Below are 71,688 nucleotides of genomic sequence, written 5' to 3'. Positions count from 1 at the left end.
GGCGGCCAGGAAGCCCCCGTGAAGGACTGGGCATTGTCTGGGTGGGCTGGGATGAAAGGCCATCATGGAGAAGCTCAGGGGCTTATGGGGATCCCAGGGGGCCCTGTCATATCCACTTTAGTCTCTGGTTGAATATTCTTTTTTCTTTGCTGTGTTACAAAATGTCCATTCCGTTTTACAGATGAGGAAACTGAAGCTCAGAGAAATTAAGAATGGCTCCTAGCATGGCACATTCTTGGAGTTGAGGTCTTCTGACCATGACCTAGGGCTCTCTCAACATATGGCAGGCCAGGGAATGGACAATGATGGAGCAGAGAGAAAATGAAGAAAAACTACTCAATTGGAGTAAGCTAGCTTCCTAGCTGAGTGACCCTGAGCAAGTCACTTCATCCTGTTGGCCTCAGTTCTCTCATCTGTCAAATGAGTTGGAGAAGGAAGTGGCCAACCACTCCAGTATCTGTGCCAAGAAAAAATTCTAGATGGGGTTACAGAGTCCTACACAACTGAAGAGCAACAACAAAATCTTTATATGTTGGATGTGGGAGGCGGGATAAAGACCAGTGAAAGAGGAAATAGGAAAACACCTCTGTCCAGGAGCTTGTGATCTAGATAAACAGATTTCTTGATTTTACTAATAAAACCCATGAGAATGACAAAGAGATCATTCTTAAAATTCAAACTCAAGTCATCTGACTCCTAAGCTCAGCTCCCTTTCCAGTGGGTCTCAGTTTATTCGCTTAGAAAATAAGCCTATTGGATTTCTATAATCTCTGGAGGCAAGCTTTAGATCTAATGGGCCTGAGCTAGTGCTTGGAGAAAGAGGTAGGGGCAGAAACAGGTGGAGATTTAAATGACAGGGCTGAGTATGAAAGTTGGTAACATTTCCTTTATCATTGAAAAACGCTACTATATCTGGATATTTGCAAATTTTTTTAAGTTTCCAATGCTGGGATCAAACTTGAGAATTAAAAGGAAAATAAAGAACAGGTGGAAAAGACATCAGGGCTGTGTATCCATGGGCAAGTCTTTCCAGGGCTCAGTTTCTTTACTCTGAAATGAAGGGATTAGATGTGATGACTTCTGGACAGTTTTCCAGCTGTTGTACTCTATGACAAGCAGAGAATGAAGCAATAGCAGAGCAAAGAAGAGAGATACAAGTTTGGAAAGGAACAGTTATGAAAAGAGAAGAAATAAAAGCACCTCTGTGCCTATAGTAAATTAACCATTTAGGAAAAACTATACTTGGAAACCTACAGGCTTATTGTTGGATTGTAAAAATCTTTAAATGTCTAGAGGGTGCTCATTCAGAACTAGCTACCAAAAATCCACACTGACTTCTCCAAAGCCCAGTGACGCCTAACGTGCTGAATGAAATGTTGACTAGTAGGCTCTGCATGATCAGAGTCTCTGTGCGCTTCCATTTGGGGATATTTCACAGGAATACAGTATTTTCTGGGCATGTAGAAAGGAGAGCTAGCAACTTATTCTAGTGACACAAGGTACTGGGATACTAGCACTGAGACCTGGGTTTCAATGCATATTTAGTACTTTTTTTGTAATATGGATTCCAATAACAGACTCCCCCTCCTGCCTTCTCTGTGTCTCTGTTTTACTGCTCTTCTAGGCACCTGTAACAACAGCACTGCTTGCCGCTACTGTGGCTATGTAAGACCAAGAACACCAGCACACAGAGGGGCTGCCAGTAGAGGTTCTTTGATCTGCCTTTCTTTTTTTTTTTTATTTATTTAATATATTTAGTTTTCAGCATTGATTTTCACAAGAGTTTAAATTACAAGTTTTCTCCCCATTTCTACCCTCCCCCCCCCACTCCAAGATGGCATATATTCTGCTTGCCCTGTTCCCCAGTCAGACTTCCCTTCTGTCACCCCCCTCCCCTCTCATCCCCTTTTCCCTTCCTTTCTTGTAGGGCAAGATAAATTTCTACGCCCCATTGCCTGTGTATCTTATTTTCTAGTTGCAAGCAAAAACTTTTTTTTTGGTTTTTGAACATCTGTTTTTAAAACTTTGAGTTCCAAATTCTCTCCCCTCTTCCCTTCCCACCCACCCTCCCTAAGAAGTCAAGCAATTCAACATAGGCCACATGTGTATCATTATGTATAACCCTTCCACAATACTCATGTTGTGAAAGACTAACTATATTTTGCTCCTTCCCAACCCATCTCCCTTTATTGAATTTTCTCCCTTGACCCTGTCCCCTTTAGAAAGTGTTGGCTTTTTATTACCTCCACCCCCATCTGCCCTCCCCTCCATCATCCCCCCTTTTTTTTAATCTTCTTCCCTCTTATTTCCTGTGGGATGAGATACCCAAGTGAGTGTGTATGGTATTCCCTCCTCAGGCCAAATCTGATGAGAGCAAGATTCACTCATTCTCCCCCTCACCTGCCCTCTCACCTCCTCCCACAGAACTGCTTCCTCTTACCACCTTTATGCGAGATAATCCACCCCATTCTATCTCTCCCTATCTCCCTCTCTCAATATATTCCTCTCTCATCCCTTAATTTGATTTTATTTCTTTTAGATATCTTCCCTTCATCTTCAACTCACCCTGTGCCCGCGCTCTCTCTCAAAATATATATATATATATACACACACACACACACACACATATATATACATATACACATATATACACACACACACATATACATATACACATGCATATATATACATACATATACATTCACCTATATATATATACATAAACATATATACACATATATATGCATATTCCCTTCAGCTACTCTAATACTGAGGTCTCATGAATCATACACATCATCTTTCCATGTAGGAATGTAAACAAAACAGTTCAACTTTAGTAAGTCCCTTGCAATTTCTTTTTCTTGTTCTTTTTCTTGATTACCTTTTCATGCTTCTCTTGATTCTTGTGTTTGAAAGTCAAATTTTCTATTCAGTTCTGCTCTTTTCACTGAGAAAGCTTGAAAGTCCTCTATTTTGTTGAAAATCCATATTTTGCCTTGGAGCATGATACTCAGTTTTGCTGGGTAGGTGATTCTTGGTTTTAATCCTAGCTCCATTGACCTCCGGAATATCGTATTCCAAGCCCTTCGATCTCTTAATGTAGAAGCTGCCAGATCTTGGATTATTCTGATTGTATTTCCACAATACTCAAATTGTTTCTTTCTGGCTGCTTGCAGTATTTTCTCCTTGACCTGGGAGCTCTGGAATTTGGCGACAATATTCCTAGGAGATTTCTTTTGGGGATCTATTTGAGGAGGTGATCGATGGATTCTTTCAATTTCTATTTTGCCCTGTGGCTCTAGAATATCAGGGCAGTTCTCCTTGATAATTTCTTGAAAGATGATATCTAGGCTCTTTTTTTGATCATGGCTTTCAGGTAGTCCAATAATTTTTAAATTGTCTCTCCTGGATCTATTTTCCAGGTTAGTGGTTTTTCCAATGAGATAGTGCACATTGTCTTCCATTTTTTCATTCCTTTGGTTCTGTTTTATAATGTCTTGATTTCTCATAAAGTCACTAGCTTCCACTTGCTCCAATCTAATTTTTAAAGTAGTATTTTCTTCAGTGGTCTTTTGGACCTCCTTTTCCATTTGGCTAATTCTGCCTTTCAAGGCATTCTTCTCCTCATTGGCTTTTTGTAGCTCTTTTGCCATTTGAGTTAGTCTGTTTTTTAAGGTGTTTTCTTCAGTGTATTTTTCAGTATTTTTTTGGGTCTCCTTTAGCAAGTCATTGACTTGTTTTTCATGATTTTCTCGCATCCTTCTCATTTCTCTTCCTAATTTTTCCTCTACTTCTCTAACTTGCTTTTCAAACTCCTTTTTGAGCTCTTCCATGGCCTGGGACCAGTTCATGTTTTTCTTGGAGGCTTTTGGTGTAGGCTCTTTGGCTTTGTTGACTTCTTCTGGCTATATGTTTTGGTCTTCTTTGTCACCAAAGAAAGAATGCAAAGTCTGAGACTGAATCTGGGTGCGTTTTCTCTGACTGGCCATATTCCCAAACAACTAACTTGACCCTTGAGTTTTTCAGTGGGGTATGACTGCTTGTAGACTAAAGAGTTCTATGTTCCACGTTTGGGGGGGAGGTGCCAGCTCTGCCACACCAGCACAGCTCCTTCCCCAAGAACCCCCAACCCAGACTGGACTTAGATCTTCAGCAGGCTGTGCACTCCTGCTCTGATCCGCCACTTAATTCCTCCCACCAGGTGGGCCTGGGGCCGGAAGCAACAACAGCTGTAGCTGCCCCACCTCCGCTGCCCCTGGGGCTGGAAGCCGAACCGGGAACTCCTTCCACTCTGCAGCTTTTCCCACTAACCTTCTCCGATGTCTTTGGTGTTTGTGAGTTGAGAAGTCTGGTAACTGCTGCAGCTTACTGATTCAGGGCGCTAGGGCCCGCTCCACCTGGCTCCTGGTCTGGTTGGTCTGCGCCGCTCAGGCTGGGCTCTGATCCACTCCGTTCCCAGCTCCCAGCTCCGTGTGGGATAGACCTCAACCAGAGACCATCCAGGCTGCCCTGGGCTGGAGCCCTGCTTCCCTCTGCTGTTTTGTGAGTTCTGCAGTTCTAGAATTGGTTCTGAGCCATTTTTTATAGGTTTTTGGAGGGACTCAGCAGGGAGGTCACGCTAGTCCTTGTTTTCCAGCCGCCATCTTGGCTCCACCCCCCCTGATCTGCCTTTCTAAGGAAAACAACTTTGAGGGGTTAAGAGTCTTATTTTAATTAAACATACATATATTATTCACTTAGTTTAGGGGGAAAAGCCAGCCTCCTGAACTTCAGAGAAAATATAAACAGATCAAATAACACAAATCAAGAGGCAGACCTCTAGCTCTGTCCAACATCTGGGTTGTCAAAGCCGAGGAGACTGCTTCAACTGCCACCCTGAGTCTTGTCTCCAACACTCAATCAGCATGCCCCCAAAGGCAAAATGCTAACCTTTGAGTTTATATACACTTCTTCAGGGTCAAAGGGTGTCACCACCATTCACCTTGAACCCACATGACTTAGATTTTTCTTATGTCAGGGTCAGAGGTCATAACCATGTGTCTCAAACCCATGTGAACTAGGCCTTCCCTTGATGTAAGCAGGTCATCAAAGACTCCAGATTCAAAGATTCCTTAGTGCTAAGAAGCACTCCAAAACAAAAAGCCAAAGGATCCCACTTTACCTGCCCCATTCAAACAAAGGCAAGACTCATTAAAGGCACTTGATGGCCTTATCATTCCAACAAAAAAGTTCCATCTTAATTACCATAACAGCACCCACACTTGAGCTCAGGTATTGGAGCATCTACCTTGTTCAGCATTTTCTAAATATCACAGACTGGCCTCCAGCCCCCAGTGGTGGACTAGGATAGCAAGGGTTCTAAATCCCAGTCTTAATCAGAAGATACTCAATAGTGGTAGATAAGGGAATCCTAGGTGAGAAAAACCAGGGAAAGACCAGTCCAAGAATGGCTGTCAAAGCTAAGCTATCCATAACAGGATAGGGACCGAATATACATAGTTGAGAAATGAAAGGGTTAGGGTTAGCATTGAAACAAATGTTGACCAGGTAGCTAAGTGAGGGTCTCAGAAAAACTAATTTAGGCTGGATTTTGTAGATCTAGCAGTATTGAAGAAATGCCTTCAACATTCACTGAGTACTGTGAGGACCAGACCTTTCAAATTTGTTCTGCTTATAAAGAACTAATCTAGCACTGACATGAGATGCTGTAAAACCTCTAAAACTCATTTTTGTTTTCTGCTCCATACCCAATCCCTTACAAAACCCTACCAGGTCTTTGGGATTTCCTCTTTACTTTTACATGTTCTGCAGTCACAACTTAATTTGGTACCTGTTCTATTTCAGTAGCCGTATGAAGTGGCAGAGTTGGAATTCATTTCCAAGGCCCACCTCCTGCTATCTAGTTCAGTAGGGGTTTCCTTCTCTAGTCACTGTCCACCTAGGCTGCAAATTGAGGCTTATCTAAAAGGCAAGGAACAAGACGTGGAGGACTTGAAGCCAACCACAATCCATTACTAATGGGGAAGGACAAAAGAAAAGTTACATAGAGGAGGTGAATATGCCTTAGAGAGGGAATGGGGATACACTAATATCTAGAGGGGGCTTATGTGGCCAGCCCATGTGTCAGGTCAATGACAGGAAGAACTCAGCATGGTGAATGGTGGACAGATGTCACAGGGTGGGCAGGCCAAGTAGCATGCCCATTTTTATGGCAGTTCTCCACTAATGAGGTCACAAATCCATCCCAATATGAAGCAAATACCACTTCTCATGTATTAGAGAAATAGGAAAAGGATTGCATAAGGAGTACATCCAACATTAGAGGTCCCTTTGAACTCTGAGAAAAGCATTCCTGGAAGTCTCCTTAGAACATCACTCTAGTTCCCTCCCATCCCCCTCCCCTTTTTAGGGGTATGGGGAAGGAAAGTAGACAGATAACTCAGTGTTGAGAACAACTGGGACATCTCTAAACCTGTACGTATCAGCAATAGGAGTGTCACAGCCTGTTGTGGTAGGTCTTCACATTCAAAATTTTGAGGTGGCTGTGGAGGGAGACAATCCTCATTAGTCACAATTGGATCCTAAGAGCTTCTGATTTAAGCTTCCATAAAGGATCCAAGGGGGTGACCATTCTTCATGGCCTCCATGAGGTGCATCATCAGTATTGGAACCAGTCAGTACCAGATGCCAGCCTGGGGTGTCCATAACCATGGAATGGGAGCAAGGGTGGCCTCAGCAAGGGTTCCTTCAACCTTGGATCATAGCAGAATTGCATTGCAGAGAACAAGTGTTGGGCATCACCCCCATCTCTTGGCAGATCTTTCTCCACAAGTAGAATTCTGTCAATTGGCATTATCAGTTCCTGGATACTCTCTAATGCAGATCTCAGCTGATGTTCTTCCAAAAGTGGGTTGAACTATATTTGCTCTGCAGCAAAGACTTCCTTTTAGAAAGATGTCAGTTACCTGTTAACTGGACACCCCTCAAGTGTGAGAATAATTAAGTCTACTGTTGCACCAAAGACTTCGTGCCTAGTGCTTGGCCAGAGAGGAATTTAATTCTAATCTTGGTAACCCAGTGTGTTGGTAAGCAAAATGGGCTCTTAGCACATAGTTGGCCTTTGTTTCCTTTGAGTAATTCAGTGTATTTCATTGAGCCTTACTAGGTGCTAAGCCCCAGGCCCAAACACCTATTAGGTGTGGAACTTACCTGGGTGTGGACTGGTGACTGGGGTGGGGCCCAAGGTGGGGCTAGTTAAGGGGAGGTGCTAACTCCAGAGCCATGCCCGTCTTGAGCCTTACTAAGTGCTAAGCCCCAGGCTCTAACCCCTATCAGGTATTAACCTAACCTATGTGGATGTGAACCTCCCAGGGTCCTTAGGGGAGGGGCTAACTCAAGAGCCAATCATAGCAGCCTAAGTTCTGGTCATTCAGATGACATTCGATGACGTCTGAAGCCCTATAAGAAGAGAGGACAGAGCCATTTGAGCAGGGCTCTCAATCGTGGTGGTGCTGAGGTGGAGACTCTGGGCAGCTGTAGCTAGGAGCCCTCCAGCTTGTAACCCAGATACTGAGACTTTGTTAAACTCTGGTAACTACGTATTGGGATTTGAATCAGACAAGGTCTGTCTGTTGATGTTTGTACTTTGTTTGTATTTTGTTCTGAGGTTCAGGGTGCTGGCTTTTTCCCCTGAACTGAGTGATATTTGTATGCTGAATTAAAGTAAGCTTGTCAACCCCTTAACCTTGCTTTCCTTAGTTAAGCAGATCAAAAGAACCTGTGCTTTGGCAGCTTTCTGGGTGCTGGCTGTTGGTGGATCTTACACCCCCACAACAGCTGATAGCTGGATTGTTGAAACACCCAGCCAAGGTACCATAGTAGGTACCTTGAATTTACCTCAGAATTCACCCTTTTGAGCTCAGGAGCACTATTAGCTTTGTAACCATAGAGTCTCTTGAGAACCTTCCTGCCCCATGTCTCAAGCTGTGACAAGGGGCTTCTATACAAGTACTTGGCTTCCCACACAGTACTCTCTGGGTAAGGGTTCAGCCTCACTGTCAGATTTTGGAAAGTATGAAAAAAATAGTCATACCTTTAGAAGGCTGAGGCCCCATGTAATTCATCTCCAAATGCTTTTATGTCTGTCCTTTAGATGAGGAATAAGGCTTGCTTTCTTGGCCCCAGACAACACAATAAGGAGCAGATTAGGTTCTGTGTAAGGAAGGGCCGCTTAGCACTTGGAGCCATCCACAAGGGACAGCTATGAGAAAGGCTACCCCAGGGAAGGGATGGGTTTCCTTTTCAAGCAGGGCCTGGTGACCTCTTAAGGAAGTGATAGAAGAGATTCTCACTAAGGTTCTGCTTGATTGGTGGATATCTTGTGAACTGTCTTCCCCCCTATGAAGAATGTGGGTTGCTTCACAGATTTTACTCCATGCCAGCACAAATCAGTCATATCTGGCCCCTTACATCAGTAACTTGGCAGCTAAAGTACAGCTTCCTGACCATCTCTGCCAATATCTTTTTTTGGACTCACCTTAAATACAATAAAAATTTCTCCATGTCTCACACACCAAAACAACAACAACAAGAACAACAACAACAACAGAAAACTCTTTAACAATGACACTTTGATGAATTCATTAGGAACATGAATCATGGATCTCCATTAATGCTCAAGGTATTCTAACATCAAAGAATCACAGGACCTGAGCAATTCATCCAGCCCCTACCCTCCAAAGAATCCCTCTTCTCACCCAAGAAATGTTCATCTTACTTTAACCAGAAACACTCTCCCAAATGGGGGATACCCTCCCTCTCAATGTAGCCCAAGGCTGGGTCAAGTTAATGCTGTTATGGCAGCCAAAGAAAAAACCTTCGATTCACCTTCTGTTGTTACTTGGGTTTCAAAGTGACCAGATGGGTAGCTTAAGAATCTTGCATGCAAGAAGAGGGTGGGCTGGTCATCTGGTATAGGTGAGGAGGGCCACATGGGGATCCCCAAGAGGTTAGGGTGACATGTTCTGTGAGGTTGGGGGAGTGAATGGGGCTCGTGTTGGCAGGAGAATAAGGTTAAACATGGAGACTTGTTTTGAGAGTGCCTTTTCCTGGCAATTCAAAGTATTCCAGAACCTGAAGGTCACCCATGGATTGGGTTCCCACAAAAAAAACCTCAAATGTCAGGGCTGTGGATGAATTTACCAGTCATAAGGGCAAGCAAAGTGGGATTTCTTGCTGTGTTTGTGTTCAGTTTCCCAGCCTCAGTCTCACATGCCTCTGCACCGAGCCATTCAGACATGTACATGTGGGCTCTAGGCAATCAGAAACTTACATGTGGGCTCTAGCCAATCATATGCCAACCAGAACTGTATATAAAGAGAGCCAGTGGTGTGAGAGAGCAGACATTGAGAGAGCCAGTGTTGAGAGGGTGAGCCAGAATTGAGAGGACAATGAGAACTGAGCTGTTATTACAGAGCCTCTGGACTTTGAAAGTGAACTGATTTGTTGAGAGCTGAGAGGAAACTTCTGAGAGCTAGGAGGAGACCTGGGAGTGAAGAGAAGACCTTCGATGGCAGAGACTTGCTGAAGGAGCTTCAAGCTGTAAAAGCCAATAGCGCTGTAGGGCAGAAACCTGCCCACGAGAAGGAGTTTTAGCTTAAGCCCCTTTTGAGAGCTGCTAAAGTGAACTGAGCTCTTAACACAGAGCCTCTGAACTTTGGAGGTGAATTGAGATGGTGGTGTTGGTGGTGTGTGTTGTTGCCCTGTTAAGCTTTGTTTTCCCAGAAACAGAAGCTGTAGGCAGCCTGCTGTCAGGCAGGAGCAGGAAAAGCTTGGAGTGGAGCAGTCCCCATGAGCTGAGACCTGGAGCAGGAGTGGAGAGCTGCCTATGTGTGAATCCAGGTGAGAGTTGGGAGCAGTCAGCCTACAGAGGAAGAGTCATGGGACTTAGAAGTCAACCTGGAAGCAAGATGAAAGACGACTTTTCTTGGACGCTTGGTAATGATTAAGGAGATTGTTCTTACTGTGACCTAGGGGTGGATGGTGTGGTATTCTGCTACCCCTTAAGGATGAGTTGTGCTAGGGAAGACCCTGGCCTGGGACCCCCTGATTTTGGAGTTGCAATGATATATGCTGTGTATTGTGGTGTTCTTACTGTGACCTAGGGGTGGATGGTGTGGTATTTTCTGCTACCCCTTAAGGATGTGTTGTGCTAGGGAAGACCCTGGCCTGGGACCCCCTAATTTTGGGGATACAATGATGTATGCTGTGTGAAGTGTTGTGCTAGGGAAGACCCTAGCCCGAGACCCACTGCTGTGCAAACAAGTATTTTGAGGAATGCTACTGAATGCAATGATAAATGTTATGTGCCATATGATATACTGAGTGTTATGAGATATATATATATATATATATATATCATATTGTGTATTAGATGATATGTTTTGCTTAGGGTGTTGCTATGAGTGTTATGCTCTGGTTTATTATGTTTAATATCTGAATAAATAGAGAGTTCATTATACTATGTGATTAGACCCTTGAAATTATTCACAGCAGCAGTCCTCAGGTGCGCTCTGTGATTGGCGTTATACCAGTTCAGCTAGCATTAGAGTTAACATGCACCTTCAGGAGTTTGCTGAAACTTATCTGTTACCCATATCCCCCCTGCTGACTATTTCTGTGCCATGCAGGCAACAGTGGTCATGCCTTCTGAACCCCTCCATGCCCAGGGTAGAGATTTGGAAGAGTTCTCCAAACTGGCTTTATAGTTACATCGATCTCTAAGAGGACAGAGGAAAGAAATGACAAGGACTTGCCACTTTGGAGAAATGTTCAGGCAGGCCCACCACAATGGCACAGGTTTAGGAAGGCTTTCCCAAGAGCATCCTGGAAGAAGCTGAGCTGAAACACCAATAAAATAGGGCCTTGTCCTAAATGAGCCCAAGGTTTTGTTGTTTTTTTTTCATTTTTTAAAATATTCTTATTCAAAGTTTTGAGTTTCAAATTCTATTTCTTCCCTTCCCCCTCCCTGAAACAGCAAACAATCAGATGTAGGTTATACATGTGCACTTATGTAAAACATTTCCATATTAGTCGTTTTGCACAAGAAGACTGAAAAGAAAAAAAATGAAAGTGAAAAATAGTATGCTTCAGTCTGTATTCAAACAATATCAGTTATTTCTCTGGAGGTAGAGAGCGTGCTTCATCATTAGTCCTGAGTTTTTTAGATGGTATTTCAACCACTTGTGGGCATTGAGTCCCTTGTACTCCTAAAAGGATTGCCAAGGGAATGACTCATTTTCCCTTTTGCAGAGGGAACAGAGACACAGTTCATAAGAAATCCAAGAGTGGATCCTAAAACTAGAAGAGATTTGGGAATATGGAAGAATAATCAGGTCTCTCTCAGGGGGAGTGATTTATTGGCTAACCCAAGATACATGCTAGGTCCTGGGAATCCCAGATCTCCTTCTTTTGGTCTAAAGCTATGAGATGCCTGGCTTGTGGAAAGGCCCAGCTGCTTAGTTTATACTCTTGGCAGGAGTGACTGCTCTTCAGAGACAGCCTGGGGCCATCAGTTGGAGATCCTTCCCTATGTATTCCTGGCTCTGCAGGAAGGAGGAGGAGCCAGGTGGCTTTATGACCCTTCTCTTGGGACTGATGACCTAGAGTGGGGAGGTGGCCAGTATAGATGTTACCCACCTCCTTCTCTCAAAGCCAGAAGGGTGGGACATCAAATGTAGAAAGCCACTTTTCACCTCATTTTTGTAGTGAAGTCTGTGCAGAGAGTAGCTTTGTACAACTTGTAGTACCCTTCCTTACCTGGTTCCAAGACTGTTTCTTGCTCTCAGCAAGGTACAATATCAAGGGGGCCTCTATCAGAGATGCCTACCTTCAAGACTTTGTTTTCCCCCATGATGTCTAAGCAAGTTGCTATCATGAAGTTCTCATCTGTTCCCTGGTCTTTCTAGGTCTATTAACTGAAGTGTCTTTGGATTCTTCCTCCAATAGCTGATATTTGGTGGGAACCAGGGCAGAAGACAGCTCTGACCCTCATTCATCTCTCACCCTTGCTACAATCTGCAGCCTTTTCTGCTTGCCCTTTCCCTGCCAAAGATCCACCATGTCCCTTCTGCCACAGGGCCAGAGAGAGATGACTTTGGTAGAAGTAGAAAGGGTGCTAAACAAGAGATAGGAAAAGCAGCCAAACTGGGTGAAGTCTAAGGAAAGGAGAGCCATGGGGAAGGAGATACAATTGTGAAGGCAGTGAAGTCTGAGATGCAAAGGATCTGAAGGGGGCAAGATTGCAAAGGCATGGAGAACATAGGGAGCCTTCTTAATACCAAGACCAAAAAAGAGTGACTGAGCTATCCTTCAGTACTATCCCATAGGCCTCCTTTCTTGTTTATATCTGATGAAGTGATCCCTGCATGAATGGGAGCATCCTCCATGAAAACATCCTTTAGCAGGAACAGGCTGCTTTTCAGGAGGGTTATTCAATAAAGAACTACATCTTTGTCATGTCACAGCTGCTGTACATATTAATTAGAATATTCCATCATGTTTGATGTTTGTTGAATACAAAAAAGCATTGTATTTAGAAGAGAAAACCACCATCCTAGTGTCTTTTCCAGTCCATTATCTCCCACCCCTCCATCAAGATCATTTAGAATTACATGAAAAGCTAACATTTGAAATGACCCTGTCTATTGCATTGATTTCACCTGCATTTGGATGGACATTGTAGAGTGCTTGTCTCTCTGGGATATATGTAATGGACTGTTATCTCAGCCCAAAGTTGAAAAAATGACCTGGATGGATGGTTTTCAGGAAACTGCAAAGCTCTTGCTGACCCTATGCCTTCCATAATAACAAAGGCCCATCTTTCCCATTTTAAAGTTTTATCAGCATTGCTACAGGACAACAAGATATGGAAGTAAGAAATAGTAGGATGAGAAAAGGCAAAAAACTGGTCACCCAGAGAGAAGGAAGTGGACAACCAGAGGTCTCCACTGGTGTCCTCACAATATTGAGAGAAATCAAGGAAGGCCTCGAAGTGTCCTCCCTGTGGTGAAGACCCAGGAGAACACAGACAAGAGTCCCATGGGATAGGCAAGCCTAGATGGGATGGTACCAGCAAGGTTGGAGGGGTTTTTTCAATCCATGTGATCAGATTCATTGGATCATCTGCATTCGGGCATGACCTTCTTTGAGGGCAAATTAGATGTGTCTGATATAAACATGGTACAATAATGGCCTTTGGGCCCAAGAGCCCAAGTTGTTGTATGAATTTATTTTTCTATCTGGGGTGGAGGAAGGGATTTGGGACAGGAATTCAGGCCCAGGTTCATTCTAAATGAATCCTGGGGGCTGGGTGGAAGGCAGTGCAACTACAACCTAGAGTTTGGATCCAAGTTCATACAAGTTCCTTGGGGCACCCACATGGTGGCCAGGCAGAAACATCCCTTGCCTGTGGTCTTCACAGCTAACCCAGAGAATGACCCTGGACATAATGAGGAGGATACAAAGTAACTGGTTGGGAGGCTGGCAGCTGCTAGGATTTGATGCTCCTCAGAGCCTGCCCCTGGAACCTATGGTCCAGTGTCTGTGATCCATCATTATGCTCTTAGCTGTTTAAGAGCCAGACCTCTGAATCATTGCTGTGCCAGTGAAACTAACTGAATTCTGAAGGGAAGGCTCATGTTTTTCAAATGGTTTTTCTTCAGAACCTGGCCCAGCTCTAACTCTAAAGAGACTCAATATACCCCTATTTCATCAGCATAGAATAAAAACTTGTAATAGAATTAAGTGAAATGTGGAAGATTTTTAGCTTATCAATTAATGAAGAAGCAGCCACCCTCCCCTTCCACTGTATTCTCTAAATAACAAATTTGCTTTCATCCAAAATCTTCATTTCCTACTCCTTTCATCCTCTGACTAGGACCTGGTTGTCTCCTGATGACACAGCCTCCCTGTTCTCCCTTTTTAGCACTAACTGCACCTTCACTCCGGTCCCTGAATCAGTGGTCAAGGTGGAAGAGTTGGAACACTCCAAGCTCCCTCTTGGCACTTCCAGGCTCTCTCTATCTCCATCACATAGTAACCTTTCTTCCTTTGAGGTTCACTCAGTCCATATCTACCACCCAATCAAAATTCTTGTGGCTGCCCTCTACCAATCTTCAGGATACTCCACTTCTTCCTTCAATAAGTCCAGTGCCTGGTTCAGAGTCTTTCCTCCCCACTACCTGCCTTCCTTCATACAAGGCAATTTCAACATACATATTGATACTCCCTCAAATGCCCTAATATCACAGGTCCTCAACCCTTTCGTTTCCCATGACCTACTCTTCCTGTCTACCTCAGATGCATGTAGAGATGGCCATGTTCTTGATCTTGCCATCACTCACAAATGTCCCACATTCATGTTCATGAACTCTGAAATTCCCTCATTCCATTCTATTGTCATTCCACCTATTCTTCTGTCTTACAACCACAAACTCTATTCTTCATCCTCACCCTGACCTCCAATCCCCTGAATCCACTTCTCCCCAGGCCAGTACCCCTGTCCTGGTTATACATGCCTTCTTTCCCTATTCTGGCCCCTTAGTTAACCAGTTTGACTCTGCACTGGCCTTTTCTCTTGTGTACCCTCTCCCTTTAACCTACTGCAAAACTTACCTTGCCAAGTCACAGCCCTGGATTATTCTCACCACCTGCTATTTTCATTCCTACTCACTCATTACGCAATAAAATTGAAGAAAATCACAAAACTGTGCTGACTGTATCCACTACAAATTAATTGCCTGATATTGTAGAAATTTTTCTTGGGTCTAGGGATATTTAAGAGGTTGAACAGTAATATGCATAGGTCTGTCCCAAATGCTTGTATTCCAATCAATATTGTTAATTTTGCAGTTGGCAAAGACAAAAGGTGGGAATGGCCCCAATATATGATGACTATTCTCTTTATTAACTGTGGCACCGGAACTATTATCGATGGGTCAGGATTGTGTTGGTGGACATGGTGGCAAACCTAGCACTTATGGGGCCCAATAGTCCTAGTATGGTACAGCCTATGCCCCACCTGACTGAATGGTAACAATGGCATTATGCGTTATGCATTCTTCATGAGAAGAGTGAACTAGGGAGGGGAAGACTAAGGGCAACATTGCTGAAATCACAACTAGGTAATAGGGGAAGGTTTGATTAGAAGAGGGGAAATGTAATAACCTAAAGAACTACTAAAGAGAAAGGCAACCAACTTTTTCATTTAACCAGGAGCCTCTGGGGGAAAAAAAGGAGGCTCTCTGCCCCAGATTTTCCAGAGACAGGAGCAGTTGAAGAATTCTTGTGGTGCTGGGAGAATATGTGGCTGTTCTGGGAAAATATTACTTCATTAGACTTACTGTTTTTACTCTGCCACCTGCCAATTCTCCCATGAACATTAGTGGTTGGTAATAAGGCTGTAGCTGTGGTTCTAGAGGATGAGAGAGGAGATCTTGTCTCAGAGGGAACTCTGGAACACTTGTGGAATTTGTAGCCATTCTTTTCATAACAACTTGGGCTTCCTCTACTTGTTGGGCTGCATCCAAACTGAGAGGAGAACAGGAAGTAACTCCAAATTCAAAGGATGCTTGGAAGAGTGGGCCAGGAATATCAGCGTAAGAGATGTCTGCTGTGCGAGGGCTGGGTATTCGACTATTCGTGATTCCTTTCCTCCAATCTTGGTGGCTGTCAAGGTGTGCAGCTGCCCCTGGATCAGCCCCTCCCAAGCAGGCTGCGTCTCATTATCCCATGGAAAGTTCTTGATGCAGAACTTGTCTCCTGCATGTAGATATGCAGTGAAAAGTTCCAAGGTCCCACTTTCACTGTTGCTCCTGTATCCTAGAGTTGCTGCCATCTGGTCTGTAATCCCTGCATATAGGGAGCAGTGGAAGTATCTCCTCCCAGTAAGGATGTACATACTGGGAGAAAGGGTTTTGTTTGGATGGGGTGGGGGTGGGGGTGTCCAAAAAGTATTTCTAAAGGAAATAAATGTAGGTCCAGCCTTGGTCTGTTGCACAGACAGAACAAAGCTAGAGAAATGACATCAGGTCATTTCAGATGGGTCTCAGTACACATTTAGCCAGTCATTATTTTAAGCTCCTTATTCATAGGCTCAACTTGACCTGAGCTTTGGGGGTGGTGAGGTGTATGGAATTTGGGGGTCACTCCTAGACAAGAGTAGATTTGGGAGAGGGTAGAATCGGTCAAGTGGGTGTCCTTCAGGAGTATTTTAGCAACAAGTCCAGCTGTGGCAAGAGAGTAAGGAAAGGCCTCCACCCATTGGGTAAACTGATCAACAAGAACAAGACAACCCTTATAATGGCCAGCCATAGGCAGACAGAAAAAATCAATCAGCAAGTGCTCAGAGGGTGTATAGGCTAGAGGATGCCCACCATAGGCTTTGGCACAGAAGGTGTGTTGGTTATAAGCCTGGCAAGTAGGACAGGAGGCATGTACATGGGTTGCTCTGTTGATGATGCCTAGGGCAACCCAAACTCTCCTAGGGGAATCCACAAATCTTTGAGTCCCAAAGTAACAGGCCTGGTGATAGAAGCTCTGGGGGAGGAGTTTGCCCTCCACAATTACCCAGAACCCAGCAACCTGTTTTGTCTTATACCATTGTTTCCACTTTTCCGTTTCAGAGTCATCATAGAACAGAGTAATGTTAACCCCAGAAGCTAAGAGATTAAAAATGTGTGCAGAGCAGCAAACTTGGCAGCGACATGGGTACAACCTTTCCCTCTTGCCACAAGATCAGTCCCTCCCACGTGGGCAGGGCAGTTAACAATGGCCAGGGTGGCAGGAAGTTTCAGAGCAGACAATATCTTTGTTTAATTCCATATTCACAATGACTTTACCAATGGATTTTAAGATCTTCTCTATAGCCAGAGCATCCCACAGTGTGACAGACACCAAATGTATAGTATAGACTGTGGCCTTTTTCCCCTGGGCCAGACAGTATGATGCTGAGAAACTCCAGCAGTGCCTGTGTGTCAGGTCCCCTCTCTTAAAAGAGGACCCATCAGTGTAGAAAACTCCAAAGGGGTATCAGAAAGACCATTACAGGGCTTTTCAGCCATATCTACCACAAAGGCACAGTCATGGAATGGCTCCCCAGAGACTGGTTAATCGGGGAGCCACGTGACAGGCTCAAGAACTCCATAGTCCTTGAGGGTGACTTTTCATTGCCTACCAAAGTCACCTCATGTTTGGCAAGTCTCTGACCTGAGAAGGCCTGAGACTGGTGATGGAGTAAGAAGGCCTCAACTTCTTGGAGACTCCTCACTATCAAAGAGGACCCCGAAACCAAATCAGAAAAGGGCAGTGGAAGCTCTGGGCAGAAGGCTTGGTGGTATCCCAGCAACCACAGCATCGCTGAGCAGAAAAACAAGCTCCTGGGTGCTGGGTGTCCCTAAAACTTGAATCAAGACACGAGAGTCCACCCCCTCTGCTCATATACAAGAGAATGAAAGACTTAGGGCAATCTGGGAGTCCCAGTGCAAATGCAGGTGGCAGGACTTTTTTGAGGTCCCCCATAGCTGAGAGATGTTGACTGCAAAGGTCTCAGAGGAACAAGTGGCTTGGCTAGGGGTGGGGAACCTACAAGGCCTCATGTTGCCTTCTAGGTCCTTGGTGTAACCTTTTGACAATCCAAGTTTTACCAAACAAATCCTTCTATGAAAGGGATTTGTTCTGTGAAGTTTGGATTCAATCAAAGGGCCACACTTGAGGCCTTAGAGGGCCACGTGAAGCCTGGAAGCCAAAGTTTCTCCACCCCTGGGCTTGGTAATCTCACTGGAAGGAGATATATCCATGGTCTGCAGCATCTGTCCAGCTGCCACCAAGTGGTGCATGCCAAGAGTTGCAGGAGAGCCAGAAACTGTTTAGGAGAAACATATTAGGTTACATCAAGAAGAGTAGGCTAGCAGTCACAGAGGCCTAACTCCTTAGAGCTTTCTCATTATTAGGGCACTTAGAAGGACAACACAAAGACAGATGGCACAGGTGCAAATTGAATTTGATAGGATGATTATCTTAAAAAATAAAATTAAGGGGTGAGAAAGAGGAATGCCCTGGGAGAAGAGGAAAGGAGGAGGAGAATGGGATAAATTACATGACATAAAAAAGGCAAGAAGAAGCTTTTCGACTGGGGAGGGGGGAGCAGGTGAACCTTACTTTCGTAAGAATTGACTCAAAGAGGGAATAACATATACACTCAGTGGGGTGTAGAAATCTCTTACCATACAGGAAAGTAGGAGGGGAAGGGGATAAAAGGTGGGGGGTGGGAGGGCTGATAGAAAGGAGGGTGGATTGGGATGGGTAAAAATCAGAATCAAAACACTTTTGAGGATGGACAGGGTGAAAGGAAAGAGTAGGATAAACTGGGGTGGAGGCAGGGAAAAATAGGATGGAAGGAAATATACTAATAACTGAAAAGAAATTCTGCAGCAAGTTTTTTTCTGATAAAGACTTCATTTCTCAAATATATAGAGAAATGAGCTACATTTATAAAAAAAAATAAGACCCTTTCCTCAATTGATCAATGGTCAAAGGACATGAACAGGCAGTTTTCAGATAAAATAATCAAAGTTATCTATAGTCATATGAAAAATGCTCTAAATCACTATTGATTAGAGCAATGCAAATTAAAGCAACTCTGAGGTACCACCCTACACCTATCAGATTGGGGAAAATGCTGGAAAGGATGTGGGAAAACGGAGACACTGATACACTGTTGGTGAAGTTGTACACTGATTCAACCATTCTGTGGAGCAATTTGGAACTATGCCCAAAGAGCTATAAGACCCTTTGACAAAGCAATACACTACTAGGTCTGTCCCAAAGAGATAAAGAGAAAAAACCTTATATGTACCAAAATATTTATAGTAGCTCTTTTAGTGATGGAAAAGAATCGGAAATTGAAGAGATATTCATCAATTGGGGAATAGCTGAAAATATTGTGGTATATAATTATGATGGAACATTATTGTGCTATAAGAAATGATGAACAAAGCCAATGCAACCAAGATTAGGAGGGAAGCAGAAAATCAGAAAAGAATTTTTACAACCAGTGTCTCTGATAAAGGCCTCATTTCTAAAATCTATAGAGAACTGAGTCAAATTTATAAGAATACAAGTCATTCCCCAATTGATAAATGGCCAAAGGACATGAACAGACAGTTTTCAGAGGAAGAAATTAAAGCTATCTATAGTCATATGAAAAAATGTCCTAAAAAAAAGAAACAATGAGCAGGATGATTTCAGAAAAACCTGGCAAGATTTGCATGAATTGATGCAAAGTGAAAGAAGCAGAACTAGAACATTGTAGACAGTAACAGCAATATTATACAATGAGAAACTGTGAGTGGCGCAGCTGTTCTCAGCAATACAATGGTCCAAGAGGACCAGAATGACATCACTGCAATGGAGTCAAGGTGCAGTGTGTCCATTGTGGCTGATCAGACCCATATAAGCTCACAAGGCTCTAACACAGGTCACGCATAAATAGCCAATATGAACACTTGGAGTGGAGATGTTTCTAAATTTGCACATCCCACATTTCTTTGGAGCTACTGCAATTCTGCTTTGCTCATGGAGCACAGCACCTTCTTTGAGGCGAGCACGCCATGCTGGGTAGTCCTTTGCCAGTGTCTCCCATGTCATGCAATCGATTCCAAAGTTCTTAAGAGAGACCTTGAGAATATCTTTATATCATTTCTGATCACCACATTAGTGCATGCCTTATGTGAGTTCTTCATAAACTAACAGTCTTTTAGGCAAATGTACTTTTGGCATTCGAACAACATGGCCAACCCATTGGAGTAGCGCTCTCTGCAGTAGAGTTTAAATACTTGGCAGTTCATCTAGAGAAAAAACCTCAGTGTGTGGTACTTTATTTTGCCAGGTGATCTTCAGAATCTTCCTAAGACAATTCAGATGGAAGCGATTCTGTTTTCTTGCATGGCACTGGTAGATTGTCCAGGTTTCACAGGCATACAACAATGAAGTCACCTGAATGACCCTGTAGGTAGTTTGGTAGGTAGTCTAATACCTCTTCTCTCCCACTTTCCTTCAGAGCCTTATGAACACTGAGCTAGATCTGGCAATGCATGTGTCAACCTCAACATCTATGTGAACATCCCTGAAAAGTACACTGCTAAGGTAAGTGTACTTATCCATGGTATTCAAAACTTCTTCATTTGCTGTGATTGATGGTTCCCTATAGGGATGGTGTGCTGCTGGCTGAGAACCTCCTTTTTCTTGGTGTTAATTGTTAGACCAAAATTAGCACAAGAAGCAGAAATTCAATCCATACTCTGTTACATCTTGGCTTCAGAGGCTGCATTGAGTGTACCATCATCTGTGAACAAAAAACTGTGTGCTAACTCTCCCTGGAGAGTTCCACTTAAAAGTACAACCAGCTGACAGAGGAGAGGGGGCCTCTAGTTCCTTAGAGGTTTGCAAAGTAAGGATTATTTTTGGATACACATAGCACCTCCTATGACCACTTTGGGTTCCTTTAGATATCCTAGCAGTCAAGAGACTTGGCTCCCGCCCTTTAGACATGGCATTCCTGGCCATTCTCTCTAGGACAAGATGCATTTCTTTTCATGGCCCCTGAAACACTCAAGCAGGAGAATACTATAGTGCCATCCTTCAGTAACCTCTCTTCTTTTCAGATTCAGTGCAACCAAGTCAATAAGTCCATCAGAATTCTGGGGGCATCCTCTATGGACCCCCAGATTACCCTATCTCTCCTTTTTCTAGAAGTCCATTACCTGTTTCACAGACTTCTCCCCAGCCTGAGCCATATCATGGTATACAGGGATTTCAGTTATTTATTGAGGTTCCCACAAATATCCCACACTCCTAATTCCTCCATTTTCAGTTCCTATGACCTTCCTCAGACATACACAGGGATAGTCACACCCTCTATCTCACTATCATATACCAGTGTCCCACTTTGGAATCAAGAATTCCAAAATCCCTTTGTAACACCAACTTCTAGAGCAGAGAGAGAGAGAGAGAGAGAGAGAGAGAGAGAGAGAGAGAGAGAGAGAACACCATTCATTTTATAGTGTCTTTAAGAGGAGATGGAATGTTGGGCAGCCTTGAGGAGATTGAGCACTTAACAGTTGTCCTAGACTGACTTTACCTGCAGTGAAGAGGAGAGAGAAGAAAACGACCATGACCCCTGAGAAAATGGGGTTTCATGCTTGTCTGGTGAGGAAATAGGAAGAGAATTTGGGAAACATACTTTGGTTGGACAGAGCCGATTGATCCCCCGGGCTCTAACCCTAATCCTAAATGTGTCTCCTATGAGCCTCCTTGCTTCAAGCCTCTCCCATCCAACCCTTCTTCTGACCCTAACTCAGCTGAGTGTTTGCCATAAAACAGGACTGTTCCAATCTGGTCTGGTTGTCCTCAGCATGGTAAATGTGAATGGCTGCTTATTACCTGCAAGGTGGTAACCATACCTTTGAACAGTTCAAGCTCTTCCCAACCTTTCCCATATTCTAAATTGTCCTGCCTCCCATGGACACAGGGACCCATCTCTACTGGTTCAGCTGCTCCTCACCCACACCCTCCATCTTCCATGCCTGTGCTTTGCACTGCGAGCTCCACATTCTCACCATGTCGTTTCTCCCAAATTCTGCCTTGTAGAATCCCTGGCTTCCTTGAATTCTCAGCTCATGTTACCTCCTCCAGAATCTCTCTCCAGGTCCCTACCTGAAAACCTCAAGTAGGTGAAACTGGACATCCAAAAAAGCAGTGCTGCCTCCCTTGAGATCTAAACCACCCAGAAATTTTAGCCAGGGATGCAAACAGGCATCTTTGGTCTGCTACTGGTGAGGGGGCCCAATATCTAGTGCCTGTAGCTACAGAGCAGGGGCCAAGACTGAGGATAAATTCTTTATTGACTTCTCCTACATGGTCTGAAAATTCAAACTTTTCTCCATAGCATGAAAGGCTCTAATTTTCCGCCCTATCCCTTTGTTTTTTAGCATTATCTCCTATTAGTCACACCCATGTTCTTTAGGGTCTAGCCAAAATTGTCTGCTTTCTGAATGCACTCTTGTGTTTTCCAACTTTACTTTTTCTCAGGCTGTACCTTCTTCCTGGAATGCCCTTCCTTCTGCTTTTTCTCTGCTGAATTCCCATCCCTTCTTTAAGGACTTCTCCTACCAGTAATGACTCCTCATGGAATGTGGCACATTTCAGTTATACGTGTTTATATTTTATCCCATTAGACAAGGAGCTCCAAGATAACGTGAATGGGCCAGATCTGACACTGCCTGCCCTCCTCATGTTGTCTGGCTGCTCCCTCATAGGTCTGATTTTTAGCCTAGAACTGTGCTAGCCTGTGCTGCGGAGACTCCCCCTACAAATGTGGACATTGATTCTCTGCATTTTATAACCTTGTAGCGGCACTTCTCAAAACTTCTTGGTTTCAGGTCACCTTCGCTCCCTTAAAAACTGAAGAACCATTCCCCAAGAGCATTTGTTTCTGTGGAGCATATCTAAAGTTAAAACATCTATTCTCTCTTGATATCACTAATACTACTCTGCAGGTATTCCTATCTACTATAATTGTGGAAATAGTTTTGACCTCACAGACCCCCTGAAAAGAGTATCCCCCAAATCTATCACCTTCTAATTTCCTGGGCCAAATTAGGATTAGGGTATGAGCTGGAGGTTGCAAGGCAGAATGTGTCACTGGCAAGACTGAACCCAAGCCTTCCTAACTCCGAAGCCACCCCCCACCTCCACCATCATACCACCTTTCCTGTTGGTATGCGAGTTCCAGGAAGACTTTGATTTTCAACCAGCACTGACCCTCACAGGGTGACTTTCCATGTCTTTTTAGGGAATAAAAAGCCTCAGGAATTCTGAGAAGTAACTATACTGGCCCAAGGTGGCAGAAGGGAAAGAGGCAAGAGTTTGCCTAACCCAGTCAATAGAAATCTGGCTTTGGGTCCAGAAACTCCTGCTTCTGACACATACTGGTTGTATGATTCTATGGCCCCAGAAGCCTCTGATTAGCCCTCAACTTACAGAATGTGGTGAGTCTGCATTGGTGAAGGGCTCTTCCTTGTGGGATGTTCTATATACCCATTAAATCACAAGTGTGGAACAGGAAAGGGAGGCAGAAACCCAGAAAATAGTTCTGTGCTCCAGACTGGAGATGACTGCATAAGGCGCGTGATTCCTTGGTTCTTCCATTAAGTCTGTGGAGGACAGTGGCGGAGGGTTTGGTCCACGCTGCCCCTGGCCTAAGTAGACACATGTGACCCAAGATCCCCTCCCATCCCCTTGCCCACCCCATCCACTCTTCCACTTCAGAAAAATAGCATTTCTGAAGGGAACCTTAATGACTGTCCTGCCCAGAGCTTCCTGTGCCCCCAACTCCAGCATGGCCAACCAGGGGTCATCTGGCCTCTGCCAGCCCAGAACAGCTCTCATTGAGAGGAAGGGTTCCTTGACCTCACACTCAAATTTGTCTCTTTTAAGCCTCTACCATGGACATAGCCTGAAAGACTCAAGCCCAGTTACTGTGTCACCAGAGTTAGCTCTTCTCCAGGCTAGACTTAACTGATTATGGACTCCCCAAATCCCAGACCAGACATGTTTGTGTTCCTTTCAGAGTCTCTGAGTGGGATGCCTTAAGCCCATCCCCGAAACAGTGTGACTCCCCTCAGAGAGAGTTCATACTAGGCCATCTCCAGTCATCCTAGTGAATATCAGGCAACTGGACCCACATGGCTCTGGAGGAGAAAGTGAGGCTGGTGACCTCCCTCACTAAAATCAAAGTCACCTGCAAGTCATGCCATCATTTCCCTGATGTCATGATCCTCTTTGAGAACGAAGGACAAAACACAACCTGTCTGAGTTTCTTCAATTGTGAAGTAGGGTTAATAACAGCATGTAGCTTGCAGAGTTGTTGTGAGGACAAAGGACATATTTGTAAAGTGCTTAGAACAGAGACTGGCACACAGTAGGTGCTGTATACATATTTATTCCTCCCCACCATGGGATCTTGGGCTGAATTGAGAGGCCTACCCTTGTGTCAGGAATAAGGCAAAGATACATCTGAAAGAAGGAATTACAATGCTTTTATTATCCGCATTTGACAGCTGAGAAGATGGAGGGGAACAGAGGTTGTGACTTGCTGAGGGTCACAGAACTAGTAAGTGTCTCAGACTGGATTTGAACTTGCCTCTTCCTGACACTGTGTTGTCACCTAGCTGCCTGAAGTCCCTCTGTCCTCGTCAGAGTTCAGATCTGGAATCTTGTCTCCATTTCTTGGCATTATGGTTAAGAAAGGAAATTGATAGGGTTTGATAATCTGGAGCATGAAGGAAAGCCAGGTTGGTAAGGGGATGACCTCTCTTTGAGTGAGGGAGGGCAGTACACGATCACCAGCCTCACTTTCTCCTCCAGAGCCATCTAGGTCCAGTGACTAGATATTCATCAGGATGACTGGAAATGACCCAGGATGCAATGGGATTCCCTGGCCCTTTTAGATTAAGGTCCCTTCAGGTGCTCACTGTGAGTGAGGTAACACCTACAGTGAATAGGCCTCTTTAAGAAGTTAATCAAGTAATGTCCCCTTTAATCAAAACTCAAAAAAAAAAAGTCAAATTGGGAGGGGAAGACTCTCAGGGTTCCTGGCCGGAAAAGAAACAATTACTATTTAGTATTTAGTATTTACTAAATAAGAAGAAACTGAGAGGGTTAAATTACTTGTCCAGGGTTATGCAGCTAGTCAGTACCTGAGGCTGAATTTGAACTCATTTCTTCCTTCAGGCTTGGTGCCCTGTGCACTCTGGAGCCACCTAGCTACCATTGGCCTATTTGGCCAACTCATCCAACCTGCCCCATCCCCCCCCCCCCACACACACACACCCCTCCACAAGGTTTTTTCACATCAATTACACTCTTGTCATCTGTTCCCCCACCCCCACTCAGTCACAGCTCTCCCAACTCTACCTGGATCCCCTTACCTTTCCTAGCCTCACCCCAACATGTGACATGGAGGTCTCCCCTGGGGCTTCTCCCCATATCACTGCCCAGGAAGACCCTAGCCCTGAGGAAGGAAGCCTGCTCAAAGCCCCCTCCAGTCCTGGAATGAGGGTTCTTCACATGAATGAGTCTGCTTCCTCTGTGTTCTCCTGAGGTTTGTCTTCTCTCGAGATATGTGTGTATCTGTCTGTCTGTCTGTCTATCTGTCTGTTTTCCCTTAGCTCCCAGGTTATGGGACCTGAGGACAAGCTGCTGGATCTCCCTCTGAGCTGGGCAAGAAGGACCTCGGGGAAGATAACAAAGAACACAGCCCCCACCCAGATCTCTTTTCATCCTGCCATTGATTCCACTCCAGGGGAACATTTAGGGTTTATTGAGCCATGGACACATACTGACCAGGGCTCTTCCAAACTTGCTGATTAAATGGTGGGCAAGGCAGAGAGGTGGGGAGGGGAGCTTGCAAGCAACTCTATGTGATGAGGAGTGGGTTTGAAGGAGACCCAGCTGAGTGAGGTGCTGAGAACCCTATTGGAAGGCAGTGGGGAACCCTTCTCGAAATGGCGGAAGACCCTTGGAAGTGGACCTTTCAGGAAGGAGCAGTATGTTCCTTCCGTGGTACAGCATGGATTCTTTAGATTGGGCTAAATTAATTCAAATGGGGGCAGTGAATCCCTTCAGGAACCAAGGAACCCCACAAGATTTTCAAGATCCCTCTAAAAGGATAGAAGCAGAGCCCTTTGGAGATGGATTCTTCCAGGTCTGGTGGCAGATTCCCCCATGGCCTGAAAATAGATTCCAGCAGGAATAGTGAGGAGTACATTCCAGGAATGGAGGGGAATACCTCTGGGGGTTGGAAATGGATTCCTCTGGGGTGGGGAAGATGCTTCGTGGAGAAGGAGGTCACTTCAGGATTCGGATGCTCATACTTTGTTCAATGTTCAGCTTCTCTATGGACTGAAGGGGAGAAGCAGAGAGGACCCTCAGCCCCTAGGATGCTGTCCTTCCAGATCTCATCACCCTTACTGCCACCTAAACCTTTTCTCCCTGCCCCCAACCTCACCACTACCCCAGGGTCCTGTCTCTGCCCCAGTCTTTCCCCCATCCTACTGCCACCTGTGAGCATCCAAACCTTCAGTCTCCCTTGATGCTGGTCACCACTAACCTTGGCAAACTCTGCAAAGGACAGAGCTCCATCCCCATCCTCATCAGCTTCTTGCACTGTCCGGGCGGCTATGACCTCTAGCTGCTCATCTGTCACCTTGACCCCAACCATCAACCTCAAGATCTGACAGTACCAACAGAGAGAAAAGTATAGAAATAAATCAGGCCAAGTTATTTCCAGATTTTCCAAAAAATAGGTACTTGCCCCATCCCCGTATATAACCATACAGCCCAAACTACTCATGCCCAATGATCCATTGCCATCATCAGCTACCCCTACCACAGTCCCTGCACCCTCCCCATCCTCTACAAATGGTTATACCAGATGCCACAGGACCAGGGAGGAACATGGGGGGTGAGGGTGGGAAGGAGGCATCCATTTGCACCTCTGGGTCCCCATCAGACATACAAACCACACACGCAGAGACAACATACATATGCATACACACACACACACGCACACACATACACACACACACATATACGCACAATCCTCACAACCCTTTCTCCAACCTGTAACATCTCTTTCTTTGAGATCTTTCCATCACAGTCCAGATCATACAGCTGAAAAGCAACTGGGTAGGAAAAAGAAAGAGGGGTCAGGACAGGGACAGAGTCCCCTTCAGTCCTGTCCTGTCCTCTGCTAGAGGCCCTGCTTCCACTAGGTCCAGACCATGCTACAGTCACACACACCATGCTACAGCTGGATCCAAAGATCTGGCATTTGCTCTAGATTCTGACATCCTGGACTGAGACTCTCCCTCCCCTTTGGTAGTGTGGTTCCCTCTTAGTGATGCCTAGCTTGCCAATGGCCTCCAGCCCAGATTGCCACCCACCAGGGTCCCTTCCCCAGGACCTACCTTCCTACAGGGTTACAGATGCTTGGGAATGTGAGGGATCATTGGGGCTCAGCTGCAGAGATCAGAGTGGTACCAGCCACCACCCCTGCCCTAAGGAGGCTTAGTCCCCTCCCACCCCAGTCACTTCCCCTCTGTCCTCCTTTCTTGCATCACTGTCCCAGAGTCCAGGAAACCACCATTCTTCCCAGCTCGAGAGTCACCCTGACCCGTCCCTCCCCATCCCCACAAATATCAAACCAGTCACCAGCTGAGGTGGATTCCACCTGCACAATACCCCTTCCATCCATCTCCTTTTCTCTAAGCACTCCCAGGCACCACCCTACCAAAGCCCTCCCTTATGTCCTCTCTCCTGGACTCCTGCCTTCACCTCCTAATTGATCCCCATCTCTCCCCTTTCCAGTTCAACCTACTCAAAGCTTCCAAGCCACTTGGCTTAAGCCATGGATCTCAGCGGGCATGTAGAGGGCTTCAGAGTCTGCCTGCGGTCAGACTTTCCAGGTGTACTAGTCCTATGCATGGATCTCTGCACACTTTCTGGTCCAACCAAACTGGTGCTGATGAAACCTCTGCTTAAAGCGCCTTCCCGTCTCACCTCTGTCCCACCTTGCCCTGGATTCTTTCAAAGCTCACCACAAGAGCCGTATCCTTCCTTTCCACCCCTGCATTACCTGCTCTATCTTCTATTAACTTTCCCCCAAGAGAATGTCAGCTCCTTGAGGACAAGGATGTGTTAATGTTGGCCTTCATATCCCACTGCCTGGCATATGCTTTGAGTGAATGAATGCCACACAAATATTGGATTGTGTGATCTTGGGCAGGCAGTCGATCTACGCCCATTTCTAAGGCACCTACTATGTTCCAGGTACTGTGGCTTCTCCTGTAGCCATGGAGCTGGCTACCAAGCCCCATCCTTGGCCTCAGCAAGATTCCATTGACACCACATTGACATAAACAGGTGCGTACAAAATAGGAGTAAGGTGATTTGTCTGCCTGGGCCTTAGCACTCTCATCTGGAGAACGGGGGCACTGGATTATCCAATTTCTGAGGTCCCTGCCAGCTCAGGCTCTAGGATCAGGCAATCCCAGATCTATCCTTCTCATGTTCCAAGGCCCATGCCATCTCACGGGCTGATGGCAGCCCCTTGTCTCCACTGACAGAGAGGGCATGGGCACTAGTCACTCTCCTACTTCTCTTCTGCTTCCCCATACACACCCACTCAGTCACTTGGCCACTACCCTTCCTCTTCCTTTAAAAAGTTCTCTCCAACCTGACTAGGTCCTTGTGGCTGACACCTGTGGCCTCCCAGGTCACTTTCCCTCCTCCCAGGAAGTTCAGGAACTGGCCCAGTCTTCTCCAGGTCCCAGACCCTGGCCTTGTCCAATACCCTGGGCACTAGCTTCCTCATCCTCCTCCATTCCCAAGACCCTTTGTCTCTAGTTGGCTTCAGACTTGCATAGGAATAAATGTGACCTGGACTTCAAGCCCCTCCTCATCCTTGCCCAACTGCAATTGCCTCTGTTCAAAATGTCCTAGCCATGGCATGGGGAGGAAGCAACCTTAGTGTCCAAGGCCATCGTTCAAACAGGGAAATTGAGTCTCAGAGAGGTGAAGGGACTTGCCAGCACATAAAATGAATCAGGGTCACGCAGAGGTGTGGGAGCAAGGGAGGTTAAAGGTCAACATGGGGATGGAGTCTCAAGGGACATGATTTTCAGCGATTCCCCCAATTCCACTCACACCGCAGTTTGTTGTTCCGGCTGTTTAGAGGCTCGGGCTTGTGGGGATCCCCAACAGTCAAGTCCTCTTCTTCCGATGGTCGAAAATGAGCCAGGACCCAGACAAAGCCTCGGAAATCCACACACTGAGCCCTGAATAATAGAGTTATGTTATCCCTCCCAAGCCTCCCCAAAAGAGAAAGAGGCTTCAAGTCCTGGGACTCGGATCTTAGATCTGAGCAAAAAAGGATGAATTCTAATATAACCCTTCATCTTGATCCCTGCAGGGTCTGACCCTTGGATGGGTTCTCTTACCCTCTGTCAGTTCTGTTTCCTGGGGCCTCCCCCTCTTCCCCAAGGCTCTATCCACTCTCACTGTCACCCAAAGCTCTGTCCTCACCCATCCGGGAAAAAGCTGTTGATGATCCGATCTGCCAGTGGGTTCAGTTCAAGTTCTTTTATATTGTGTAGATCCATCCGACTGTTGGGGAAGGGGTGAGAAGTTTCAAGGTCAAAAGTATAGCCTCTGACTGGACTGGTCACCCGGAGAGTTTGGGAGGGGAGAGACAGACTAGAAAAGAAACCTTTTCATATGATGGAGAAGCCCTGCAGAAAGCTTTCACATTGAGCTGAGGGGTCACAGGGCACACTGGATTTGTAGTCAGGGGCCAAGGCAAGTCAGTCAATGAGGGGCTGGGGAAGAGGCTTGAAGGCTGGGAGTCCCAGTCCGACGTGTTCAAGGGCCATAGCAGTGGGGTGGACTGCTCACCTCAGAAAGCCCTTATTATTTCTGTCCAAGTACCGGAAGCGATGATGGAGGCGATTGAGGTTGGCCCGGGAGACTGTAAAGTGGAAAGAGGGTAGAGAGTCAGAGTTGGGTGCTGGGGGCGGGGGGGGGGGTCGGGGGAGCATCGGAGTGGCCCGAAGAGACTCAAGGCTCAGAATTCCGGACTCAGGAGACTAGAGCCTCAGGTATCAGAGTCGGAGGGTTAGAATCCAAAGTCAAGGTTTGGGACTGAGGACTCAAGAGACTGGGGGTGCCAGGGTCAGGGTCTGAGGGGGCAGAAACTGTTCCAGGCTCAGAGCTCAGGGTCGCCTCAGGATGCAGGAGCAGAAAACCAGGGACAGAGAAGCTGGGGCAGGGACTGCTGAGGGTGGGGACGATCAAAGATCAGACCGCTTCCCCGGCTCAGCCCGGCGCCCCACTCTCTCCAAAGCCTTCGGGGAAGGTGACCGGGAGACCATCCCGCCCCGCCGTCCGTGCCAGTCCCCTTCAGCCTTGGGGACTGCGGCCGCAGGGAGCCGGGAAGCCTGTGTTTGGGGCCCTATCCTGGCTCCTACTTGGGGAGCTGATCCCAGCCCCTCCACCCCAGCCGCCGCCCCGACGCCCAACTTCAGTCCCTTCAGGGAGCCAGGAGCCTCGGACACTTGGGTCCGCAACAGTCCCACTCACAGCCGGTCTCCTTTAGGATCAAGTCCAATTCGGGCTCTCGTTCGAGGTGGGAGCCGTGAGATCCCATGGCTGTAACGGTCCCTAGGTCAGGGCAGGTCCCGAGTCCAGGGTCCGGGGGCCTGGGGCCCCGCCCGGGATGGGCTCAGGGCGGAGTCCTGCCGGGAAGCTCTGCCTCCTACACTGGGCCTGGGGACCTAGGCGTCCCCGCAGCCCCACCCTTCAGCAGTTTCCCTCCCTCCGATTGGAGACGCGGAACCCTACACTGGAGAACGAGTCCTCCCTCTCTGGGTTCGGAGGGTCCGAGGAGTCTTCCAACCGCCTCCAGGCCATCCCGAGCTCGAGAACTCTGGCGTCAGGTCTCCCACACTCCTCAGTCTGAGCTTTCCTGGGCTACGGAAACAGAGGTTTTGCCTCAGTTCAGCCCCGAGGGAGAGAAAGTGAGGGGGCAGAAAGAAAACAAAAGTGGTATTCAGGACTGATTTTCAGAAGGCGCCCGGAGCCAGACTTGAAGAGTTTAGAACAGAGAAAGGCTTGGAGAGAGCAGGGTCACTCCGGCACTTTACAGACGAGAAACAGACTAACTCCAGAGGGGAAGGGGCTTGAGGGGGAGAAAGGGCGCTCTTTGGCCCAAAGGCCAGTCACAAGCCTATCCCTCCATAGACTTGTCCAAGCCTCCACCCTAAAGAAACCCCAATATCCCCTCCAAGACTGCCTCTGACCTTCCTCTCACCCCAAAAGCAGAAATTAAGGCTGGAAGCGGAGTGGTCAGAGGGAGTCTGAGATGGACAAGCATGGCCTGCAAATGATAGAGAAGCAAAAACACACAAAGAGAAACACTAAAAAGGAGCAGGGACAGGGAAACACAGAGAGACACAGGGGTGACAGATGGATATGGGAAACACAGACACAAACCAAGACAGAAAAAAGCTGATCTCATGCCCTCTGAGTAGTTCTTTCTCTCTCCCTCCCTCCCCCCACCTCCTTCTCTCTCCTTCTCTGTCTCTCTACCTCTCTATGGTTTGCTCTTAGTCAAGGCTCAGGAGACAAACCAAGAGGTTTTGACCTCACCCTTGCAATGGTATAATAGACTTGCAGAAAGAAGCATTCTTTACAACTCATCTAAGACATGGAGATACAACAAAGAGGCAAAGATCTGAGATCTAAAGGTCAGAAGAAGAAAGGGAAGAAGAGGGGAGAGTGCACTTAGGGTTAGAAGTGGGCAGGGAGAGAGAGGAGAAGGGATTGAGACTGGGGAGAGAAAGGAGAAAGACACAGACACAGACAGAGATAGAAACAGACAGACAGGCGGAGTCCTACAGAAGGGGAGTGGAGCACACAGAAAAGCAAAGACACGCAAAAATTTTTAAAGAAGACATAAAAAAATCTGGCAAAAATAGAGAATAAAGGTAGAGCCACATGAAATAAAGAAACCAAGTGATGCCCAGAGATCTGGCAAGAAGCACAAACCCCCAGAGAGAAGTGCAGGAAAAGAAGCCCCAGGAGATGCTGAGATGTCAGTAATGGTCATAGATTCTCAAAGTGAGAAAGGAGCTGAAGTGCATCCAAATGTAGGGAGTCCTGAAAGACCCTCCTCCTCCTCCTCTTCCTGCTTCTGCTCTACTGAGCTAGCCCACCCCACTTTGGGCTCACTCTAATGGATGGTTAGAATCTCCCCCACCCTGACACTAAGCCAAGGTTTGCCATTTTCAGTATCTGGTCCCACCTCCCAAAAAATTCCCCTGTCTGTCCTGCCCTCTGGAAGCAAGCAGAAGAGCAATTCCTCATCCATCAGCTTGTTTTCTAGGGCCTGGAAGACAGACAGTCATCTTCAAAAGTCTCCTCTTCTCCACGCTTAGCATCACAAGTCCTTGGGCTGCATTCAAGAATGTCTTTGAGGCCCCTCCACCTTCCTAGTTGCCCTGTCTGTCTTCCTTCAATGGGGCACCCCTTACTGAACACACCACTCCATATGTGGTTGGACCAATCCAGAGAACAGCAGGAAAGATGTCCCCCAAGACCCTCTTAAGGTAACTTCAAGGAGCACTACAGTTAGACTTGGTTTCCTACACTGTCTTGCAGAGAAAGCATGGTGGGGTAAAGTAAGATCTTAGGAATGAATGAATGAATAAATGAATGAATGAATAGCATTGTGATGAGCACTGTATAAAGTGCTGGTACAGCTAGTAGAGGCTGGCCAAAGTGGATTGTTCAATTTTTAGGACTCTTTATGAGCCAGTTGGGAAACACAGCCAATTCATGGGTCAATCAGCTCTCCTGCTCAGCTGACATTACTCTTAACTTTAAAAGAATTGATGTTAACCACAGCAGAGTGTTTTCAATGCATTGTTGTCTCCTTGAGATGATAGTGACTTTAATAATGAATATTTGAAAGGGAACTTAATTGTATTTTGTTCTGTTGTGCCAATAGGATACTGGGAAGGAAGTCTAGAGTAGCTATAAAATTGTTAGAAAATCACCCTTTTGCAGCAAGCAAAATGGAAGATGACCAGGGTGGACAACTGTGAATCATGTTGGCTCAGGTTCAAGGGGTGTATCCAACTGGCTCTGTGACCAAGGGCAGTCACTTCATCTCTTAGTGATCCAGATAATTCTCTGATACTGGGTGGCAATGTAGGTGCCTTTCTCCTTGGCAGAAGAAGATCCCTCACCAAGAATTGTCCTACACAGATGAAATCACAAATCTAGATGAAAATAACAAAAGTAGCAGCAGCAACAACATTGTTGACCCCAAACCCTTCTCAGCTGAAAAGCAGTCTAGCCATCCTTGGCCATTTACTCTAGCCATCCTTGGCTATCTCACACATTGTAACTTCTCTTTCTCAGCATCCTTGGCTTGATCTCTGTCAGGGTAACGTGATAGGGGTGGGTGTCCCTCAGGACTCTGTCCTGTACCCTCTTCTCCCTCAATTTTACTTGGTGATCTTATCAGGTCTCATGGATTTATTTCTTATCTTCATGCTGATAATTCTCAAATCTATTTATTCAGCCTTCCAGTATCTCATCTCCAACAAGACATCTCAAACATGTCCACCACTGAACTTAATACCTTTCCCCAAAATGTTCCCCTCTTCCTAATTAGCAGGGAATCCCTAATTCCCAATTACTATCAAGGGCACCACCATGGTCCCACTTATCTAGACTCCTCCTTACTTTCATACAGTCAATTATCAAGTCTTATTGTTTCTATCTTTGTAACATCTGTCAAATATGCCTCAGTTTCTCCTCTGCCCCTTCTCACTTCAAGCCTGGGCTATTGAAATAGATGCTGGTTGGTCTCTCCCCAGTTGAGTCTCTCCTCCAGCTGTCTAACTGATCTGCCTAAAGCACAAGTCTGACCACGTCATCCTCCAACTCAATAAACTCTAGTAGTTCCCTATTACTTCCAGAATTGAATATAAAATCCTCTGTCATTGCCCTCCAACCTTTCCAGCCTTCCTACATCCTATACTCTGATATGTATCCTGTGGTCCAATCACACTGATAATTCTCTTCCTGGCACAATATGCCATCTTCCAAATTAAAACATTTTCACCGACAGTCTCCCATGCCTAGAATCCTCCCCATCCTCATTTCTGCTTCCTCTGGTCCTCTTGAATCTTCATGCCTTCCTTTTGTTGAGTATGGCCAATTTATCCTGGCTGTAGCTTGTTTGCATGAGTTTTTTCATCTTGTCTCCAGAAGAGCAGGGACTGTCTTTTACCTTTCTTTGTATCCCTATCACTTAGCACAATGCCAGGTACATAGTTGGGAGCTTAATAAGTGCTTGTTAACTTGTGCAGTTGATTTGTTTGAGCCCAAGTATCAGACTTGAAACTTGGTGGTGGTTGTTGTTTTTTTTTCACAAGAAACTGGTGAGAAATAAGCAACCACAGAATCATCCCAGCATTCGAAGGACTTACATTCTACTTGCTGGGAGTTGGGGGCAGAGGGAATGTGTCTCTTCAGAGATGACAGTGAATCTACCAACCTGATCATTTGGCAATGGAAGTCTGGCACATTCCAATCTAGAAGCCCTGGTAGCCAGGTGGCGGGAATGTCCTGCTACACTTGACACCAGGAAGACAAGTATTCAAACCCTGCATCAGCTCTTGTTAGCTTTTCTGATACTGGGCAAGGCACTTTCCCATCTGTAAAGTGGCAATAATCACACCTCCTTCACAGGGCCATCTGAGGAGCAAATGAAAAAAAAGTCTATTTCTGCAAGTTTGGGGAACCACATGGGTCAACTCTTAAGGCCCACAAGTAACCACCCACCTACTGTTTGAAGGCTTCCAGGAAGCCCCACTTTTAAAACGGACTGCATTTTCCCAGAATTAGGTTTAGACTCCATGGTCACTGATGTAACTCATTCTGTGCTCCTTTGCATGACTGGGGCCACAGCACAGTTATTATTCATCAAGTCACTTACAAGGAGGTTTTTAGGAATGACATGTCCCAGCATATGGGCTGTTTGCCACTTTTTCCTCTTATATTTGGACAGAAGTATTGACAGTGTTCATTAATTATGAGGATGACTCAAAGCACACATTTAGGGTTAGAGATGATGAACAAACTGGCTGTGTCAGAACTGAAGATCTTGCCAAGCTAGAGCACTAGTAAGATGGAATTTGATGGGTTAAATTTAAAGATGTTGTGTAGATTATGGAAACATTTGAGCTTGTGGTCCACTAACACCACAACCAGCAACAACTTCAATCTTTTTTCAATTGAGTTACTATCTAAGCGTGGTTTTGAATACTCTTTCAGTGCATCTGTTCAACCAGTTCTGAATCCACCAAATGCTATTTTAATCCATGTCTCTCCACCCTTTCACAAGGATGCAGTGAGAGGTTTTTATCACATGCTTTGCTAAAATCTAGATGAAATTTACAAATAGCTATGTGGAAAATGGCACAGGCAGAGGAATGAGAGGAAGCAGGGAGACCAATTCAGAGGCCATTAAAGTCGTTAAGATGAGAGATAATTAGGGACTGAACTAGGGTGAAGAAAACTAGGTGGTGCCACAGTGGATAGAGTGCCAGGCCTGGAGTCAGGAAGATATCTTCCTGAGTTCAAATCCAGCCTCAGACAGGAGTAACAAGTATCATCTTCCCATCTTTAACCTTTTTGAATCCCTTATGCTTTTTCTTTTCTGTATACCTTTTTATGCTTTTCTGGAGTCTTGTACTTTAAAGTCCATTTTTCTGTTCAGCTCTGGTCTTTTTTGTCAGAAATACTTGAAAGTCTTCTATTGTATTACATATCCATTTTTCTCACCAATGGATTATACTCAGTTTTGCTAGGTTGGAGATTCTTGGTTGAAATCCTAGGTCCTTTGCCCTCTGGAATATCATATTCCAAGCCCTTTGATCCATTAATGTAGAAGTTGCTAAATCCAGTGTAATTATGACTGTGGGTCCATGATATCTGAATTATTTCTTTCTGGCTATTGGCAATATTTTCTCCTTGACCTGGGAGCTCTGGAATTGAGCTATAATGTTCCTGGGTTTTCATTTTGGGAATTCTTTCATGAGGTGATCAATGGTTTCTTTCATCTTCTATTTTACCCTCTTTTTCTAGGATATCAGGGCAGAGTTCCTTGATACTTTCTTGAAAGATGTCTAGAATCTTTTTTGATCATGGCTTTCAGATAGTCCAATAATTCTTAAATTATCTCTCCTGAATCTATTTTTCCAGGTCAGTTGTTTTTCCAAAGAGATGTTTCACATTTCCTTCTATTTCTTCATTCATTTGATTTTGTTTGACTGTTTTTTGATGTCTCATGGAGTCATTAGCTTCAGCTTGTCTAATTCTAATTCTTTTTTTCATAGTTTTTATTTTATTTAATTTATTTAATATACTTAGTTTTCAGCATTGATTTTCACAAGAGTTTGAATTACGAATTTTCTCCCCATTTCTACCCTCCCGCCCACTCCCAAATGGCATATATTCTGGTTGCCCCATTCCCCCGGTCAGCCCTCCCTTCAGTCATCCCACTCCCCTCCCATCCCCCTTTCCCTTCTTCTCTTGTAGGGCCAGATAAATTTCTACGCCCCATTGCCTGTGTATCTTATTTCCTAGTTGCATGCAAAGACTTTTTTTTGTTTGTTTTTGAACGTCTGTTTTTAAAACTTTGAGTTCCAAATTCTCTCCCCTCTTCCCTCCCCACCCACCCTCCCTAAGAAGGCAAGCAATTCAACATAGGCCACATGCGTATCATTATGTAAAACCCTTCCACAATACTCATGTTGTGAAAGATTGACTATGTTTTCCTCTTTCCTAACCTATCCCCCTTTATTGAATTTTCTCCCTTGACCCTGTCCCTTTTCGAAAGTGTTTCTTTTTGATTACCTCCTCCCCCTGTCTGCCCTCCCTTCTATCATCCCCCTCTTTTTTATCTTCTTCCTCCTTCTTTCCTGTGGGGTAAGATACCCAAGTGTGTGTGTATGGTATTCCCTCCTCAGGTCAAATCCAATGAGAGCAAGATTTACTCATTCTTCCTCACCTGCCCCCTCTTCCCTTCCTAAAGAACCACTTTTTCTTGCCACTTTTATGTGAGATAATTTACCCCATTCTATCTATCCCTTTCTCCCTCTCTCAATATATTGTTCTCTTATCCCTTAATTTGATTTTATTTTTTTTAGATATCATCCCTTCATATTCAACTCACCTTGTGCCCTCTGTCTATATATATATATATATATATATATATATATATATATATATATATATATATATATATATATACATATACATATAAATATACATACATATATACATATACATACACATACACCCATACATATACATACACAGACACACACATATGTATATATATATATATATATATACACACACATACATACGCACATATATATGCATATTCCTTTCAGCTACTATGATATTGAGGTCTCATGAATCATACACATCATCTTTCCATGTAGGAATGTAAACAAAATAGTTCAACTTTAGTAAGTCCCTTGTGATTTCTCTTTCTTGTTTACCTTTTCATGCTTCTCTTGATCCTTGTGTTTGAAAGTCAAATTTTCTATTCAGCTCTGGTCTTTTCATTGAGAAAGCTTGAAAGTCCTCTATTTTGTTGAAAATCCATATTTTGCCTTGGAGCATGATGCTCAGTTTTGCTGGGTAGGTGATTCTTGGTTTTAATCCTAGCTCCATTGACCTTTGGAATATCATATTGCAAGCCTTTTGGTCCCTTAATGTGGAAGCTGCTAGATCCTGTGTTATCCTGATTGTTTTTCCACAGTACTCAAATTGTTTCTTTCTGGCTGCTCGCAGTATTTAATCCTTGACCTGGGAGCTCTGGAATTTGGCAACAATATTCCTAAGAGTTTTCTTTTTGGGATCTTTTTCAGGAGGTGACCTGTGGATTCTTTCAATTTCTATTTTGCCCTGTGGCTCTAGAATATCAGGGCAGTTCTCCTTGATAATTTCTTGAAAGATGATATCTAGGCTCTTTTTTTGATCATGGCTTTCAGGTAGTCCAAAAATTTTTAAATTATCTCTCCTGGATCTATTTTCCAGGTCAGTGGTTTTCCAATGAGATATTTCACATTGTCTTCCACTTTTTCATTCCTTTGGTTCTGTTTTATAACATCCTGATTTCTCATAAAGTCACTAGCTTCCGCTTGCTCCAATCTAATTTTTAAGGTAGTATTTTCTTCAGTGGTCTTTTGGGCCTCCTTTCCAATTTGGCTAATTCTGCCTTTCAAGGCATTCTTCTCCTTATTGGCTTTTTGGAGCTCTTTGCCATTTGAGTTAGTCTATTTTTTAAGGTGTTGTTTTCTTCAATATTTTTTTCAGTGTTTTGGGGGTCTCCCTTAGCAAGTCATTGACTTGTTTTTCATGATTTTCTCTCATCATTCTCATTTCTCTTCCCAATTTTTCCTCTACTTCTCTAACTTGCTTTTTCAAATCCTTTTTGAACTCTTCCATGGCCTGAGACCAGTTCATGTTTTTCTTGGAGGCTTTTGATGTAGGCTCTTTGACTTTGTTGACTTCTTCTGACTGTATGTTTTGGTCTTCTTTGTCACCAAAGAAAGATTCCGAAGTCTGAGTCTGAATCTGAGTGTGTTTTCGCTGCCTGGCCATGTTCCCAGCCAACTTACTTGACCCTTGAGTTTTTCAGCAGGGTATGACTCCTTGTAGAGTAAAGAGTTCTTTGTTCCAAGTTTGAGGGGATGTGCAGTTGATTTCAGAGCTATTTCTATACAGTCAGCTCTGCCACACCAGCACTCCTCCTTCCCCAAGAACTGCCAACCTGGACCTGAAGCAAATCTTAAGCAGGCTCTGCACTCCTGCTCTGATCTGCCACTTAATTCCTCCCACCAGGTGGGCCTGGGGCCAGAAGCAACTGCAGCTCTAGTTCTGTAGCTGCACCACCCCTGCTTCCTCCAGGGCAGTGGCCAAACTGTGAACTCTTTTCGCTCTGTCCCCAGTAGCTTTTCCCACTAACCTTCTCTGTTGTCTTTGGTGTTTGTGGGTTGAGAAGTCTGGTAACTGCCACAGCTCACTAATTCAGGGCACCAGGGCCTGTTCTGCCTGGCTCCTGGTCTGGTTGGTCCCACCGCCACCCAAGCTGAGCTCCGCTTCCCTCTGCTCCGTGTGCGATAGACCTCATCCAGCGACCATCCAGGCTGTCCTGGGCTGCATCCCTGCTTCCCTCTGCTATTTTGTGGGTTCTGCAGCTCTAGAACTTGTTCAGAGCCATTTTTATAGGTTTTTGGAGGGACCCGGCAGGGAGCTCACACAAGTCTCTGCTTTCCAGCTGCCATCTTGGCTCCGCGCCTCCCCTGCCCCCATTCTAATTCTTAAGGAATTATTTTCTTCAGTGAGCTTTTGTACTTCCTTTTCCATTTGGCCAATTAGCTTTTTGAAGGAGTTTTTCTCTTATGTGAAATTTTGTGCCTCTTTTACCATTTGGCGTATTCTGTTCTTTAAGGTGTTATTTTCTTCAATTTTTTTTGTGCCTCATTTACCAAGCTGTTGACTCTTTTTTAAGGATTTTCTTGCATCACTCTCCTTTCTCTTTCCAATTCTTCTTCTACCTCTACTGTAGCTGTTTTGACTTTATTGTCTTCTGAATTTGGGTTTTGGTCTTCCCTTTCACTGGAGTAATTTTCTGTGGTTAGGTTCTTTTGTTATTGGAGCAGAGCCCGACTTTTATGATGGAGAGACCAAGTTCTGAGAATGGAGAGGAGAGTGATAAGACTAATGGAGACTGACTTTCAAAAGGCCTCAGAGACAGGAGCAAGGAGGGTTGGTTGGTGAGGATGTAGAGGTGTTTTGAGGTGAGGAGTGAGAGAGATTAAGGAGCTCTTGACAGATGGCCTGGATTTCATCAGTATATTGGGAGATATTTTCTGAGTAAGAGGGAACTTGAGAAGATTGCAGAGAGTGTTAAGTGTTTGAGAAGAATGAAGCCACTGGAGAGAGTCATAGTCAATAATAGAAGCAAAGCATTGTCACCATCGCTGAGGACCTGATTGGGATTAGATACCACAAATGTGTAATCGATGCTGCCAAGGCCAATGTGATCAGTGGTACAGAAGTAGGAGGGAAGGGCATTTATTAAGCACCTATTGTATGCTCAATGCTTAGCAAATGTCTCATATAATCTTCACAACAACCGTGGGAGGGAGGTACTATTATATTACCATACCCGTTTTGCAGTTTAGGAAACTGAGGAGGCAGAGATGTAGGGACACAGCCAGACAGTGTCCAAGGGGACATTTGAATAAAGGTCTTCTAAGACCAGAGTGCTATCTACTGAGCTACCAAGCTGCCCAGGAGCAGAAAAGACTGATGTTGGGGTAGATCCAGCGTTGACTTGCCAGACGTGAATTGTAGAGATACCTTAGAGACTAGGGATTTGAAGGTAAAGAACAGTGTGTAGTTGAACTGGTCAACTATGGTGTCAAGATTGGGAAGAGAAGGAAAGGATGGAGAGTGGTGGACAGGTAGAAAGAGATTCAAGGACTGGAGGCCCCGGTGAGGACAGATAACATGCTTAGGTGGAGTGAGACAAGTTTTCCTAGTGTCCTAGATCTTGCAGATCTAATCAAAAGGGCTTTAAAATGAAAAGCCAGGAGTTACAGGCTTAGGGCAAAAACTTCCTATGCATATCCACTTAACCCTGTTTGCCTCAGTTGCCTCATCTGTAAAATAAGCTGGAGAAGAAATGCTGAACCACTCCAGAAACTCTGCTGAGAACACCCCAAAATGGGATCACAGAGAGTCAGACACAAACTGAAAAGAATGGGACATCCAGGCACAGATACCCCATGGTCAGCTGGACTCTTAAAGCCCTTTTACATGAGATAATTTTCTCCATACTTCCTCTCCCTTCTCCCTTCTCCTAGGGCATCTCTCTTTCTCACCTATCCGATTTTTGAGATCATCAGATTTAAGATTAGGGTTAGGATTAGTAAATGACTTGCACCCATGCCCTCTGCCTTTGTAGACTCCTTCCTCGTAATAATAAAGTTCTTAGGAGTTACATGTAGCATCTTCCCCTATAGGAATGTAAACAGTTTAATAATATTAAGTGTCTTAGGGGTGCAAGGGTTTTCAGGGAAGACTCACACCCTTTCAGGGCTGCTCATCCACCTTTGCTGTCTTCCTAGCATTTAACTCTCACCTGTGGCTCCAAGAAGCTGTGATATGCACAGTGGCCACACTGCAGTAAACTCTTTCAGCAGACAGGTTAAACCAGGTTGAGGGTAACGGAAGGGTCTCAAATCCTTTGGTGAGTTAAGGGTGTGCCTACCCTAAGCATGTGAGAACTCCTCCCAGTAGAATGGGCAGATGAGAACAATTTGTTCCATCTGTGGAGCACTTAGAGCTTGGTTAGACACCAGAGACACCAAGGTAATCCCCTGTATCCTGAGACAACACCAGTCATTTTGACTTTGTCTTGCCTCTGAGCTCTGATGACTCCAAAAGAAAGAGTGAAGCCAACAGCTTTGTGCAACTCTGCCTCATTTAAATCCAATTTATGCATGAGTCAACAGCAATACCATTTTGCCAAAGTCCTGTGGTGATGAGCAAGTGATGAAGCAGCAGGTGTGGATACACTGGGAGCCGTAGTCACAACCCTGCACACAGGTGACCCAGGCCATCGGGTTGTGTTCTCACTGGCCTAAAGCAGCAGTAGAATTCAGCAGTCCCTTGGGGAGTCTGAGCAGCCTTTTTAAAGGACCATGCTGCTCACTTCCTGGTGTGAGGAAGAGGCTAGAAAATGTACTCTAAACATTGTCTGCTTCATCTAATCCTAGCCTGCTTAGGGGATGGGAGTGGGGAGCCCACTCCATGGTCAAAGCAGAAAAAAATGTACAAAAACTTTTGCAAAGATGAATCCACTCACCATTGGTACATGGAATGTGTGGATGCTTATGGACAATGCAAAATCGAGTAGACTAGAAAGACAAACAGTTTTCATTGCAAGAGAGCTCATCAGATATCACATCCAAATAGCAGCCCTGAGTAGAGCAAAGCTAGAAAATGAAGGCCATCGGAAGCCAAAGCAGGATCCATACACGTTTTTCTGGAGGGACTGAAGTGAAGGGAAGCACCACGAAGCTGGCTTAGGTTTGCAATCAAAACTAATCTAATCAACAAGTTTGTATGCCCATGTAAAGTAGTGAGTTCCTTGCAGGAAAGTACCAGGCCACCATCATCAGGTCATGTGTCTGCACCATGATGAACCCTGATGGAGTCAAAGAAAACTTTTGTGAAGATCTAGAGACCCTCATCATCAGTGTACTGAAAGAGGATAAATTTATAATTCTAGGTGACTTTAAGGCCAGAGCAGGTACAGACTACCAGATGTGGCAGAGTTCTTCGTCATGGGAGGAATGGAGTTGGAAACAGCAATAGCAATGGTTACTTACTACTGGAGACTTGTGCGTCTCATGACCTCATCACCAACACTGTCTTCCATTTACCTAAATTTGGCTATAATGTCACTGGAAATTTTCACTTGGGGATCTTTTTCAGGAGGTAAACAGTGAATTTTTTTTCAATTTCTGTTTTACCTTCCAGCTCTAAGATGTCAGGGAAGCTTTCCTTTATAATTTCTTGAAAGATGATGTCTAGCCTGTTTTTATCATGAGTTTTAGTTAGTCAAGATACTTCTCCTTGACATATTTTCCATTTCAGTTTTTTTTTAATGAGATATCTCACATTTTCTTCTATTTTTCAGGCTTTGACTTTGTTTAATTGTTTCTTAAAGGCTCATCAAAGGCCTTTGATACTGTTAGTGATGAGGGCTTATGGAAAATTATGTCTAAATTTGGTTTCCCAGAGAAGTTCATCAGTATTGTACATCAATTTCACGATGGCATGCTTGCCCAGGTTCTGGATGATGGACAATGCTCTCATGCCTTCCCAGTCACCCAGTCACACAAGGCTGATAATGAGGTTGATGCATACATTGCCAGAGCCAGCTCAGTGTTTGGGAGGTTCAGAAGGAAAATATGGGAGAGAAGAGGTATTAGACCAAACTGAAGGTCTACAGAGCTGTTATGCTGACTTCATTGTTGTATGCCTGTGAAACCTGGACAGTCTACAAGTGCCATGCCAGGAAACTGAATCACTTCCATTTGAATTATCTTAGGAAGATTCTGAAGATCACCTGGCAGGATAAGGCACCAGACACTGAGGTCCTTTCTTGAACTAAACTGCCAAGCATTCAAACTCTGCTTCAGAGAGAGCAACTCTGATGGGCTGGCCATGTTAGAATGCAAAACGTATGTTTGCCAAAAAGACTATTTTATGGAGAGCTCACACAGGGCAGACATTCAGATGGTGGTCAGAAGAAGCGATATATGGACACTCTCAAGGTCTCTCTTAAGAACTTTGGAATTGTGTGACATGGGAGACACTGGCACAGGACCATTTGGCATGGCATGCCCACATCAGAAAAGGTGCTGTGCTCTATGAGCAAAGCACAACTGAAGCAGCTTGAAGGAGAGGTACAAATTTAGAGAATCCACCCCAAATGTTCACGCAGACTATTTGTGCCTGACCTGTGGTAGAGCATTCCAAGCTCATATTGGTCTGATCAGCCACAGCTGGACACACTGAAACTTGACTCTAGATTGTGATGTTATTTTGGTCCTCTTTGAGAATGAAGGACAACAACCGACCAACCAAGTACCCAATATAGGTAAAAAAATAAATATTTAGAGAATAAATACAGGTATAGTAGGTAATCTGTGGGGGCAAAAGCCACTGGGCGACTCAGGATGACTTCATGGAAGAAGTGGTGCTGAGCTGAGTTTCGAGGCCTAGGTGAGGACCCAGCCCGAGATTCTAGGCATGGTGGAATGCTAGAACAAAAGATGTGAGGTGGAGAGTCCTCTATTAGTACCACAGAATATATGTTGTGGGGGAGGGGCGGGAATAATAGGCAATGATCCTGGCAGGATAGATTGGAGCAAGTTTGGGAGTGGCTTTAATATCTAGACACAAGTTTATGTTTGGGTCTTGTACTTATTGGAAGACACTGGAGTTCCTTGACTAGGGGAGTGACGTGATCATATTTGTGTTTGGTAGGATGTATTGGGGTGAGGTTAGGGTTAGGGAGAGGCTGTTGTCATAATAAATGTAGTAGTTGATGAGGGCCTGAACTAAGGCTGTGGCTGTGAGCAGAGAGGAGGGGTTGGAGGTGAAACGTATTGTATAAATAGGAGATTAGATACACAAGGTGAATGGGAGTGAGAAGGCAACAAGAGCATCCAGCAATCCTGGGAGAATGGGAGTGCCTTTGAATTATTTTAAGGAAGTTTGGAAAAAGAAGCAGTTGGGTGGGGGCTGGGGGAGAAGAGAATATATTTCACTTTTGGACATTAATTTCCTTGGGATATGAACCCGTAATTAGATAGTTAGATGAAAGGATATGGAGAGTTAACATTCCTTGCAGAATTCCTAATTGTTTTTCCCAAATGGTTAGCTCAATTCACAACTCCAACAGCAATGAATTAGCATGGCTAATTAGCATGTCTTCCCACAACCTTCCAGTGGTGATTTCCCCATCTCTTCCCATCTTTGCTAATTCCATGGATGTAACAGGGTATCTCAGAGGAGCTTAAATAATCTCTTAATTGTCTCTCTCAGTCCTCGGTGTTCTTGGCCTGGATACAGGATTAGACATTGTTGACTACTCTAATTCTTTTGCTCTTTCCTCACTGGGTTTGGAACCCTGCTCTCTCTGGGTTTTCCTTCTGGTCTGCTCTCTCTTCACCCTCTAACCAAAGCACCATCTCTTCCCTCACCGCTATGTCCCTTGGCAATTCAGTTTCCTTGTCTTTGTAGATGACCCCCTGGTCTCTAGTCTGTCCTGTGAGCTCCAGTCCTATAACACTGATGGGCCTGGATGCCATAGAATGGCATCTCAAACATGTTCAAAATGATATTTTCCTTAAAACCCAATCCTCTTCACATTTTCTCTATTGTATAAAGAATAGTCTTTTCCTTACTATATTTTCTTTTTCTTTTTTCCAATTTTTAAGCATTTTTTTAAAAAAAGTTTTGAGTTCCAAATTCTATCCCTCCTTCCCTTACCCCCTCCCTGAGAGGGTAAGCAAGGTTCAGGCTATATATGCGCAATTGTGTAAAACATTTCCATATTAATAATTTTGTACAAGACTCAAAATAAAATGAAAGAAAGAAAGTGAAAAACAGCGTGCTTCAGTCTGTATTCAGGCAATATCAGTTCTTTTTCTGGAGATAGCTTCCTCATTAGTCCTCTGGGCTTGTCTTGGATCATTGTATTGCTGAGAACAGCTAAGTCATTCACAGATCTTCACTGAACAATATTGATGTTACTGTGTGCAATGTTTTCCAGGTTCTGTTCACTTTACTATGCATTAGGTCATGGAAGTCTTTCCAGGTTTTTCTGAAATCATCCTACTTGTCATTCCTTCTAGCACAATAATATTCCATTACATTCACATACCACAATTTGTTCAGCCATTCCCCAATTGATGGGCATCCTCTCAATTTCCAATTCTTAGCCACCACAAAAAGAGCTGCTATAAATATATAAAAAAGCATTTCTTAAACACTGTGTGCCAAGCACTAAGACTACAAATACAAAAGTGAGACTGTTCCTGGCCTCCAGAAGCCTACATTCTAATATGGGAAACAACATTTAGGTGGAAATCAAGGGGAACAGAAAGGGAATAGGGACCCTGCCACCCTTATAATTAGGACAACTAATCTGTGAGCTGCTAGTTAGAATTCCCTGAAAGACAGAGAGCCTGAAACACAGCAACCCATTAGAAGGTCGTTGTCATCATCTAGCTGTCAAAAAGAAGAATTTCAAGAAAATGTTGAGAAGGAAGAGGCCTGAGAAAAGACTCATGGATTTGGCAATTAGCAAATCCACGGTGATCTGCTGGAGAGCGGTGTCAGTAGAACTGATTCCTATTAGCCTCCCAGTTCTTTGACTATGAAAAGAAGACACAGAGAGAATGGAAATGTCAGAACTGTTCTCTATCCTCATGCATGAAAGATGGCAGATGCACAATCTGCCAGAGCACAATGCCACCAGGACCATATCTTACATCCTGGAGATGCTCCATGGCCCTGCCAGAGAAGCAGACAGGGAAAGGAGTCTGTCTGATTATGTGGCCACGAGAGAACCCAAGTATCATCAAGAATTATTTGGAAGAGGTCCCTAAGTGCCACAAACTCTCCTGAAACAGTAGAAAAGTGCATGATTTCCTAATGAGGTCTTAATTCACTTGTGTTTATTAGGATTTCCCTTTTCCATTTGGAAATTTGATGCCTTCTAAATCTCTCTTTATATTAAACTGCTAATTGCTTGTTCATTCTGAAAGGATGGAGTACATACAAATTAGGATCCCATTAAAAATGAATATGGATGAAGGGACAGAGAATTCTGACAGGGAGTCAGAAGAAAGGTCTCTGGAAGATCTGGGATACTTTAGGTATTGAAATTGCTTCATTTCAATGCAAATAGTTACTAAAAAATTTGGCTTGTTTGGACTGATATTCAAAGTTACATTTCTAATGAAACACTGAAAAAATAAATGGAGTTTACTGACATAGAACATGGGTTAAACACGTGGAATTCCTAAGTAAAACCCTAAAGGGCTAAAGCATCCCAGAATCACATCATCTCAGAGTCACCAGGGACCTCAGAGACTGGGAATTCCTCCACAACATTCCTTCCAAAATGGGCATCCAGTCCTCTCTGAAAGACCTCTAGGAACCTCTGCCTCCTTGGCAGGCCCCTCTCACTTTGGAACGACTCCAGTTATTGGGATCGTTTTCAAGCTTAAATCTACGTGTCTATGCTTGCCACTCCAAAGCTCCTAAACCAATTCTCTGTGGCCAAAAAGAACAAGTTTAATTAACCCACTTTGTCTTTGAGTCAGTTCTTTAAATATTTGGACACAGCACTCATCTCCACAAAGGCCTCTTCTCGTAACTGACTCTGCTTGTTTCTTCCACATGTCTTTATATCGACTTTATATTGGACTTGAGAACAGTCACCAACTGGTTCTTTTTTTCTCGAAAACTTCCAGATCATCACAATCTCCCCTAATGACAGAGGGTCATTTCACTTCTCCAGGCCCAATTAATGTCACTAACATGATGCTTTATGTCCCATCACCTTTATCAGGTGAGGAAAATGTCCCTTTGATTCACTTACACAACCAGTCAATTAATTGTTTATGTGTGCGTATACACACACACACGTGTGTGTGTATATATATATATATATATGCATATATATATGCATATATATATATGTATAACAGTTCCTAGATATCTGGATTCCCAGACATCTCTGTTGAACCAGTCAATCAAAAATACAAGCTAGATTTGAGAAGTGTTCTTAGCCATAGTATGAAGTCAGCTGGGGTCATTCCAATGCACAGAGCTCTAGGCTTGGAGTCAGGAAGACCTGAGTTCAAATTCAACCTCTAACACTAACTCTATGGCCCTGGGCAAGTCACTTAACCTCTGTTTGCCTCAGTTCCCTCTTCTGTAAAATGGGGATAATAGCAACACCTACCTCCCAGGGTTGTTGTCAGGATCAAATGAGATGATATTTTAAAGAGCTTAACACAGTACCTGGCACATAGTAGGCACTTTATAAATGCTTCCCCCTCCCCCATTGGAAGGCTAAATATAATGTGAGTGGTTGAAAGAATCAGAAACACCTCTGGGCCTAGATATATAAGAGATGGGACTTGAACAGGAAAGCAATTGAGCTTTGGGAGCACTTTGGGGAGCCTGATCCTCATTCCTGTAGTCACAGCACACCATACTGAGAGGGAGGGTAATACCTCTATCTATTCCCCACGCCACCCAACAGCCCTGTCAATTCAGAGTCTGGACTAACTGGGAGCTGAGAGAAGACAAGGCATGATGAGCAAAAGAAACTTTGTATCTCTACAAGAGCTCCAGCCATCAGGGCCCAGCAAGAATCATACATAGGATTTCAGGTAGGGAGAGTTACCCTTTGCCATAAGTAGCCCCTAGGCTTTAGCCCACTTTCCCCTGGTCTCTATATGTACTGGTAGGAATGTGTAGCTGTCTCAGACTTCTGAGGGGATATTTTGTACAAATTATTCTTACTCTACCATCCTAGTAAATACTCATTTTTAAGAGTTAATTGATACACAGTGATTTGTTGATGTTGGAGAGGACACTGGCTGGGGGCTTATGGGAAGCAGTACGTACTATACTATCCCATCACCTCTCAGGGCTGTCCTTGGAATTCTAGAGAGAGAGAGCTGGTCAACCAGCCTCTGGGGTCCCCTCTGGGGACCATGTGCACCAGTACTAATGGGAGTTCAGAGAGCGAGTCCAGAAGGGCTACTGTACTACAATATGGTGATCCAAATAGAATAAGATAACTCAGATATTATCAGACCATGGCAGCACCTCCCATGGGTTGGGAATTGGTGCCCTCAAGGCTTCCAAAGGTCTCTTTAGCTCTTCCAGGGATGATTTTCCACTCTTCACTCTTACTAAGCTTCCTAAGCTTTCTAAGGACATTCTTCCTGCCAAGTGTTGCCTGATTATGCCTTCCTCACTCCAAATCTTTTCTATGTGAGGTTGATTTTGTAAAACAAGTATAAACCTTTAGCCAAAACTAGTTTCTCTACAATAAAGTGGTTAACCATTACACTGTTGATTTGTGTGTTTGTGTGTATGTTTGTCCTTGTAAAAATGGTGGCAGAGGGAGAGTCAAAATGTGGTTACCTACATAAGGGAAAAATAGAGAGACAGAGGGAAAGACAGATATTTTCATAATTTCTTATTTTGTTTTGGTTTTTGGTTTTTGGCAGGGCAATTGGGGTAAGTGACTTGCCCAAGGTCACACAGCTAGCACATGTGTCAAGTGTCTGAAGCCAGATTTGAACTCAGGTCCTCCTGACTCCAGGGCTGGTGCTCTACTTGCTGTACCACCTAGCTGCCCATTTTCATAATTTCTAGTACCTTCATCAGTGTGGGGGCCCAGGACTGAACACAAGAGAAAATCATTGGTTCATATTTTTATGATATCCCAGAGTAAACAGAAACATGAGTCTAGACTAATTCCTAGGCCAACAAAGAGAGAGCTGTTGGTAGGTGGGAGGCTGTGTGTGAGGTGGGAGCCCCCAGAGTCACTTTTCCCGTTGTCTTCCCAAATTGAATTTGAAAGAAAGACCTTCCCCTTGAGGGATTTCACTAGGAAAAAAAAAGCCACCCCTGAAGGGATGAGCTGGAAAAGAGTGGTATAGATAAGAGCTGCTGGCCAGAAAGAGAGAGGAGCTAAGCCCCTCCTAATCATCCTTAGGGCACCTGCCTCAGTCCAACTGCTATCTCCAAATATTGGTAGTGTGTGAGGTAAATAAATGTGAAGACTTCACAGGGAAAATATGTATATGTATATATATATATATATATATATATATATATATATATACGTATATATATATGTATATATATACACACACTAAGAAATATTTTAAAAATCAAGAAATAGGGAAGTGAAAAAAAATTCTGAGGCCATGAGAGTCTGATGGTTCAGTCTCTGGGAAAGTTTACCCTGAAACTTTTTGTTCTTTCTTCTGGTTCTGGTTTAAAGATTTGCTCAGTAAGAACAGGGTCATAATGACCTGTTTTTCTCTACTGTAAAGAATGGAGAGGGTCTCCCCCTCCCCTTATCCTAGTCTCCTTCTTTAGATTTATAGATGTCACCTCAGTTGTAATCATTAACTAAGGGAACGGGAATTGGAGTTTCTGTGCCTCAATTTCCCGGTTCTTTGTCTAGCTTTCATGCTCAGATTGTAAGCCCACCTCCCAGCCAATGATGAGAAGGGTCAGAGGTAGGCAGGAATTCTCTTCTGTTAGGTATAATTATGGGTGCTTTGCACCTTGTAAAGCACCTCCCTTGCTGGATTTGTTCTAGCGGGGGATGCCCAATTCTTGAGAATTGAATAAAATTTATTTCTGTTCCCACCCTGAGATGGCTCCTTATTATAAATTTAATTGGTAGGGGTCTTTCATCTCACACAGTAAGATCTTCACATGGGAAAAAATGAACTTACTCTTTGTATCTCTAAGAAGAAGAATTAGGTCAAGGACTGGAAGATATAGGGAGGCAGATTTCAGCTCAGTATGAAAAGGAACTTCCTAATAATTAGATCAATGCAGAAACAGGAAGTCCTACCTTGTGAAGCAATGAGGTCATCACTGTAAGTATTCAAGAAACTAGATGCCTCTGTGTCAGGAATGTTGTAAAGCAGATCACTGATTCAGGGTGGGAGGCCAGTATTCCTGATATTTCCTGCAGTAGTATTATATACTATGCAGTTAAAGAGAGACCCATGAATCACAGTTATAAGTTACCACATAATGCAATTTAATTGAAGAACCCCTACTAAGCCCCTGCTGTGGTCAAGGCACCAAGAATCAAAAGCTGGAAACCTTGCCGTGAGAAAACTGACATTCTACTGCGGCAATATAACATATATGCAGAGTCAATAAGAGGTAATTAAGAAGGGTGAGAGCTCAGTAACTGTGGGACTAACAGATGGCTTCCTGGAGGAAGTGGTACCTGAATTCTGTGAATGCTTTAAGGGGAGAAATGGAATGTGCAGGTCAAGGACCAGTTAGCAGGCTGCTTTGTCTGAAATATTTGTGAAGAGGGGTCTACAAGGGAAGGACAGAGGCAGGAGGGAACTACTGGGGAGTGGTGTGGTCTGACCTGGACTTGGGGAAGATGATTGGGCAGCCACAAGGAGGTTGGATGAGAGAGGGGAGAGGTTCAAAGCATGGAGGTGGCTCCTCACAGTTATGCCTTTGGTTTGATCTCAGAGAGTCACAGGAAGCATATTTATTATTTCCCAGAACCTCTGAGGTGCCAATCTGGCTGCATCCAAGGCATTCCTTTGAAATACCAGATATGCTCCATGATGGGGAAAGCCACTTCCTGCTGTCTTATTATGTATCCATCCCCTGTCCTTCTCTTCCTTTGCAGTGTACTCCATCCCTCCAAACTTCCCTCCTTGGCTTCTTCTAGAGTTCTCCAATCTCCTTTACTTTGATGGCTGACCTTTTCCCTAAATGCTTTTCTGAAGAGTGACCCTGATTGTGATGTGGGGAGGAGGAGACAGGAGCAGAGACACCCAGCAAAATCCCCCCAGAGAAGTGAGGGAGTTTCCTTGGATGACGAATGAATGAATTTAGAGTGAATGGAAAACATGCCATGCTGAGATGAAAATAATGCAAGCAAATTACTGGCAATTGAATTACCAATTGTCCATAAAAGTGACTAACCTGCATACATGTCTTTCCCTTTCTCTAAAACCCTTACATTAGGAAGAGAACATTTGATGTTTGGTGGGATGTATGCAGACAAATTAACAGGAGGACATTAAAAGACAAAAAGGGTGAGACATTGAATTTGGGAAATCTGGCAGATGAATAAAACTTGCATCCTAAGTGGGGTTTCAACATGTCCTTAGAAAAGGAGTTGGAAGACAATTTTTTTCATTTACTTATTTATTTATTTCTTTTTTCTTTTTTTTAAAATTTATTTAATATATTTAGTTTTCAGCATTGATTTTCACAGAAGTTTGAATTACAAATTTTTTCCCCGTTTCTACCCTCCTCCCACTCCAAGATGGCGTATATTCTGGTCACCCCATTCCCCAGTCAGCCCTCCCATCTGTTACCCCACTCCCCTCCCATCCCCCTTTCCCTTCTTCTCTTGTAGGGCAAGATAAATTTCTATGCCCCATTGCCTGTGTATCTTATTTCCTAGTTGCATGAAAAAACTCTTTGTTGTTGTTGTTGTTTTTGAACGTCGGTTTTTAAAAATTTGAGTTCCAAATTCTCTCCCCTCTTCCTTCCCAACCCACCCTCCCTAAGAAGGCAAGCAATTCAACATTGGCCACATGCGTATCATTATATAAAACCCTTCCACAATACTCATGTTGTGAAAGATTAACTATGTTTTGCTCCTTCCTAACCTATCCCCCTTTATTGAATTTTCTCCTTTGACCCATGTCCCTTTTTGAAAATGTTTATTTTCCTCCCCCCATCTGCCCTCCCTTCTATCATACCCCTTTTTTATCTTCTTCCTTCTTCTTTCCTGTGGGGTAAGATACCCAATTGAGTGTGTATGGTATTCCCTCCTCAGGTCAAATCCGATGAGAGCAAGATTTACTCATTCCACCTCACCTGCCCCCTCTTCCCTTCCTACAGAACCACTTTTTCTTACCACTTTTATGTGAGATAATTTACCCCATTCTATTTCTCCCTTTCTGCCTCTCTCAATGTATTCCTCTCATCCCTTAAATTGATTTTATTTTCTTAGATATCATTCCTTCATGTTCAACTCACCCTGTGCCCTTTGTGTGTGTGTGTGTGTGTGTATGTGTGTGTATATATATATACACCTACATATATACCTACATAGACACACACATATGTATACACACACACACACACACACACACACACACATATATATATATATATGCATATTCCTTTCAGCTACTATGATATTGAGGTCTCATGAATCATATACATCTTCTTTCTATGTAAGAATGTAAACAAAACAGTTCAACTTTAGTAAGTCCCTTATGATTTCTCTTTCTTGTTTACCTTTTCATGCTTCTCTTGATTCTTGTGTTTGAAAGTCAAATTTTCTATTCAGCTCTGGTCTTTTCATTGAGAAAGCTTGAAAGTCCTCTATTTTATTGAAAATCCATATTTTGCCTTGGAGCATGATACTCAGTTTTGCTGGGTAGGTGATTCTTGGTTTTAATCCTAGCTCCATTGACCTCCGGAATATCATATTGCAAGCCCTTCGGTCCCTTAACATGGAAGCTGCCAGATCCTGTGTTATCCTGATTGTTTTTCCACAATATTCAAATTGTTTCTTTCTGGCTGCTTGCAGTCTTGTCTCCTTGACCTGGGAGCTCTGGAATTTGGTGACAATGTTCCTAGGAGTTTTCTTTTTGGGATCTATTTGAGGAGGCGATCTGTGGATTCTTTCAATTTCTATTTTACCCTCTGGCTCTAGAATATCCTTGATTAGAATTCTAGAATTCTCCTTGATAATTTCTTGAAAGATGATATCTAGGCTCTTTTTTTGATCATGGCTTTCAGGTAGTCCAATAATTTTTAAATTATCTCTCCTGGATCTATTTTCTAGGTCAGTGGTTTTTCCAATGAGATATTTGACACTGTCTTCCATTTTTTCATTCCTTTGGTTCTGTTTTATAATATCTTGATTTCTCATAGAGTCACTAGCTTCCACTTGCTCCAATCTCATTTTTAAGGTAGTATTTTCTTCAGTGGTCTTTTGGACCTTCTTTTCCATTTGGCTAATTCTGCCTTTCAAGGCATTCTTCTCCTCATTGGCTTTTTGGAGCTCTTTTGACATTTGAGTTAGTCTATTTTTTAAAGTGTTGTTCTCTTCAATATTTTTTTCAGTATTTTTGGGGGTCTCCTTTAGCAAGTCATTTACTTGTTTTTCATGGTTTTCTTGCATCATTCTCATTTCTCTTCCCAATTTTTCCTCTACTTCTCTAACTTGCTTTTCAAACTCCTTTTTGAGCTCTTCCGTGGCCTGAGACCAGTTCATGTTTTTCTTGGAGGCTTTTGGTGTAGGCTCTTGGACTTTGTTGACTTCTTCTGGCTGTATGTTTTGGTCTTCTTTGTCACCAAAGAAGGATTCCAAAGTCTGAGACTGAATCTGGGTGTGTTTTCGCTGCCTGGCGATATTCCCGGCCAACTTTCTTGACCCTTGAGTTTTTCGTCGGGGTATAACTACTTGTAGAGCAAAGAATATTTTGTTCCAAGCTTGAGGGGATGCACCATTGATTTCAGAGCTATTTCTATACAGCCAGCTCTGCCACACCAGCACTCCTCCTTCCCCAAGAACCACCAACCTGGACCTGAAGCAAATCTTATGCAGGCTCTGCAATCTTGCTCTGATCCATCACTTAATTCCTCCCACCAGGTGGGCCTGGGGCTGGAAGTAACTGCAGCTCTAGTTCTGTAGCTGCACCTCCCCCACTGCCCCTGGGGCAGTGGCTGAACCACAAACTCTGTCTCCCACAGCTTTTCCCACTAACCTTCTCTGTTGTCTTTGGTGTTTGTGGGTTGAGAAGTCTGGTAACTGCCACAGCTCACTGATTCAGGGTGCTAGGGCCTGTCCTGCTGCCTCCCACTCTGAGCTCTGCTCCCCTCCACTCTGTGCTCGATAGACCTCATCCAGCAACATCCAGCAACCATCCAGGCTGTCCTGGGCTGGATCCCTGCTTCCCTCTGCTATTTTGTGGATTCTCCAGTTCAGGTGGAAGACATTTTGAGGAGCAAGCCTACTAGTACTGACCTATAGAAGGACTAGGAAATTTGCCTCAGGTCAGTGCCTCAGCTGAGCTTTGACATTCTAACTAGGAGAGGAGTGGATGGGGCTAGAGAGAGCAATGTAGGCATGAGGTGCAGCTATGCAAACACTGGAGGAGGCTGGAGCAGGCATGCAAAGGATGTGGAGCAGCAGGTATGAAGTGAGGTGACATATGATGAGGTAGGAAAAGTTGGCTTGTCCTAGATGAGGAAGGGCTGAATGCAGCCCACACCATGAATTTGTATGCAAAGAACAAAAGAAACAGGGGAGGCTTGGGGAGATCTTGGATCTGATTAGCAACCAGGCAGGGATGCTGTGTGCTCAGAAGCCTCCAGAGAGGAAGGAAGATGACCCAGTGCTCTGATTTAAATGACTTCTACCTGACAGGAGACAAATTACGTGAATGATATGTACCAGTGCATCCTGACTCAAGGACATCCTGTCCTGACTATAATCCCACTTATCTCAAGGGAATCCAGGCACAAACGGCCAGTCTACAAACATGTGGGGCTGAGCTGCTTCTACAAGGTTACATTTCAAGCGAAAGAAACCTTCTCTCCAGAGTCAGACTTTTTATCTGCCAAATCTAATGATTGTCAGCAGTCTAATGCTTATCTTAGAGTCTCAGATTTATTGGGAAGGAATGCAAGCAGCCAGTCTCAACTCAGCCCTGCACATCTGCTGTCTACAGAAAGTGCACCCTTGGGTTCATGTCCAGGTAGCTCTTTGGGGACTGACACTGTTGGTCACCTTTCATCTGAAGGTTCCTGGGTTCTGGAAGCAATAACCTAGAGGTATTCCACTCTGCAGAGCACAGGAAGCCATGACCCATTTAACCTGCTCCACAGAGATGTGCAAGTCTGGATTCTTGAGAAGGAGGTCAGCAGGTATGTCTGGAGATGAGGTTGGATGCTCTGTAGGCCTGGAAAGCCCTATCTGAATGACAGATGAATCAGACTTGAGGGCTAGTTTTACTATCCAGGGAAAGCACAGATTTTCATTGGTTTGCAGAGTACTGGCTCTCTTCTTCCATGAATGAATGAATGAATGAACATCTATTAGGTGCTCACTACCTGCCAGGCCCTATGCTAAGTGCTGACAAAGCCTTTGCATCTAGTCACCTTCTCTCCAAACCACCCCCTACCCAGCTGCCAAACACAGGTCACTGCCCTGCTCAAGAAGCCTCGTTGGCTCCCTGTTGCCTCTAGATAAACTAGAAGTGGCTCTGTCTGCCATTTGCAGCAGTTCAGACTTTGTTTCCCACCTGCCTTCCCAGGATCCCCTCCATGCCCCACCTGCCTTCTCCTCCTCCTGGAATTCTTGACTTCCTTCAAGGCTCAAGGAGCCACTCACTTCCTCCCTGAAGCCTCACCCTGTGTCCTTTCCCTCCTCAAATGACTTTTCCTTCACTGACCTGACTCCTCACTGCTTTCTCCCAGACAACTGCAAGCTCTTTGAGGGCAAATTCTTTTTTTACCCTCCCCCACCTTTTTTTTAACCACATCTCCTGGCAGAATGCCTGGCATCCAGGAAATGCTTTATTGGGACAGGTCAGATGAATGAAGGCTTTCTAGCTGGCTTTTTCACAAGTGGTCTCAGGACCATGGAGAGCTCTGCAGGCTTTGCAAAGAGTGTGGGAACCTTCATCTTGCCTTTTGCTTTCTCATACACAATTACCTCTCTCCACACAATCATACTGCTAATTAATAACACTGATCATCAACAGCAGCGGTTTCTAAAGCCCTCAAGGTCTGCAAAAGCCTCATTATGCAGCTCTGGGAAAAAGAGACTTCAGCAACAGAGGAAAACGAGGCTGCTTTCAGTGTGACCGTGGCAATAAAGGGGCAGTTGGCCACAGCGCAGAGAGAAAACAAAGTTTAAAATGAATAGGGGAGAAAATTAAAATGTTTTTAATAAAAAGACAAAAAATATGAGCTTCTCTAAGAGAGTGTGAGGGAAAGGGGATCAGAATTAGTGTCTTTTTTAGACATCAGAGCCCCAGAGTCAGCCCCTTCTCCTCAGGAAAACAGCCCTGTTCTGAGGGGGACCCTTTCCAGTGGCCCAAGGATGAAGGTGATGCCCAGACCCAGTAGATATTGCGCTTTCACTGGTTTTCGTCTCCCATCCTGCAGAAGCTCATTCTTTCCAGGAGGGCAAGACTGGGCATAGCTGTGTTTTGTGTTCAGAGCCCAATGACTTTCTCAGAACAGGCAGCCCTCTGCTGGTGAAGATTGCAGCCCATCATCTCTGTTTCCTCATCTGAGACAACTAAGTACATGCCCTCCTGCACCCTCTGAAAAGAGGATCCACACTGGGAATGCCCCCAAATGCTGTGCCTCACCCTGGGTGTGTGGTTGGAGGGGGAGAGGTGGCAAGGGGGGAGGTAGAGACTGAAGAGAATTGGTAAACTTTCGAAGCAGAGACCTTCAAATGGCAACGTCTTCAAAGAAGTCATTCCCATCAAGAGCAGCAGCTTCCCAAGCCCCCTACAGCCACAAGCCTTCTGTGGCCTTATTTAATCTGTCTCATAGTCCTTCCAAGCCAGTTTTTAGAAAATACAGGAAGCTACCCCCGAATTGTTAGTGTGTCAGGTCTCATCAAGACCAGATAAAAAGCACAGCCAAAATGTAGCCGCTGCTTCTGGACTCCCAACCGCACCCTGCCCCCCTTCTGATTCTACAATGGGACCACATGGGGAGAAGAGCATCCCTAAATCTCTGCAGGAGCATCAGTCAGTCAGTAGAGGGAGCCACAAGCACACTGCTGAGCCATCATCTCCTTGGGATTGTCGGCTGGCGCAGAAGGATTTCAGCCAGTCCAGCCCTGCTTGGGCACTCACTGCTTTAATCCTGGGAAAGGAAAAAAGCAAAAAGCAAACATTGTGGGAGATGCCTGAAAGGGTGCTCTCAGTCCCATTTGTCATGGTACATGTTCATCCTGGGATGCTCAGGACTGACTTTCTTTCTTTTAACTGGTTTGTTTCTACCCCAAATTCCTTCTCTCTGCTACAGAAGGCAGTTGCTCAAAATCCTAATTCTGCCATCCTTCTGTCTAAGATATGACAAATTCTAAGCCATTACTGTCTTTGATGGCTGTCCTTGCCAGATTGCAGGAGATGAGATCAATTAGGAGGCTATTCCAATATTCCAGGTGGCTGGAGATGAGGATCTGAATTAGGGTAAAGGCTGAAGAGGTAGCAAAAGGGAGCTGAATGCAAGAAATGCTGTGAAGGTGAGGACCTATGAGAGGACCACTGAATAATTGTGGCAGGGGAGGGAGGCAGAGCAGAGTTAAGGAAGACCCCAAGATGGAAGACACATGTTACTGGAATGATGGTGACGCCCTCAATGAAAAGGGGCAATATTGGATGAGGGATCTGGTCAAGTTGAGTTTGAGAGGCCTAAGGGATGGTCCATTTGGGAATTTACAGTCAGAAGTCAGGTGCAGGAGTAGGGGTCAGCAGAGAGATTCAGGAGTCATGGAGGCAGAATGCCACAGAAGACACTGAGGCCAATCCCCCTCCATTTTACAGATGAGGAAGCTAATATGTTAATACCACATGACATCCATAGTTACACAAAAAAGTAGAAGAGGCAAGATTCAGTCTGAGTCTTTGGGCTCCAAAATAGCGTTCTTCCTCCCGGACCAAGTTGCATCATCTGGGCAAAGATGATCAATGAACCCACAGGAGATGATGAAGCAACCAAAGAAGACAGAAGGGAGGGGAGGGCTGGGAAAAGGAGGGAAGCCCTGAGCCTTGCAGAATAGATATGTCTCCTAAAGAGAAGGAAGAGGAAAATTATGACAATGATGATGATGATGATGACAATGATGGAACAAAGGAGGCTGAGAAGAAGTGATGAGATGGGTAGTGGAAGAACTCAGAGAGAAAGAACTGGCATAGAATTAATGGTAACAACAATTACTTATTTAAGCACAGCAAGATTGGCATATTAAGGGTTATCTCATGCTATTATTATCCCCATTTTACAGATGAAAAGGTGGCAGCTAACAGGTTCACATGGCTAATATATACACCAAAAGATAAGGCAGAATTCAAACCCAAGCCACAATGTCATCCAACTCTCTCTCAAGGAAAATCAGCGGTCAAGGAGATAGGAGAGGCAGACAGTATCAGTATTGGTTGTATCCTGTTTCACATTAAGTTCATAATAACTTTTTGTTAAAATAAATAGACAGATAAAAACTAAGTAGATAGATGAATGAATGAATGACTGAATGAGCACATCTAAGTCCATAGAAATTGAATCATAGAACTAATCTGGAACTGCACATTTAGCCACCAGGTGGTGCTATTAGCTACTAACCTGATACAGTTCAACAGGCCAAAGATGACTTATGGGAATGTGATGGGATCATCTCCCAGACCCACCTCTTTGGCCCCCAACCACCATAGGTAGGTGAGGCTGGTTCCCACACTCAGCCCAGTTGGTCAGACTCATTTCCTATGGAGATGAGAAAGGGGGGAGAGCTCATCTGGACAGCCTCCATGCTGCAGGATCCTCATTGTCAATAAGGACAAATGTCTGTATCTATTACCAATGCCATACATCACTGATACTAATGACTAGCACTCCATTATCAAATTAATCAGTTAACATACATTAGATTTTACAATGGGTCATTTACCCAGTGGTAGTGAAACCCAGTGGTATAGAGGCTTCACCCCCACTGAGCTCCGTCCCTCCCTTGCTGCAGGGCACAGTGTCTCAGCTACAGGGCCCCAAATCTGCCAGGCTGGGTCAATCAGGTCCTTCCTCAGGACTGTGATAGCCCCATACCCAGGTCAGCTTCAATGGCCTGGCAGCCTCTGCCTTTGACTTCCATCACTGGACCTCTGTTTGCCCAGCCCTTCATAATCTCCTAGAGTCCTGCACCAAAGTAAAGGAGATAGTAGCAGAAGGAGATCCCATTCTAGACATAAGCACGCCCAGAAGGCTGTACAACCAGAAGGTGGCCCGGAGTGGAGGGGAAGGAGAGGGCACCCCCTACTCTCTCCCTCCGGGGCTCAGAGCACCATCCTTACACTCCAGCAAGAAGAAAAGATTGAGTTTCTCCACTTGAACATTTATGTGCCCTTTTGGGTCTGGCTCAACAGTACGCCAGAAGACCCAGCTCTACCGCAAAGCAAGTAAACAGACAATAGTCAGAGCATACTCCCCCATTTTGCATCATCGCACTCTCCCAGAAGCAGGCTCCCCAAACCCCATTTGTGCCTGCTCCCAGGACTGGAGCCTCATTGGCCAGTCCCTCCTGACCACCCATCCTGCTCTTGCTGGAGGGGGAGCCACATTCCTCTATGATGCTATGATGCCCTTGGAAGTGGATTGCTTTTCTTTACCCTTGGAAGAGTCAGGGAAAACTGGATCTCCCATGACCTCTTGAGTTCCACCCTTTATGTGGCCTGGGAATTGACTTGTCTCTCCTATGCCCTTTGAGTAAGGGCTGACACAAATCCCATTCAAGTGACTGCAGAGTCCTTCCTGAACCTGACCATGGTCACTGAGACATGGAGCTGGGGATAGTGGCCTCCTGAGAGAAAAAAGAGAGGACATTTAGCTGGATCTGAGAGGAAGAAATGGGCTGGAAGAAGAAATGATTGTGCATCCACATCAAATCTCTGTTTCTCCACACGAGAAGAAAAACTGGCTTCCCCACTAGACTTGATCACGCCAGCAGTTTCTTATGAACTAACCTAGACTCTGCTCTGAGGACTGGGCCTCAGGTTGTGGCACATGGGTACAAAGAGAGACCTTAGACTGGTCATCCTTCCTCTTGTGGGCTGGCAGGCACTAGGACAGGGCTCACTGAGTTGGCTTGGAGGGGAAGAATCCCCTTGTTCTGGTTCTCATTAAAATCGTGGAGTGTGGGCACACAATTCGGGAACTATGACCACTCTTCACTCTCTCTCTGCAGTTGGACAAACTGATAGGTGAGGAGCTGGAGGCTTCTGGAGGTTGTATGGATGCTACCAACCAAGAGCTACCCCTCTGGGCACATCAAAGGAACCACTTCATAGCCAGTGATGACCAATTTGGAAGAGAGACTTAGAGCCAACACCAAATGAAAAAAAATATGAAACCCTGCTCTTATGGATACTGCTATGTTTATGTCTGAACCCATTCCCATCACATTAACATGGGATAGAAATAGTGCACCAAGAAATTCTGTGACCCAGATGATCTATGACCCAACACTGGAGCGTTGACCAACTATATGCTTCAGCTGTAGCTGCCAGCTACACTCCTCTAATGACTCCTGTTTCATTTACATCATTTACAGGGGCTTAGCAATCAAGGAGACAAATTGCTTTGCTCCCCAGTGGGACCCCCCTACATCCACCCTTGATGAGGAGCAAGAAGACTCTTGGCCAATGCACATAGGAGGGAAGTTGGCTAGCCAGCATCCACAGTAAGGAGTATGGAGGTCTTTGGTCACCATGGGCCACTCTAGGTTGTTGACAAGACTCCCCACTTTGACACATTTTAACAAGAAAGAAAGTGCCTGATAGCAAAGGAAAGGCCTGTCAGAGAAAAGTTATGTATTTCTATTTTTATTTACTTCCCATCCTCAGTGTCATGCAGATCACTCCAATTTCAGGTGATTTTGTTTCTTATTCCCCCAATAGCTACCCCTTTATGCAACTGCATGACTGAGCATCCTCCAGACTGATGGATTCCATTTGCACATCCAACTCTGATGAAATTATTCATTGTCAAGATGCTCCTGGGGCCCTTCTCTACTTCCCCTTCATTGTATGAATTCAGTGCATTAATTTATCTGCAATTCTCTGGCCCCTGGAGGTTTATCATGATTATGTAAATACTGCAGGGCCAATTTTCTATTTCAGACTAGTCAAGGACACTGGCTCCCCTCCTTCCTTCAGCACTTCTAATAGGGTCTTAAATACAGGGACCAGGCTGTGTTGGCACCGTTCCTGTAGCCTGAGATATCACAGATGCACCTTACCTCTACTGTAACAGGCTATGAGGCATTCACTGATCAGCCGGGGCCAGGCATTGTCTCCTTAGTCTCCAATATGCCTCATTTCCAAGATGGACCAGTCTGAGGATCCCTGACCACAGGCTGGATGGAATCACTCTGTACATGGTGCCAACAATACTGAACAATGTGAGATGCAGCAAAATGTCAGAACCTGGGTCACTAGTCAGGTGAGGTCAGGCAAAGCTGGCAGGGGCACCCAAGGGCTAGGAAAACACCATACCTACAGATATTTTCAGACCATGGTAAACACATACCCAGCCCTGCATTCTGTATTTAAACATTATGAGGCTTTCCTGGAACTCCAGGAGCCTCCAGACCCAGTAGGAGGCTAAGTCCCACTAGAGAGCAGTCCATGGAACACCACTGTATGGTTTCTGGGGGAGGGACCCAAAAGTGCCCATGTGGTACTTCTGTCTCCAAGGTGGTAACTAAGGGTGTAGTGAGCAAGTCAAGAAGGTGGCCTGGGCCTGCCCATCACTGCCTAACTCCACCAGAGACCAGGAGCTGAACCCCAGAAAAAGGATATGCTAAAAAAAGAGCCAAGGTCTATAGGCTCAATCCCCTCTCCAAGGGTCCAGGGAGGAAGAACCCCAGACATCTCTGGAATGTGGCCTCCCAGACAGCCCATCTAACTTTGGGGCAGCTCTCATTGTTAAAAAGTGTGTGCTGATACCAAGCCTCAAGCTGCTCAATCCATCCTTTCCTCTGGGGTCTGGGGTCCACCCTCTGGGATCAAGTGACATAAGGCCAAGCCCAGCAGCCCTTCCATTAGGGCTAATGGGAAGAAACGATTCCTTTACCTGACCAGGTAGTGAATGACCAGGTATGAGAACGAGGCACTCCCTGGAAACTCCCCCAAAACATGGTAGCCAGAACTTTGGGGCAGCCTACTCCTAATATGACTTGCCTAGGGCAGAGGGCAGAGGGATTCTCATCTCCCTAGTTAATTCAATTTCAATGAACACATACTTCTTAAGTCTACTATAGGTTATATATTGGAGTTGCAGAAATGGGAAACATCACAATCCTGCCCCTCAAAAAGGGAACCTTCTAGAAGGGCACAGATAATTCAATGCCAACATGCCCAATAAACACAGGGTAACCTTAGGGCAACAAGGAGAAACATGGAGGAGGGGTCACTTGGGCTGATCCATGATGCCAAAAGGCAGACATAAGGAGGGAGAGCCTGCCAGGACAAGAGCCAGCCTGGGCAAAGCCAGCCTGGGCAAAGGAGATGGAAAGCTGTAGACAGAGAGCAGGCCCTTTTGGCTGGGATGTGGAGGACACTGAATGGGAAGGATAAATTGTGAAGACTTCACAGGGTAAAAATACAGGGGTTACACTCTTCTCATATTTCTGAAATAGGGAATGTCTGAGGGAGTAGGAGAGGCTTGGGATTCAGCCTTGTGGTGACTCTGGAAGGTCAGGGCCTGGAGCTGTGGGCGTGCCCTTCCCCCCCTCTCAGCTGTTAGCACCAAATAAGAAGATAATGGATTACCTGTGAGCTGTTTGTTCTCTGCTCCAGGAAGGTCTTCCCACCCCCCACCCCCCATTTCTTCTCCTAGACTTTCGGACGCCACCCCCAGCAGTTGAGTTCCAGATAGGGAAAACCTGAACTGACTGGATCAACCTTGGTCCCTTAGTCTTCTGTCTAGTTTTTCTGACCTAGATTGTAAGCCCGCCTCCTAGCCAATGGTGAGAAAGGATAGAGGTGGGAGGGAATCTTTTCATTAAGAGTATAAATTAAGGCAGCATTCCCTTTTACCTTGCCTCCTCCATTATGGAGGTGTGCCCAAATCTTGCAAGGTTTGTAAAACAAATTCACTTTGCTTCTCCTAAAGATATCTCTCCTATTATTTGAAAACTCTGTCCCATACAACACCTTGTCCTAATAATACAGACTATTTGTAGGAATCAAACAGTGCCAGGCACTGTACTGAGTTCTGGGGGATATATAAAAGGGCAAAAACATTATCTCTGCCCTCCCTTGGTTAAAGGGCCAGACCCTAAGAACTTTTATTTATTGATGATTAAATTATACCATGGCAAGAAGTCTCCAGTGGAGCGCCACAGGGATCTGAGCATTTTTATCAATGTGTGAGATAAAAGCATTACATTTGCAGATGAAAGCCGAGGGATGGCTAACCCATTGAACCCCAAAGTCAGGGTCCAAAAATATCTAGTAAAGCTAGAGCCTGGGGTTGAATCTAAGAAGATAAAATTCAGTCGATATTGGAGCAGGGCGACTCACAAGTATTTGATACATTCTGTAGTTATTTGGAATGGAGTTTTTCTTTCTCCTCTTGATGCTTGTTGGTGATACACAGAAATGCTAATGATTTGTGTGGGTTTATTTTTTGCTGAAGCTGTTACACAATCTTACACTTCATTTCAAACATCATCCTTAAAGGTCTGAGGGGTTGTGGTAAACCATAGACTCCATGAGTCAGGAGGGTGGTGATGAGGCAGCTGAAGAAACTGAGGAAATCCTGGGCTCCACTAAGTGGGGAAGAGCTTCCAGGAAGAAGGGGGTGAGGGTTCCCCTGGACTTTGACTTCATCAGAACACAGACAGTGTTGTGCTCAGTTCTGGGTGCCAGGGTTTAAAACAGACATTGACCAGCTGGAGAGTGTCTAGAGAAGAGCCACCAAAATAGGGAAGGGTCTGGAGTCCTTGCCATGTGAGGATCTGACAAAGGAACTGGGAGAAGAGAGGACTCAGGTAGACATGAAAGCCTCTCTGAGGATTTGCACAGCTGCCCAGGGAGAAGAAAGCAGACTTACTCAGCTTGGACCCAGAGGACAAGAGGAAGAGATAGACTAAGGCTGGGTCCCCTTCCCACCAATTAGAGCTGTCCCTGATGGCCAGGCAGCTGGATTTGGGGGAGCCTCCAGCAGAGGGTTTTGGGGGGACCTCCAGCAGAGAGAGTCAGGCACCTGGATTTGGGGGGCCCCAGTAGAACGTTTTGGGGTGACCTTCAGCAGAGAGTGTCAGGCACCTGGATTTGGGGGGCCTCCAGCAGAGAGTGTCAGGCATCTGGATTTGGGGGACCTCCAGCAGAGGCTACACAAACATTTGTCAAGGTACATCACTGTGGTCTTTGGCCCAGTTCACTGCTGAGGTCCCTCTCAGCCCTCAAACCTCTGCTCTGTTTATCCTGTGGGAAGCGCAGTGGGTGTTAGAATTTGTCCAGAGCCTTTTCTATATCTGTTGACATAATCATACGATTTTGTTATTCACGTGATCAATTATATTTATAGCTTTCCTAACATTGAGCCAGCCCTACATTCCAAGTATAAATTCACCTTGTTCACAGTGCATGATCTTTGTGATACATTATCATAATCTCTTTGCTAATATTTTATTTCAAATTTAAGAGTTTTTAATTACTTGGGATTTTTTTAGAGGGTCTTGGGGGAGAGCTGTAGGCAAGTGTCTGCTTTCCAGCCACCATCTTGGCTCTGCCCCTGTTGGGATTTTTTTTAGTTGTATGCTCAATTTGTTGGTCTGCTTTTTCTCTCTTTTATTAGTGAAAGTGTTTAGAGATATGAATTTCTTCCTAAGTGCTGTTTTGGCTGCATACCAAAAATTTTGGTATATTGTCTCATTGCTGTCATTCCCTTTAATGAAATTATTGATTATTTAGATGATTTCTTCTTTGACTCACCCATTCTTTAAGATTAATTTTTTATCTTTGCTTCAAAGACCCTTCACTGAATATAATTGATATTGTTATAGGTGGTAAAGGATGTTTTTAATATTTCTGATTTTCTCCATTTGTTTGTAAGGTTTTTATGCCCTAATACATAGTCAATTTTTTCTTCATGAAGGTGCACAGATGAGAAATAGATCTGTCTCTTTCTATTCCTGTTCAGTGCTCTCCAGAGTGTTACAACATCTAACTTCTCTAAAATTCTGCTCAGTTTCTTCTTTTCTTTTCTGTTTATTTTGTTAGATTTAGCTAGGTCTGAGAAGGATGAATTGAGGTTCTCCACTATTATAGCTTTATTTCCCCCTTTAGCTCATTTAATTTTCCCTTTAAGAATTTATATGCTATGCCATTTGGTGCATATGTGTTTAATATTAGTAATAATTAATTTTCTATGGTACCTTTCAGCAAAATGTAGTCTTCTTCATTATCCTTTTTAATTTAATTTTTGTAGTTGCTTTGTCTGAGACCATGATTGCTCCCTCTGACTTTTTTACTTCAGCAGAAGCAGAATAAATTCTGCTCCAGCTCCTTATATTAACCCTATGTGTATCTTTCTGTTTCGAATATGTTTCTTATAAAGAATATATTATTGGATTCTAGTTTCTAACCCTTTTGACCCTTGGGACTAGTGACCCATTTGCCTCCCTGCCCATAGGTAGTCACAGTCCCTCCAAAACCCAGCTCTGAAGCTGCCAGTCCATGCAAGCTCCCACCAGCAGGAGCATCTTTGTTTTGGGTAGCTGAAAGCCCAGAGCTCACCTGATGAGTGGCCTCATTTTCACTTGTATTAAGGAAATTCAAAAATATCATTAAGTGATATTAAAAACAATTTCTTCCCCCACCCATTTCCCTTACCATTGTCTCTGCTCATAGGATATATATGTCATAGCATGCCCAGAGAAAATTGAAAGTGTGAACTCAATAATTACGCCAAATGGAAATCAGTCCCATGCTCCAAGGACCACAGAGCTGGGCTTGTGAGAGGCATGGAAATGAGAGCTGCCAGATTAGAGTAAGTAAATGTGGCTGGTGGAGGTTTGTCTCTTTGGCCTCTCACTCCCATTGGAGCTGCCTTTCATCGTATCAGATTCTCAGGGTTCCTCATTCTTTTATGTCTAAGCAGCTCTTGGGTAACCAAACCCAAGAATGAGAAATCACAAGAGGATCAGTTCAGAAGTTGCCTCTCAGTGAAAGTATGACCCTTGGAGAGAGAAATAAAGGAGTGGTCAGAGTTTGTTTTACTATCTGTCCAAAGCCGACAAGAAATACCATTTATCAGGACATTTTGTTCATCTTATACTCTGGTATTCTTAGGAGGACTCTCAAATCCTCCTGTGGCTCTGTGATCTCCTCAATAAGGAGTTCTGTCCACTGATGCAGATCTCTACCCATCCCTCCCAGACCATCCTGTGTGACTCCCATCCATGACTTCCCTCAGGGTCTCCTTGGGGTCCACCCAAAGTGCTGGAAGCCTTCCTCATTGCCTCCTGATATTTTGAGAACACCAATAGAGAACCATCATGAGATCTGGCTTACTTCACTCCTATTCTTCTTTGGAGTTGCTCTTTGGTTGCATGTAGCAGCTGCTTCCATGCACTACCTGCCTCATTATGACCCTGTGGGTAATGCCCATCTTTTGATCTTCAGAAGACCTGGCATCCCATGGTGTGTGGTTGTATAGCAACACTGGCAAAATATTTATTTTAAAAAGATTGGCTTTTGTGGGCAGCTAGGTGGCACAGTGAGTAGAGCACTGGCCCTGGATTCAGGAGGACCTGAGCTCAAATCCGGCCTCAGACACTTGACACATGTGTGACCTTGGGCAAGTCATTTAACCCCAATTGCCCTACCCAAAAAAAAAAACAGAGATTGGCCTTTGCTATGCTGGGAAGATTAGGGTCCATAAAAGAGCTCTGCAGTTTTCCAAAGCACCACAACACAGTCCTCTCTTTCCTTCCTGTTCTACTGGAGACCAAGCTCCTGAGCCATCTGTCCTGTGTGTTAGAAAAAAACTATAGGGTGCACACCCAAATGCATGTTGAAGTTTGGGATACAGATATTCTTCATGCCCTTGTTCCTTCCTCATGGGTGTACAGGTCAGACTACTTGGAGTGATTACAGATCTCTTCCTGGAAGCTTTTCAGTGTCATGGGGCTTGGTGAAACCCACCCAATGTCTCCAGAAAGAGAAGCATCTGAAGGAATGGTTCACTAGCCCTAACACCATCTTCAAGAATTCTTCCTTGACTTGAACTCAACAAGTGCCTTCTTACACCTTAACCTGTTCCCCCACTACTCTTTAGTCTAGTGACCCCAGTATCCTGGCTCTTGAAGAACCTAGAAACTCCATCTCTAGGCTCTGGGTATTCTCTGGCTGTCCCCAATTCCTGAAACACTCTCAGTTCTCATCTCCACCTCCTGGCTTCCCTGGCTTCATTCACATCCCAGCTAAACTCCCCCCTTTACAAGAAGACTCTCCCAACCCTTCTTAATTCTAGTGCTTCCCCACTGTAAACACTTTATCTTGCTTGCACATATCTTCTTGCTCATTTTCCCCCATTAGATTATGAGCTCCTGGAGGTTGGGGATTAACTTCTGCTTCTCTTTATGTCCCCAACATTTGGCACATGCTTAGTATATAGAAGTTACTTAACAAATGCTGGTTGACTGACTGACTCCATCACAATGGTGAATGCCTCTGGTGAACATCCATTTCCCTGTTTTGTGTCTGACCTGAGGCTTATCTTCAGAAAAGTTCAACGAACAGGATTCTTTCTGTCATACCATCTTCCAAGGTCTCCTGAAGGTTTTGGATGTTATGATAGGAGATTCCTTGATGTCTACAAGGTAGCATTTTGTCCTACCAAGGTGGATGCTTCTCCCTCCACAAAGTCCTCTTCTAATACCTCTTCATAATGTGGAGGGACCCTGAGCTCTCAAAGACTAATCTAGCAGGACACAAGCCCTGGTAAGGCCTACCATGCTGGAAGGGCACTGAGCGAGGACCCAAGAAAGCAGCCTTGCTAACTCTAAGGGGTCTATCATGGCAATCCATGATAATATTTACAAAATGTTATATTCCCATTGTATCTCAGGCAGAAAGCTCAAAAGTTCTATATTAAATATCAAATCACACTTCATGATTGCATGAACAGTGAGTGTAGGTGAGGGTGGTCTACAATGGGTGGCTCAGAAATGAAGGAAATAAGCATTTGTTAAATGCTACTGCATGCCAGGCACTGTGCTAAGCACCTATCCCATTTGGTCCTCACAATAACCCTGGGAGGTAGATATTATTATTATCTCCCTTTTACAAATGAATAAACTGAGGCAGACAGGGGTTAAGTGAATTGCCCAGGTTGTCCTGACTCCAGGCCCAGGAGTCTAAGTAATTAGTGCTAAGTAATTCCATTATAGCTTTCTATATTGTGGGGAATTAAGGAATGAGAAAGGCCAAGGACTGGTAGACTTCACAGAAGCCTCACATCTGTAAACTAGGACTTTTCCCTGGGGAAAAATCAATGGACATATACAGCAAGCACTGGGTCATGCCACCCCCCCAAAAAAACCATGAAGTTTATTATACTTTAATGGACAGAAAATCCCTGATGTCTGTGTACAGCCAAACCATCTACTTGTGAGAGTAAAGAGAAAAACAAGGACAAAGAGAAAGAGAACGAATGAGAAAACAATGATTTTGGGAGGTATGGTACAAGTGCACCGGAAATCTCTCAATCCTGACCAACTTAAACTAGTTGTTCATGATGGCGAATGGAGGATGGGCAGAGTCTTTCACTTTTGTCTCTGGATCACCAGGGCCTCACATGGTGTCAGACATACAGCAGGTGCTTTAGAAATGCTTGGTAAGTTGAACTGTGGTGGGTTGGAAAAATAACAGAGACTTCTATAATTTCATTCAAAAACCCAACCATGGCAACTCAGTTGCCGTAATAAGGGGAACAAAAAAGCCTTAAAAATCTTCCTAGTCAGTAAGCATTGAACTTTCCTGCCAGGTGGAGAAGCAGGGCAGCCAAGGTCAAGAACTCATCGCTTCAATCTTGTAGAGAAAGATGATGAGCAAGAGAGAGAAGCAGTGGGAGGTAAAACCAGCTTGACAGTGAAGAGGGAAAGAGAATGATAATCAGGCAGAAGGAATTGAAATGTGTCTGGTTGATGGGAACAGAGCAGGCAGGGCACCTTAAGAAGAAGAAATTGGAGGGGAGAAGATGTAATCTGAATGTCAATGTCCAATGGAAAAAAGATCTGCTCTGTCTTTTGGAGTTTTCTGTCACAGTCATTCCAACTTTGTCCTAGCTGTTCTGACCTTCACATTAACTTTTGTAAGCCCTTTCTTCTGGGAGGGGGAAAAGGCCATCTGATTCTGAGATTCCATGAGCCTGGGGCCCTATCATTGTAATAATGAAGCTGCCCCACCACTGGGTATAGATTTTGTGTCTTCTCTAATATCTGGAAGATTTCTACCTGTGTCACCTGGTCTGGGGACTCAATGCTCTCCTTTTCATAAGGATGTTTCATTTTAATTTTTAAAGCCAGTAGGTTATCCTAATCATTTGCTACAGGAACCAGGTCATGTTAAAAGGGTCTTGAGAACCAGTGACTTTAGACAACCAAGGAAGAACAGAAGTGACCAAGAAGCTGTCCTGGTAAGCCCTGACAATCATCGTCTCTTCCTGAGGACTTGACTATCCATGAGACCCTGGCAGTGGTGAGGTCAAGTATGAATCAGGGAAGCTGAAGCTATTCAAGCCTGTTGGGTCCCAAGGTTCTGCCCTCATCTGTTTGCCTCTTGCAATAAGCAGAACTTCCCCAATGGCTAGTTATCCAATGGCAGTCCACTCTTGCTCAGACCCAAGCTCCAATCAAAAAGTTGTGGAGTTCAGACCAGGGTGGGAAATGATCAGACTTTGCCTTGGATCAGACCACTCTGTGAGCGATGAAAGCTTACAAGTCCCCAGCTTGTCCCCGAGATCTTGGCTTAACACCATGCTCAACTCTATGGGAAAGTAGCAATAGGACCAGCCCAAAGCTTCCCTCCAAAAGTGTGACAGAGCCCAGCATTGGCATTAAGTCTGAATCAAGAAATAGTCTGGAAGAATGGGCAAACACAAAAAAAAACCACTGTAATGAGCCTTTGTGGTAGCGGAGATCCTCAAGACATAACCACAGAGGAAGAGAATGCCTCCAAACCACCGACAAACAAATCCTCAAAGAAAAACACAGCTCTGACCCAAACTCAATTAGAATTACCAGAGGAGATTGCTGGATTGCTGGTCGGCGCGATCTTAACCCGGCGGGGATCGCCTCTGTCCAGTACCCCGGACCCATCTGCAGCCAACTCTGCGGAGGCTCTGTCCGGGTGCGCTGCCCACGTTATTATCCCTGACGCCCCGTCTCCTCCTCGTTCCTCATTCAGCTGACCCTAAGCCTAGGCTTCGCTGCTGCCCTTGCTCCCCCTGCCAGGCGAAGGAGACCAGAAGGAAGAGTGTGGGGTCCTGTCCATCCAGAGTCATGTCCTCCAAGGCTATGTGGGCAACTGAGTGGCCATTTTTCTCCAGCAAGTTTTGGGATTCAAAATTGACCCAGTGAATTCCGTCCAGTTTTCAAATCATACAGGTTATCCAAACTGAAAAGGTCAGGTGTTGAATTCAAATGAACTCCATGAGCTATACGAAGGTCTTCAGCTGAACAACGTGAATAAGTATGACTATGTTCTCACAGGTTACACCAGAGATAAATCATTCCTTGCAATGGTAGTCAACATAATCCGAGAGCTGAAGCTGCAGAACTCCAAGTTGGTGTATGTGTATGATCCGGTGATGAGCGACAGGTGGAATGGAGAAAGCTCCATGTATGTCCCAGCAGATCTACTTCCAGTTTACAAGGAAAAAGTCATGCCTGTAGCAGGTATAATAACTCTAAATCAATTTGAGGCTGAGTTACTCACTGGAAAAAAAGATTTCTACACAAGAAGAAGCATTAGAGGTAATGGATATACTTCACTCTATGGGACCAGAGACTGTAGTTATCACCAGTTACGACTTACCAGTTTCTTCAGGCAACAACTACCTGATTGCTCTGGGAAGCCAGAGGAAAAAAAAAACAGATGGCACAAACATGACAGAAAGAATCAAGGTAGAAATTCAGAAAGTGGATGCTGTCTTTGTGGGAAGAGGAGACTTGTTTGCTGCCATGCTCCTGGCTTGGACATACAAGCACCCAAATAATTTCCAAGTGGCATGTGAAAAGACAGTGTCAGCCATGTACCATGTTCTTCGGAGGACTATTGACAGTGCTAAAGCACAGGCTGGAAAAGGGAAGAAGCCCAGTCCAGCCCAACTGGAACTGAGAATGGTCCAAAGCAAAAAGGATATAGAGAATCCAGAAATAATAGTGGAAGCCACTGTGTTACAGAGAATGTGACCACTTCACCCAATGATGCACAAAGTGTTGGTGTCTTTGTTTCCTTTGCTGTAAAAAATGTAATGTCTGCCTGAGTGATGTGACTTAAACCTGATAGTTTTTCTCTCACAAAATAGCGTCAAGCATCAGCAGATGTTTTGTTATGAAACTATGTGGTGGCTGTGTTTGGATTTTATCTCCTTGTTCAGTGAAGGAGAGGCCTCTCCCCTCCATTCATCCACTATGTACACTGCCCTGGACAACAGCACAAAGACGTCTCTTTCAAAATCCTCAGCATCCAGATTTGTTCATGGAATTAGTCTGGAGGGCGAGTACCAGGAGATCGCAACTCCTTGGGGAAA

At 44.6% G+C, this 71,688-nt stretch overlaps 1 protein-coding gene and 1 pseudogene across 4 annotated transcripts; one reads left to right on the top strand and one right to left on the bottom strand.

The window, feature by feature from the left end:
* Positions 1–24,134: 24,134 nt before the first annotated feature.
* On the bottom strand, positions 24,135–30,632 carry CHP2 (calcineurin like EF-hand protein 2). Of its 4 annotated transcripts, none has more exons than XR_005009166.1 (8): positions 30,256–30,541; positions 29,572–29,644; positions 29,203–29,283; positions 28,825–28,955; positions 26,740–26,801; positions 26,228–26,350; positions 25,907–26,019; positions 24,135–24,607 (listed from the first exon to the last, which is right to left on the bottom strand). XR_005009166.1 is itself a non-coding variant. In XM_036739720.1 (7 exons), the coding sequence occupies exons 1-7, from the start codon at positions 30,320–30,322 to the stop codon at positions 25,966–25,968; spliced, it is 591 nt and encodes a 196-aa protein (XP_036595615.1). In that variant the 5' UTR covers positions 30,323–30,594; the 3' UTR covers positions 24,135–25,965. The 4 variants fall into 4 exon arrangements, 2 of the variants coding, with proteins under 2 accessions (XP_036595615.1, XP_036595614.1); XR_005009167.1 differs by having other exon boundaries at positions 24,135–24,344; positions 30,256–30,506; XM_036739720.1 differs by having other exon boundaries at positions 24,135–26,019; positions 30,256–30,594.
* LOC118832349 lies at positions 30,392–71,347 on the top strand (annotated as a pseudogene).
* The last annotated feature ends 341 nt before the right edge of the window (positions 71,348–71,688 follow it).

The sequence above is a fragment of the Trichosurus vulpecula genome, chromosome 9, assembly GCF_011100635.1.
Source record: "Trichosurus vulpecula isolate mTriVul1 chromosome 9, mTriVul1.pri, whole genome shotgun sequence".
Classification (NCBI taxonomy): domain Eukaryota; kingdom Metazoa; phylum Chordata; class Mammalia; order Diprotodontia; family Phalangeridae; genus Trichosurus; species Trichosurus vulpecula.
This window is presented reverse-complemented; position numbering and strand designations above follow the sequence as displayed.

What these genes read in the sequence shown, in the direction of transcription:
- CHP2 (XM_036739719.1), bottom strand. Translation starts at nt 29,714, where the DNA reads ATGCTCCCCCGACCCCCCCCCCCGCCCCCAGCACCCAACTCTGACTCT. An exon ending in AACAGCTTTTTCCCGGATGG is followed by an intron (nt 28,956 to 29,202) that starts GTGAGGACAGAG and finishes TCTATTATTCAG; the next exon opens with GGCTCAGTGTGTGGATTTCC. An exon ending in CCTTTGCAGAGTTTGCCAAG is followed by an intron (nt 26,020 to 26,227) that starts GTTAGTGGTGAC and finishes TCTCCCCTTCAG; the next exon opens with TCCATAGAGAAGCTGAACAT.